Here is a 67,806-nt window from a genome sequence, read left to right on the forward strand (position 1 = left end):
GAAACTGGAAGCAGACAACTCACACTGGATGTTTGTTGAAGCCTTCAAAGATAAGTTTCCAGTCTGCTTGCTGTACGGTTCCACCTAATGTTTCAAACTTATAGGATACAAGCTGAGCACCTATACTCTTAGTTACTGTGGGGTCTAAGACTGGAAGGAATGCAGTTCAAGGCCAGTCCAGGCAAATAGTTTGTGAAACTCCCTCTCCAAGAAAACCATAGCAAAATGGACTGGACGTGTGGCTCAAGTGGTAGAGTGCCTGCCTTGCAAGTGTGAAGCATTGAGTTCAAATCCCACTTCTACCAAAAACCTTACAGGATACAGATGGGCAAATTTTTCCATAAAGGGTTGATTCTTTAAAAAAAAAAAAAAAAGGAGGAGGGGAGGTTGGAGGTACAGCTCAAGTGGTAGCATTTGCCTGTTTAGCAAGTGTGTAGTCCTGAGTTCAAATCCCAGTACTACCAAAAAAAAAAAAAAGGAAAGAAAAATTATAAAAAGGGTTTATTCTAAAGCAGCTTTGGAAACCAGGCAGAGTACTTCTGTCCTCATTTTCAGCATTCCTGTACTAAACACCAAGGACAATAATATAGCTCTAATCACTCCTCTTTGAGATTCACCTCACCTGTCACCTCCTCTGGGACATCCTCCCTTGTGCTGTTGATTCATCCAGCTGCTGCCCTCGTTTTTCTTACAGACTTAAAAAGACACACTATGATTGGGTTCCTGCCTCCTCTCTCCCCAAACCTCCACTCACCACAAAGCTGAGATAGGCAGGGGTCGTGCCTTATTCCGTTTTGTATTCCTTATGTGGGACCCTGGGCCTGACACACAGCAGGCTCCACAAGATACTTGCTGAATGAATGGACACATGGAGAAAAGAAAAAGGCAGTCACCTTTTTGTGTCACTGGGCAAATTTTCATTGTGTGGTATTTGGGGAATACACTTCTAAAGCATTTCCAAGTCCAGCTGTGTCTTTCGCCTGAACAGTTAATGTGCTCTGTCCCAATTCACTACCAGCTAGAGCATGGAGAGCTCCCTGGGTGAGCACAGGGTAGAGAGGAGGACAGACAGCACTGGCACCATGGTGCAGAATCCAGGCAGGGACCAGCATGCTGGGAATCCCCAGATGCTTACATGATTCTACACTGTGCTCCCTGGCTTGGATCCTGATTGGCAATTAGCAGCCTTTCCCTTTGCACTGTAGAAATGTCAGTCTCCACAGAAAGGCAGGAATCCCAGCTGAGGATGTGAGGGGCCCAGGAATCACCTCGGGGGATGCTGTGGAGTGTTTGCTAGTAACTGCTTGTTGGGCAAATGCTCTACCACTTGAGCCTTACCTCTAGCCCTATCTCCATTTTAATTTATTGATTTGCTGTGCCAGGATTGAACCCAGGGCTCATGCATACTAGGCAAGTGCTCTACCACTGAGCCACACCCGAGCCAACACCAACAACCTGGTTTTAGAACAACATACACCAAAGCTCTCAGGTAACAAGCACTCACAGAATATGCACTGTAAGCACTTCAGACACTGATGTCCTAGTACCAAGTGCACCAAACATCCATAGTAAGTAGCATCACTTGTCAAATGGAAGTCACTCATTAAACTTAACATCTCTCCTGTCTTTACTCACAAAGCTGAGCTACTATATACTTCAGTGTAGCTACTTTAAAGTCTGATGTAGTTAAAAGTTGCATTTTTAGATCAGGGACATAGTAGCTCATCCCAACTACTAGGGAGGTAGAGACTGAAAGGACTGTGCTTTGAGACTAGCCTGGGCAAAAAGTGAGACTCATCTCAACAAAGGATCAGGCATGGTGGTGCACGCCTGTAGGATTCTTGGAGACCCTTTCTGGAACACAGCTAAAGCAAAAAGGGCTGGAGGCACGGCTAGAGCGGTACCGCCCCCTAAGTACTGCTCATCCCAAAAGTGATTAGGTCTTTTTCAACACCCCTGCCACTTCCAAGTGTAACTTCCCAAGCTTTTCAAAAGCCCCTTCTCTATGTGTTTGTGTATAGGTACTGTATACATTTACCCCTCAAAGCATGGCTCATGGTGGCTTTAAGCGTGCTTTTTGAAGCTATGTCTCAGATTCATCATTCCCTGCTATGAGTATGTCTCACTCTAGCTCAGTTCTTTGCGTTGTTTACAATTTTTGTTATAAATCTTGCACAAACATCTTTGTACCTATAGATGGTGTTTTGCACTTACTTAGGTACAATGAACATTTTATACTTTTATGTCATTTGTTCACATATGACAATTTCTATAGCCCAGATTCCTTAAAACTACTGGTACAATAAACATGAACACTGTCACCTAGCACGGCCAAACCTGTCCTAGGGAGGCAGCGACCAGGCCATTAACACCTGCAGGGAACGCCCTTTTCCTCAGCGTAACACTTCCACTTTCTCCACCTAGTGGGTAGATAATGGTGTGTGCTGCCATTTGCACACCCAAGTTCAGAACTAGTGAGGCCGGGGATTTCTGCATGCCAATTGGTCTTATTTTCTGTGAACTGCCAACTTGGTCAATTTTGATGGTTCTTAACCTACTGTCACCTATACTACAGATTATTTCTCTTGGTTTCTTGTCTTTGATTATATTTTGAAATAACAAGTTAACTTAGAGGCATGTGTCACCTTGTCTCTTCCTCAGTCTGCCCGGTCCTACCCAGGACCATGGTACGAATACACATTCAGGTCACCTGTGTCCATCGGCAAACTTTTATTCTTTTCTGCGGAGTTCTTTACACTCCTTGTTGGGAAGCCAGAGGCATCTCTGGCATCTTTTTTGTTGCTTCACACCCATACTATTTATTGCCCATCTGGTTTGACATCCACATATCCACGTTTTTATCTTTTCATACGTGTGTCTTACCATCTCATCTGAACTGCTGGTGCCTTTTTTTCCCCCCTTCAACGCTGGGGATTGAACCTCCAGCCTGCTAAGCAAGCAGTCTACTGCAGCTTCCAGAGCAAAAACTTTGATTGTTGCCAGCGGTTGCTGTGAATTGCCTGGGTGCCCTGCACACAGCAGGTGGTTAATAAATGCTTCAGAGCAATGATCACTCCAGAGACTAGCACTCAATAACAGCACCAAGAGGGAGTTGGGAATATGATGCAAAAGCTTCCCGAAGTACTCAGTGTCAGCAATAAAAGGAGGTATTTTCCACTTACTTAAAAATATAAACCCAAATATGTGATATGCAGAGACACTGTTTGGGAGGTTGACAAGTTTGTAGCCTGCATAACAACATCTAGGAGGGAAGGAGAGAGACCAGGCAGGGGAGGAGGGCTGGGGGTCATGGCTCTCGGGACTCCCCTGTCACTCAAACTCTGTAGATAGAGCACTTAACCGCCTACAGGGAAACAGAGATAGAAGCCCCTTCATCTAAACGCCATGCTTGTTCTCCCAGGTTATCTAGGCAGCGTTCAGGACAGAAAGAGAGCGATGATTTGAGCATACCGAGGATCAGACTGCCATGATAGTTCAGAAATATGACACTCACCCTTCATTTTGGGGAGCCCTCTGTAATGACAATGGCAGATGCAGTCATAAAAGAATGCAGATTCAAACAAGATCAACTCACTGTCCCACTTTTTTAAAAACAGATCCTTAATAGGAGCTGTTCTGGAATGAGATTGCAGGAAACTGAATCCCAGCTTCCTCCCAAGCCCACCCTGTCCCTCACCCTTAGGAAAAAGGGCCTGTGGTTTGGAGGCTGCAGGCCTGTTCAAAAGTGCCAAAATCCTAAAATAAGCCCCATCCCAGTATTTTTGAGGTGAGAAACACAAGCTGGTTCTATATTGTCTCCTATTCCTGTTATATGAGAAATTCTATCAAGTTCTTATTCTTTCAACAACTTTTATAATTTAGGATGGAAAAACAACACAGTTAGTGAAGCCCAGCACTTAATTCTGAAGCAATGATCTTGGTGATTTCTGACAAAGATCTTGGAGATTTCATTTTTTAAGAGGCTGGTTTCGAAAAGTCACACCAGAAGGAAATCCACCGGCCAGAAATACTTGGGAACACACACTATCTTCCTTTGTGGCATTAGGGTTTGAACTCAGGACCTCACTCTTGCTAGGCAGGCATTCTACCACTGGAGCCATCCCCCCCAGCCCTTTTTTGTGATGGGTTTTTTTTTTCAAGATAGGGTCTCCAGAATTACTTGCCTGGGGCTGGCTTTTAACCACAATCCTACTGATCTCTGCCTCCTGAGTAGCTGGCATTACAGGTGTAAGCCACCAATGCCCGGCCCTTTGTTGGCATTGTAGCTGAAGTACTTTCCATTTTCCTTAATGCTCTCAACCTCCCAAATGAAAACAATGAATATGTAAAAAACAAAACAGCAGACCCTCTCCTTGCAACTCACCATCCTCTTAAGAATTAGGAATTCTCCCCAACATTTTAGTGTGGATACAAATTAACTACCTGCCAGAAAAGGAGATTCTAGGACCCACACTCATACAAAGATTTTGAAGTAAAACTAAAGATTGAAAGTAACATCTTAGTACAAGAACAAAAAGACCTAATCCACTAGCATCAAACATTTAAACTAACTCCTTAGGCCAAAGCAGACAGATTTAGTCAAAATCCTTAACTGTGAATTACTGATTGTGTTTCTACCCTGGCTCTGTCACTACGATTACCTTCTGAGATTCCTCTCTCTCAGAACAGGGACAATGGCAACTACCCCTACGTTGTTTTAAGGATGTCTCGAGTAAGTCATGGAAAGCACTTAGTTGACTACTCAATACACAGAAAGTGCTTAAAGTTAGCTATCACAATTGCTTGGCTGTCACTGGAAATCATGCAACTGAGCCTTTCAGTGTACGTCACCTCCATGTAACACACACTGGCTTCAGTACATAGTACATGGACTTTGTAACATCTATGTTGAGTGCTCAAAGTTCTTTTTTTGGTTTTCCTTACTTCCTGGATCTCAGCTATGTTCCTGGGAGACAGGTGAGGCCTGCAGACAGCAGAATCAAAGACACAGTGTTACTTTAGAAGTGAAGATTTTTATAAATCAACCAGATAAATGGAATCTGCCACCCAGGTCCTTTAGGATTCCCATCCTTCGCTGCCTGAAAAAATTAAGTTCTGGAGTTCTTCAAAGTTATAAGTTTAAGGAAGGCTTTGCATTTGACGAAACTATTTAAAATGTGCCTTCCTTAATGAAATATACAACTCCATTATCTGGGAGAGGTTTGTTGCACTGGCTCCCAGCAAGACTTGCATGAAATGAGCATGTCCTGTGGGGAGGGACCAGGCCAACTCACTGGTGACGTGGAGCCAGGAACCGCGTGGGACCACATGGGACCTCAAGGGTACCCAGAGCCGCAGATTTAGCAGAACCCGTTATTAGATAGATGAAGGCCCTCGAAGTTTAAGAAATCATTTGCCTCTCAAAGCAGCACGAACTGCGTCAACAAACTCAAAGACCCAAGCCCCCCCAGCCCTGCGGATGGCGGGTGCGATCCGGGATTCTAGGGCTTGGGTGACCTGACCCGAACCCCCTACAAACCAGCACTATCCTACAGCCCCGTCCTTGCAGGGGCAGGGTGGGCAGCAAGATGACCTCTATCCCCGGCCCTCCCAGGCCCCCATCTCCCCGCTGCCACGTCAGGTCACGGTCCTGTCTTCCTCCCCTCTCCAGTCCCATTGATCCGAGGGTCTCCAACCTGGGTTCCGCCCGGAGAATCCCCCGGATGAGGGACACGCCCACCGGACCCCCATTCCAAAGTTTTCAGACAGAACAGGGCACCGCACAGCGCGGCCAGCGCCCCCTGGGCCCACGGCTCAAATTCAGGAGCAAACCGAGTCCAGCGGGGCTGCGCTGCGACACCAGCAGGGCCACCGCGAGGGGCCGCAGAGTCCCCTCACACCGGGCCCATCGCCCACCGACGGCCGTGATGGCCACCGCGATCCCAGCCCCCTTCCAGGGACGGCCGGGGTCCCCCCCGCCCCGCCCCCTCGGGAGCCCCGGCCCCGCGCGCCCCAGCCTCTTGGGCCTCGCCCGGCCGCTCACCGGCACAGGAGCGCGTCTTCCAGATCTTCAGCAGCAGGATGACGATGGCCGCCAAATGGGACAAGAGTCCGGTCAACCGGAAGATGTTCATGGCGGCGGCGACAGGTAGCAAACGCGCGGCGGCCCCGAGGCTCAGCGGCTCAGGAGGCGGCGGAGGCGGCGACCCCTGAGAGGAAGCGGCGAAGATGGCGAGAGCGGGCGCGACGTGGCCAGGGACGTGGCCGAACCGCCGTCGCGCAGGCGCGGGGCAGGCTGGGAAAGCGGGCGGCCGCCAAGCCCCGCCCCTTAGCCCCGCCTCTTAAAGGAGCCGCTCCCAAGCGCAGGCTGGGCGCTACAGCCGGTCCTGGCTTTCTGCTGAGAGTAGTTGGGTTCTTGTCAACTTCCCTCTGCTGCGCTTCCGGTCTCCCCTTGGTGCCAGAAGTCTTCTTTACTGTTTGAAATGACATTCCTTTGTGAGGGTTTTCTTTTTTTTTTTAATCCCCTCACACTTGTTTTTACTATATGAAAATGTACAAGAGGAAAATCACGCGTGATTGATCACGGTGGACCTGGGCTGTAATAGAGGATGGGCTGAAGTGGGAATTCTGCCGTGATAGAGAATGTGTGCGGGGGTGTGGCTCAGTGGTAGAATGCTTGCCTAGCATGTGAGGAGACCCGGGTTTGATCCCCAGCCTTGGAGGGGTGGGGAAGGAAAAAAAAAGATAGATAAATGCAAAATGAGGTGGAAAAGGGAACATTTCCTTAGGATGAGAGATCGATTAGGCTGGCAGCCAGGGTCTGCTGTACAACTTGTAGCCACTTCTGCCTTTGGCAGCCTCCCTGAGCTTGTAGGGCGTTTGCTATTTAACTAAGAAGAAATTTAAACTATAAGGATAATTTATTTATTATTATTATTAATTCTTTTTTTTTTTACCATTTATCTTCAACTACAAATGTACGTATCAGAGCATTTAGGCTGGGGTTGTAGCTCAGTGTTAGACAAGTCTAGCCTGATTGAGGCTCTGGGTTCATGCCACAGCACCTGGGGGTGGGGAGAGGCCTGGCGTGGTGGCTCACCCCTATAATCTCAGCAATTTGGGAGGTGGAGATTAGAAGGATCATGGTTTGAGGCTAGCAGGACCAAAGAGTGACGGAGGGGCAGGGCGCAATACTGGGGATTGAACTCAGGACCTGGCCTGGCTAAAGCACTTAACCACCTGAGCCACAGTCCCAGTCTAGCTGGTGGCCTTTTACCTGGCAGAAATAGAAGCTGTCATGGAGTGTTGGCGGGGAAGGAAAGGCCAGTCAAAGGTTTGGGATAAGTTTCATCTCCAAATAAGAAATGATTCTGTACTCTTGTCCCAGGTGTAAAATCTTGTCATTTTTGTTGAGTCACATGTTCTCTGCAAGTATGACGTATTTCAAACACGTCTACCAACTGGTAAGTATAAAAGTCTCAGACCAGTTTTTCAGAACAACCCACAACCTGGTCCTGGTGTATGAGATCCTGTGAGACCACAGAAAGGCAGACACACCCAGTATGGATCACACAATGCAATTTATTGGGGTCCTTACAAAGTTTTTTTGGGTGGTACTAGAGATTGAACTCAGGGCCTCAAGCTGCTCTACCACTGGAGCCACGGCCCATGTTCCTTTTACTTTCAGCTTGCTTTTCAGATAGGGTCTTGAACTTTTACTCAGGCCAGCCATGGACCCAAATCCTCCTACTCCCACCTCCTGAGGAGATAGAATTCTAGTCACGAGTCACTACACTGCCTTGCTTTTTTGGGGGGTGGAGTGGGAGGTAAGACTGGTGTCTTGAACTCAGGGCTTCACACTTGCAAAGCAGGTGCTCTACAGTTTGAGCTGTACCTCCAGTCCATTTTGCTCTGGTTATTTTGGAGATTGGGTCTCTAGAACTATTTGCCTGGGTTGCTCTCCAACCTCAACCATCCCAATCTCAGCCTCCCAAGTAGCTGGGATTATAGGAGTGAGCCACCAGCATCACACAGCCTTATTTTTGAGATTGGGTCTTGCTATCTTTTTTCCCAGGCTAGCCTTGAACCTCCACCCTGCTGTCTCTGCTTCCTGAGTTATTGGTTGGCTTTATGAATGGAAGCATGGTGCTGGGAACCAGCAAGACCATTGGATCCCCTCAATTTGGGTCAGAAAGAGGGGCGTATGTATGACTCAGAACAAAAGTGATTTCATCCTGGCTGAGACGGACCAGGCTTATCTTATGATAATCTAGAAGAATAAGGCACAGCCCTGGTGCCAGGGTCCTCACGGTTTGCTGGGAAACTCCCCAGGAAAAACCAGCCTCAGTTTCTCAGGGGCGATCACGACCATTTTCAAGAAAGATGGCTGCAGTTGTGTCAGGCTGGATCCATACACCAGTCTTAATATTTGGGGGCGCTCACTGGCAATAGGACATTGTAAAACAAAATGATTTATATGCTAAGGTCTTGCCGCTTGTATAAATATTTGCACACAGTGTGTACTTGTGCGTTTCAGCAGTGGGCCAGGGGTCCTGACATTCCTTCCTTTTTCCTATAAATGAAAAAGAGTCACAGTGCGTGACCACTGAGAAATAGATGTGTAAAGTGAGCTTCTGTCAGGGTGATGCAAAGTTAGACACTGAAAATATCGAGTACTTTGAAACAAACTACTTTCTTCGTCTCTCCCTGCAGTTTGGATGCAGTATGTGTTTACAGTAGGCTTTGTGAGCTTTTTTTTTTTAAATGGTGTTGGAATTTGAACTCAGGGCCTTACCACTTGAGACATACTCCCAGCCCATTTTTGCTTTAGTTATTTTTCAGATAAGGTCTCATATTTTTGCCCAGAGCTGTTTCAACCAAGTTCCTCTTATCTACACCTCCCAGATACTGGGATGATAGGCATGCATCATTATACCTGGCTTCAGTATTGAGATAGGGTCTCACAAACTTTTTGCCTGGGCCGGCTTCAGATAGTCATCCTCCTACCTATGCCTCCGACGTAGCTGGGATCATAAGCCTGTGCCACCGTGCCTGGCCAGCATCCATTACTCTTTTCAAAATTAGGATCTGTTCATTGTAGAGGGGCTGCATTGTGACAATTCCAGATGGGCTTGTATTGTACATAGATTAGACCACCCACCATCTCTCCCTCGACCCCTCCCCACCCCACTTACAGCAATCGCAAGAGATTTTTTTGCTCTAGTTCATAGCATATGTGAAGTCCATCCTCCATATTCCCTCCCCTTCATCTCCCTCATTCAGCTCCTCTCCCACTAGCACCCCACACGCTGTACACATTTTACTTGGGCTGTGTGCACACCTGTGTCCCCACTACAGAGTAATGACCCATGGGTATGGCCTAACCCTGTCCATTTCTCCATTTATCCCTGCCCAATCAAGTGGTTGATGGAGAATTTGGCTCATGAGATGTGTTAATTCCACCACCTTTTCTCAGACCTCTCTTTCCATCCACCCATGTGCCCTGGTGCAGAGGTTGCGGGTCCAAAGGTTTTCTTGAATGAACGAATGAATGAGTGAACAAGTGAGTGAATGATTGAAGGGAAGATTCAAGCCAAATGCCATTACTGATTACTTCATTGATACAACACAACAATAAAAACACTTTTAAAATGAACAGAACTTAGCTGAGTGCTTCACGAATGGTGACAATTTGATTAGACCCTGCCTTCAACAGGTGTCTAATGGGACAAGAATCCTGGATATCCGATTACAATGAGACTTCACCGAAGTTTTGCTGGGTGGCAGAAGCTGGCATATCGGAACACAAAGGTTTTGTGCTTGGTTTGATTTGGTTGGGTTTGGTTTTTGAGATGGGTGCTATGTTGCCCGTGCTGGACTCAAAGTCCTTATAACCTGCTACCTCCACCTCCTGAGTGGCCGGGATTACAAGTGGGTCCCACAATGCCCAGCTAGGTTTGGGTGTGTAAACTGACCTTCAGGGTAGGTCATGTTTTCCCTGACCTGCGGGACACGGTTTATGGGGTCATCTTGCCTCCAGTGAGGGGATTGCTGTGCCCACAGAGGACGTGAGCTTAGCCTAATCATCAGCCCATGATCTTAGAGAGACGCCAGCTTTCACCTTACCAGATCATCGCTGCCAGCCTCACCACTGACACACGAGCCATGACTCGGGAGGACAAGAAGCTCGGGTGGAGTTGATTCTGGACCTGTGCTCAGACTGTTTGATCTCAGGGCTGCACTGACCAGTGTCCCCTCTCTCTTTTGGTGCCTCTGCAGCACAAGCTGCCACCTAGAGTGCAGGTACATGGCTACTGCCCCTGGTTACAAAGTGTGTCCTGCCAGGGGACAACAGGCCCCCAAACTGTTCTATGAATAGAAAGTGGAGGAAAATATGAAATTAGATCCACATGGCTATAACAGAAAGTTTAATATGCATCATAAATGTTAGCAGATTCTTTTGAACCCCAATGCAAGTGTTCAGAGGCAGAGCCTTGGGAAGAGATTAGGCTTGAGGCTCCTGACACATGGACAGTGTGTGTGCCTTTAGAGAGGAGCTTGAGGGGCTGGGTTCAACCCTTCCACCCACCCATCCTGAGAGGACACAAAACAAGGTGCCACGTCACAGGGGAGGGCTCAAACTCTCCACGCAATGATTGTTATAAATTTGAAAAGTTCCTTGAGGCAAACCATTGTGGGTGACAGCCTGCCATGATTGGCCCACTCCGTACTGCTCCTCACAGGGCCTTTGTGATGTCATAGAGCAGCATGTATTTAAGGGCCCGAGTGGGCTGGCTTTTGTCCTTTTACTGCAGGGAGCTCGTTGGGTGTGACCTGCTGGACTCGTTTTTGTGAGAGACTCCATCCTGACAGTTTGTGACCTACTGCGCACCGTGAGCCGCTAGTTACTTCACGTCGTCCGGTAAGGGGTTTAGGGTTTGGTGTTTTGAGTTTATTCTTGTTTATTTATATGTCGTTTGTGTTTATTCTTGCTCGCTTTTTCATTTTTTCTTTATGTCTCCCCATTTTTTCTTTTTCTCACACTTGATTTTTCTTAGTCATTCATACTTTTATTTCCTTTCATTTTCCTATTTTTCATTGTTATTTCACATATTTTATGTGTGCTGGATAAGGTATTTCATATTCTGTTTCCCTACATGCTTAGAATGCACTTGAATCAAGTTCACCCACTATTACCCTGTCCCATCCCCAACTCATTAAAATTCCCATTGTACCTTCTTGTCCTGCGTTGTCCACCTAGACTCCACAGGAATAAAACAGGCAACGTTTGTCTTTGGGGGACTTGCTTGTTTCACTAAACCTCATGTCCAGGTCTATCCTTCAAGTGTAGACATCATTTTGTTCTTCTGTATAGCTGAGTAAACCTCCACTGTGGTTGCAGGTGACAGCTTCTGAGCCATCCATCCACTGATGGGCACCTAGGCTGACTCCATAGTTTGGCAATTGTGAGCGTGCAGTGATCAGCCTGGGTATGCAGGGTCTTTGTCCTAAGGTGACTTTGATTCTTCTGGTATCCACTGAGAGGTGGCATATCGGAATTCATGGAAGGCTCCATTCTTAATTATTTCAGCCCCATCCAATTTCCGCAGGGGCTGCACTAATTTACTTTCCTGCAGCTGGGAAGCCGTGGGCTTCCTTGCCAGCGTGTGTTGGTTTTGGATTTCTTCCTGGTAGTCATGGTCACTGGGCCACCAGGGAGTCACAGTGCAGCTTTGAGCTGCGTCTCCCTGATGGCTAAAGATCGTGGACCTCTTTCTAGGCGCTTACGGCCATGCGGACATCTTCATTGAGAAGAATTTATCCCCTGCATTTGGCCCTTTTCTTGATTTTGGTGCTGAGGTTTGAACTCAGTACCTGTGCTTCCAAGGCAGGCGCTCTAGAGTTGAGGTGTGCCGCCGGCCCTTTCTGCTTTTAGTCATTTTTCAGAGAGGGTCTTGCTGTTTTGGGCAGGCTAGTGTCAGTCTGTGATCCTCCATCTGCCTCCAATGTAGCTGGAACTACAGGCACATGCAACAATGCCTAGCTGTAGTTTGTTTCCTCTGTGTGCCATAGCTGGAGAATTCCAATTGTCAGTCAGTTCCCACTCTAATTTCCTGGACTGCTGCAGTCAAGTAAGTACTGGGTGCTTACCCCTTCGCCTGGGGCTCTGCCACTGGATGCCTATTCGGAAATTCATGGCAAAGCTTCGACCCACGTTTTCCTCCAGCTGTTCCCAAGTTTCTGTCTTAACTAAGGTCTCTGGTCCATTTTGAGTTCTTTCTGCACAGGGTGTGAGATGGGGACCTGCTTGCGGCCCCAGTGTGGATGTCGAGTTTTGCCAGCACCATGTGTGAAGGGCCATCTTTCTTCCAAAGTACGTCTTCGGCTCCTCTGTCAAGAATCTCGTGGCCGTCGCTTCGTGGACGTCCTTCTGGGTCTTCTCTTCTCTCTCCCAGGTCTCTGTCTGCTTTTGTGTCAGTACCATGCTGCTTTTGTCGTGATGGCTCTGTAGTGTAGTTGAAAGTCAGGTATTGTGGTACGTCCGGCATTGCTCTTTTTGCTGACAATTGTTTGGTAATTTGGGATCTTTCATTTGAATTTTAGCGTAGATGTTCCTACTTCCATGAAGAATGACATTGGATCTGATGCAGGCTGCATTGAATCTGCATCCCAGTTTGGGGAAGATGGCACTTTGCCAACAGCGTCTGTCAGTCCGTGGACACAGGATGTCTTTGCATCTTCTAGTGTCTTCTCCCATTTCTCTCCTCCATGCTCTGTACTCGTCAGGACAGAGCTCCTCCCCTGCCTTCCCGAAGTGTATCCTAGGTGTTTCTTGAGGCGCTTGTGAATGGGATTGTCCTGCTCACTTCTTTTGCACCAGGTTTCTTGCTGACGTACGCAAAGGCTACTCACTCTCCTGGTGACTTTGTGTGCCGCTGCTTGGCCGCAAGCGCTTCTGAACTTGACGTGTTTTCTGGTGGAGTCTTCGCCTCTTCTGCATTGGATCATGGTAGGTGCACACACGGGTAATTTGCTGTCTTTGCTCTTTATTGTCTCCCTCTTATTTCTTTCCTTCCTCTCCGCATCGTTGAGGGTTTCTGCATCTCTGTCTGCCACAGAAACTTGCCCACATCTTTCTTTTTGTGCTTTTATCGCTGTCTGGTTTTGAAATCAGGGTAACAGTCCTGCCTTTCTGTAAGGAGCGCTGATGTGTCCCATCCCTTTGCTTTTCGTGGAAAAGGCTGGGATCCGTGTTAGCTTTCCTTTCAAACTGGTAGAATTGAGCAGCGTATCCATTTGGTGTCCTGGGCTTTTCTTTGTAGGGGGTTTGTGTTACTCTTTCAAAGTCATTCACTCATTTTTGAATTGTGCAGGTGTTTTGGATAACGTTGGGTTCATTTTGGTAGGTCCTTTCCTGTGTGTCTCAAAACATCCATTTCTTCAAGATTTTCCAATTGACCTGAATCTAAGCTTTCACCATGTTCCCTAATGGTCGTCTTGACTCCAGTGGTTTCTCTTGTCATCTCACCTTTCCCGTGAATCATGTCGTTAACTGTGTTTTCTCTTTCTCTGCAGAGTTTTGCTAAGTATTTGTCAATTTGTTTATCCTTGCAGAGCTCAGCTCTCGGGACCATTGACTTCTCTGTGGTGGGATAGTTTGCCTTTCCTTTATTTCAGCTCTGGTCTTCATTATCCTTTCCTTTGGCTTTTGGGTTTAATTTGTTCTTATTTTCCTAGGACCTTGTAGCACCTCTTGGGTTCTTTGTTCAGGGATCTCTGGCTTTTGAGGGAGGTGTTTCTAGTGATACACGTCCCCAGTGAGCCACTTTTAATTCATATGCGGTGTTGTTTGGTGTTTCCACTGAAGAGTTCTGGTGACGAGAAGGACACGGGATGGAGCGGAAGGTGAAGAACAGCTTTTTTGGTGAGAACATCGTCACCAAGCATTACACAATTCTGCACACCCTTGGCCAAGGCGGGTTTGGTGAGGTAAAACTGGCCCAGCACAGAGTTACAGGAGCCCAGGTGGCCATCAAAATTGTTTCCAAAGGGGAGCAGAGCTTCACCTCCATATCCTCGGAGGTGGCTATAATGAAGTCTATAGAGCACCCAAACATCGTGCGTTTATTTCATGTGATCGAATCAAAAAAATCGGTGTATATGGTGATGGAGTTTGCCTCTGGGGGAGACCTCCATGACTACGTCTTGGAGAAAGGCCAGGTGGAGGAGGGGGAGGCTCGCAAATTGTTCTATCAGATCACCTGTGCACTGAGCTACTGTCACAGCAAGGGCATTGTGCATCACGACCTCAAGCCAGAGAATATCTTGGTGGATGGCAGTGGCTCAGTGAAACTCAGTGACTTTGGCCTCAGTGCCATTGTCCAAGCCGGGGAAAAATTGCTCATGTTTTGTGGCACTGATGTTTTCTGGGCGCCTGAACTTTTTGATGGGAAGGCCTACGAGGGGCCTCCCGTGGACGTGTGGAGTCTAGGAATGACTTTATATTACATCCTGACGGGCTCGCTCCCCTTTAGCGAAGACACCACCTGTGAGCTGGAGCAGCAGATCAGGCATCTGACGTTCCAGTTTCCAGCATGCCTGTCTGCAGAGGTGCAACAACTGACCCACTACATCCTGACTGCCGACCCCAGAGGGAGGCCCACTGTGGCTGATATCATCCAGCACCCCTGGTTAAAGGCAGACCAAGAACAGAGGCAGGAGATACCCCCCACCCAATCCTATCGCAACGTCTTGGGAACGATGCGTGGACTGGGGTATCATTCCCAGGAGATCAGGGACTCGCTAATGAAAAAGTCCTACAATCATATTATGGCTACCTTCCTCCTCCTCCAGCATCAGACACCACAGGGGGACAGTTCCAGCAGACAAGAGGAAGAGGTCAAGGACTGTGACGATCCTCCTTGCCTGCCCCTGACAGACCCTGTCAACTCCTTCCAGAGGCGACTCAGTGCAACTGCCCTTCACTCCGTCATCAAATCGGTAGCCCCGGAACACCAAAAAGGTGGCGATAGGCAGAAGGGCCGCAGACCAGCCTCGTGGCCTGCTGTAGCCACCTGCAGGGGACCCACGAAGGCCAGAAACATCAGAGCCTCCCACTGCGGCATTCAGGATGCCCGGCATGATACCAGCGATGGTCAGAAGGGAGAGCGAGGCAGCGTGTCCAGTGGGCTGCCCCCCCGCCCCCCCACCCTGGGCGCAGAAAGTCCCATCACCAGTGGGCAACCCCAGAGTGGCACGATCAGGCCCACTCAGGGAGATGATGACCATGGAGGGACCACGACCTTCAGGAAGAAGTGGAGGAGAGCTGCCCGTGGCCTTGCCAAATTCGTCAGGGGCCTCTGTTGTTGTTGTGTGCTGGTCAGCAAGAGAAAAAGTCAACTTCATGCTTTTGGAGAGACGGGCCAAGGGTCAAGTAAGTGTGGCGGGTGAGCAGGGCTCCTGCATTTTATTCTGTCTGCCGTTAGTAATGTCAGTTTGCATTGAAAACCCCAGGTGTATACATTTGTGGGGTGCAATGCAAAGGTGAGGTATACCTGCACGCTGTGGGCTGAGGGAGTCACTGTACTCAGTCGTCTGTCACCGCACAAAGTCCTGCTGGGTCCCATTCTGTGGAGTCTAGGCAGTAGGACAGAGATTACCTGAGGCTGGGGTGGAGAGGGTGGCAGGGAGGGGAGGGAATCTGTGGACCAAAGGGGACAGAGTTTTCCCACAGGAGGGGTCAGGTCGGAGAGGTGTCGCACAGCGGGGTGACTGTAGTCGTGAAGAAGGTCCTGTGTATTCATGTCAAAGTCACCGAGAGTCCATTGCACACATCTCCCTGCCTCTCGAGAGCACAGAGTAGATCCCGGCGTTGGGGTGTGTGAAATCCTTCGTGTGCAGGATGGGTGAGATGTTCTAAACGGAGGCTGTGCTGATGGTTACACAACTCTGTGAATATGCTAAAAGTAACTGCACGAAAACAGGCAACAGCCTCAGGTGTGGTGGTTCGGCACTAGCCGAGTTTGTGGGAGGCCCTGGTCCCACCCCGACACGAGAAAAAAGGAGGAGTGTATGATTTGCAAAGAACCCTTCTGCAAAGCCTTGAACAAAAATTATTTTCACAAATACCACAGTCCTTGCTTTTCTTTTTGTCACACTGGGGTTTGAACTAAAGGCCTGGCTGGTCCTTGCTCGGTTGTCGCTCTGCCACTGGAGCCACACCCACGGCCCTTTTGTGCTTAAGCTATTCTGCAGGTAGTGGGTCCAGGATTTCCTTGGGCTGCTGTTGGACTAGCTGTGCCTTTCATCACAGTGAGACAACAGGTGAAACACCATGCCTGGGTTCTTGCTTGAGATGGGGTCTTGCTAAATTTGTCCTGGCTGAACTTGAACTCTGTACCTCCCTTGATCCCGCTCCCCAGTACCTGAGACTACAGGCATGCCTTAGCGCCTGGCCCACAGAAGTAACTTCCACAGGTACAAAAATCTTTGCAGGAAGATGATCCACCCTCGTTACTCACAGGGCTACTACAAGTAGGCCAGCTCACAGACGAGCAGCACCCTCCGTAGCTGTTAGGATCTGTGTGTTTACACTTTGAACGGTCGGTCACGTGGTTATCACAAAGATGGTTACTGTACCTAAAAGACGGTTACTGTACCTAAGTATTTGGTGAATTTTCTGCCTTTATTCAGTCTGTTCCCAGTAGACAGAAGATTTTTAAAAGTCTTCTGTTCCTAGTAAATAGATTTTTAAATCTGTACCTTCATTTTTCAACCCATCTCCATGAACACATTTGCTAATTCAAATAAGTAGAAAGGTGACAAGTTCTTACAATTCAAAATTACAATGTGAAACGTGTGGCACAGATTTGTAATCCCAGTTGGTGGGGAGGTGGGTGGAGTGGACTTCAAGGAAGGCAAGTCTGAATGTTGTGAGACCTGGAAAAAGATGGAGCCTCCCCGCAGCAGTTGAATGTCTGGCTGGCATCCATCTTCAGCCCTTTTTACAAATGACCAAAACAGAACTGATTCAATGCAGAGACAGAGAGCTGTTCCTTTGTAGAACTGTGGGTGCCGATCAGCTTTCTTTCTGCTACACCTTTCAGATGACTCTGAGAAAACCGATGGCCTTTCAACATCTCGGCCAACTCAAGATCCAAGCAGGGACTCGTCCAGGGAGCCCAGGAAGGAGGCTGAGTACAGGTGGTGGACGCCAGGGCCGGAGGGCGTGAGCTCCTCCCGTCACCCAGCACACAGATGTCTGGCGTGAAGTGCCATGTAAGTTCAGCGAGTGGCGCCTGGCAGCGTGCCCCAGGGCCGCAGCTGCAAACATGGCTGCCGAAAGGTCTCCCACGAGACTTGTCATTTAGGACCTCAGCGGACAGGCGGTGATGTCCTGATGGAACGGCAAACAGCGTCAGGACGTTCCATTCCTATGCAGGTTGGCCTGATGGCCTCATTGCCTGCCTCTCCCAGCCCACACCAAGCTCAGGGTGGGTTCCAGAGCTGGGTGTTCCAAGGTCACAATGGATGGGGCTGCTCACGGATGAGTTCATGCCCCCTGACTGGCTAAGTAAGGATGAGCTTGGGGGGATTTGACTTTCCTCTTCTCTTGACAAGAACTTGTCAAACTTGGGAATGAAGCTGGAGTTTCACTACCACAGCACCCCAGACCTTCACACTGACTGACTTCCTGTGTGCTGCTGGGTCACACATTTTCTCAGGTGGGCCCTTTGCCCGTTCTAGGAAATTGCTCCACCTTAGCTACACCACCTGTACCCAGAGCTACATTTACTTTTCAAAGGATGTGAGAAGCTGCCAAAAAGACACAAAATGTAACAACTGCCCCGGAACCTCTCACCCTCTAGCAAGGGAGCTTTCATTTTCATTGCGAGGGACAGACCAAGGGCCTCACAGTTGCTCGCCCAAGTGTGGGAGAAGGGGTCTTCTGGATTACATGTGAGCACCGCCGTCTCGGTGCGAGAGCTGTCAACATGACTGACCAGAGGCACCGCCCGAGCTGAAGTGAGAGTAAGACACCAGTTCTTCATCTGATGGCAGAAAGCCTACTGCCACTGTTAGTTTCCTCCTGGGAAGTGGGGCACAGTTTCTAAAACAAGTGCCCCCCTGCACAGATTCCTCCTTGCTGCCTGTAAGTATACGGACACATAACCAATGGGTGGTGGCCTAGGCAGGCCAGCATGTGCCGGTCCCCACTGCTCTGTAAGGGCCCCAAGTAAAACTCATTCATGGACAAGCAGCCTGCCCACCTGCCTCATGGCCCTAACCGTGGTGGAGCCACTTCCACGTTCAACTCAGAGACACGGGCAAGCGGGAAACCCAGCTCCTGCTCTGGGTGGGCTGTGTGCATCTCTCTGCCTTCCCAGGGTGCAACTCGGCCTGCATGTCTGAGGACTTGAGTGTGGGTTCTGTTCTGTGGCTGCCTCTGCCCAGGACTTCTGGATCTCCAGCCCCCACCAGGGAATGGAATCAGCATGCATTTCCACCGACAGTCATAGGAAGGTAAGTGGGAGGGGGTCCCACACAGACCCATAGACATGAAGACCCCCTTCTGTGCACCTGCAAATTTCCCAAGCAGGCGTCATGGGGTCCTGCCTCTGCAGCAGGATGAGAGAAATAGGAGGTGTGGGGGTGGGGAGACCCTTCTGTCATGTCTCCTTTGCCTCAATTTCCTTATGTGAATCAAGGGCACTGACCACTTCCCTCCCGAGGATTCACCCTGAGCCCGCTGCCTGCCCCATGCCTCATATTCCATAGGTGCCCACTAGCTACCTCCTGAATAGAGACGGTGCCAGCCCAGCTGGTCAGTGTGCCATGTCTCTCAGGACTTTAAAGGCTGAACGCTGAGTTCGGCCGTCCTGGAGCAGGAGCTGAGGCGGTATTGCTGTGCAGATGAGAGACTTGGGTGGGGAAGGTGGGTTGTCCCAGACGTGGACCCTGGGAGGTCACAGCTCACACTGTGACAACGGAACCATTCCATCTACTTGCCACTGACGGGGCAGCTGTGTGTCCACAGGTTCCAGAGAAGTGAGCACTAAGGTGGGGGTGACAGGGAAGCCCCCTCGCAGCGTCGGGTCAGCAGGCTCGGTTGAAGGAAAGCCTTCATCACAGGGTTTCAGGCAGGGACGCTGAGGGGGACAGCTGCCATCATTGCCCTGTCCCCGATCCTGTGACATTTCACAGCCAGCCCTCTAAGCATGCTGGAAGTCTAGAGGAGAGGCTTGAGCCACAGCCAAAACAAAAGGAGCCTCACTGCAGTTTCTCAACAAACTAAAACCACCTGTTCCCCCAGGTGGCCTGCTGAGTGTCCTGGGTGAGGACGCCCGCCCACTTCTGGGCAGCACCCACACTGGCCTGGAAAAGCTGCCCCCCAAAGATGCTTGCTGAAGATATCCTGTGAGTCATGTCACCCTGTCCTGCCATGGAGTCCTGCCAGCACTGAGCCGAGGGCCTGACCACTGTGAAACTCTGCTCACAGGGTCTGCTCCGCCTGGCCCTCTGTCCTCCGACCTGGCCTTGCTCTGTGAGAAACCCCAACCCCACGCTTCTCTGCTGTCCCCAGGCACAGATGCTCCCTGGCTGTGCCTCTGACAAGGCTCCTCGGAACTGCCCACCAGACAGTTGTACCTCTAGCCAGTGTCAAACACCTGAGAACCCCAACATCCTAAGGCAGAGAGCTGTGACGCACCCATTAGCAAGGTCCGAGGTTTAGGACATTGGTCCTAACAACTGTTTTCAAGCACCAGTGGTCCTGACCCCGTAGGCCCCACAGCTGTGTCACAGGTTGCTGTCAAGTCTGGTGGTTCCAAAGACCTAGGCCCTCGAGCTGTCACAGCAGGTCACCACCCCTTAGGACTGACAGCTGTAACTGAGTCAGCATCAGCGGGGAGGGGCTGCACATACAAGGCCCTGGAGTTTTAACACTCATGGTGTCACCTGTGACTCTGGGTGCGGTTGGCCAAAGAGCTCTAACACAGACCGTGTTGTGGAGACCGATGGCGTCGTCACCCTAGGGGCCAGCGCTGTGATATTATCCAAGGTCCAAAAGCTTTCACGACTTCTTACTTTGTAGAGCTGGGGGGTGCCAAGCAAATTTTAGTTTTAGGAGAGCCTTCCTCCGGCAGGTGCTGGCAAGGACTCCTTCCATCACCGTCCCGTCGCCAACTCTGGGACAGAAAGGCAGTATCCCTCTGACAATGTCTGAATTCCTACAGGAGAGGCTTCAGCCCCATGCCAAGGAAAACGAGCCCCATTTCAGTTTCTCAGTAAACTAGTTCCCACCCCTCACCTCCAGGTGGCCTTCCGACTGTCAGCCCAGGGTGAGGACCCCAGCCTGTCCTAGGCAGCACTCAGCTGAGCTTGGAAAGGTTGCTGCTCCAAGTCTGTTCCTGACATGGCACCCTATCCTGGCATGGCGTTCTGCCGACAGGCTCTGCTGGATGACCCCAGTCCACACAGTTCTCATGGATGGACTGGGCGCTGAGTCCAGGGCCTGCACTCTGTGACCCTCTCTGCTCACATGTTCTGATACCCCCGGGCCTCTCTACCACCCAGCCTTCTCTATGAAGATCCCCGGGGCTTTTCTGCTGCACCATCCCTGTCCCCGGGTGCAGCTGCTCCCTGGCTGTTCCTCTGACAACTGCCCTGATTTATCTCCCCAGCTCCCCGGCCAATGTCATGGAGGAGGACAACCAGGTGCAAACCAGACACGATTTCCTTCGTGTATGCTAACAGGTATGGGTTGGGCCCCTGTTCCACAAATTGGTAGTTGAGTTGATCCAGGTCCATGGGCTGAAAGACTCAGTTTCCCCAGAGGAACGGCAGCAGGTGGGGATCTTGGGTACATGGGGCTGGATTAGAGAGAGAAGGGAAGGGGTGTGGAAAGGAGGGGTGTGGGGAGTAGAAAAAAGCGGAAGCTGGACATGGGGAGAGGTCTCCATGGGGAGCAGCACTGGTTCAGGGAGCCTTTTTCTTTCCAGATCCAGTGTTATGTACCAGAGCTGAGGATATGGGGGGAGACTGCACCCACCTGCCCTAGCAGTCTGCAGAGCAAGCATCCTAATGTCCTTGGGCTGAGTAAAGGTACCTCTGTGTCCTTGCAGTGTGCCCAGGGCGATTTGATGTCTGCTTAGGAAATCCTGAAACCCCCTTGCCTGACCACTCCATGCCACTGACTCCTCTTCATCCCTCTTAGCCTTCCGACAGATTTCTTTTCTTATGAAATCCCAGATGCTCTTTCCCGGAGAACACTTTCCTCACTTTGAGAACAGACATCCCTATTTTGATTAAACTCATAGGGTGTCTCTCCGTATGTTTTTCCACATTCAATGCACTCTCCAAATCTCTTTGTTGCATAGCTTCCATCACTACTAATTAATTCTGAAATAGATTCTAAATTCTTTCCACAGGAGACACAACTGTGAGCTATCATGCTTGGTGAAACAAGGAGAGATTCTACATTGCACATTTTTTCAAATGCACACCCTCTGTCTTCCAGCAGGTCTTGGTTGTTGATGTCGACAGCTTGCCTCAAATGCTTGCCTTCAATGTCCTCTACTAGGTCACCAGCTTTGCAGACTTCTCCTGAAAAGAAGCACAATTAAATAAACCTTGTCAATTTGAACACACAAGCTACCGAATGGGAGTGGTATCTACATATTTCATTTGTGGGACTGATTCTCACTTAGGACCACTGTCCACAAATAAAACTAATTATGAGTGTATAGGGCTTGCTTTCCTTTGATTTTTTTTTTGCACACATGCACACATACATGGGTGGGGAGATGTGTGGAAGGAGGAGGGTGGGCAGGAACTCAGTAGTAGTGGAAAAAGTGAGTAAATCCACACTGAACATAAGCACCTTTGTTACTTTACAAATAGTCAATCTTTGGTAGGAAAGGTGAAAAAAAACCCAAGAAATTATGAGCAGAGTGTAAAGTCATTGAAAGGGTGCTGATCCAGGAAGAAGTGGGATGATTTGGAGGAAAAAGGTCAGTGGGAGAATAATTACTGGGCACATGTGCAAAGGTAACTTAATATTAAGTATGGACTACGTCTGGGAGAAATGCATCAAAATTTATATTAAATGGCAAGACATCACTGCATACCAAGATGACCACCCTAGATTCTTCCCACATCTTTGTCTCTCTACACTGCTGTAAATTTCCTACCATTTAGAGAGACCTCACAACCAGGGCTTAGAAGAGTTTATGATACAAAGTCAATGCTCATTATGTTTAATTATAAATTTCCTTTCAATGTGATGACTACAATTTCCCCAACTGGTCACGTCCCTATCACAATACTTTTTCTGAAGACAAACAAGAGTTTCCATACTCCTATGTTGCATCTGGTGTAAAGCCTTAAGCATCAAGTTCCTAAAGCTGCCCTACAACTGGGATGACCATTTTCTAAAATTTGACATTCTACTCACTCACCTGGACAACTGTGAGAGGACAAGTCACCTTCTATCATCCATGGCTCTTCTCCCTGCTCCAACCTAATGATCACATTTGGTTTGGTAACATCGTACCCTGTTAACAAGAAATGCAGAGGTACTTGGACTAGCTGGCTGACTTCAGAAATCGACTGCAGAAGATGCTGCCACCCATGCTATACAATAAAGACCCCATTTTTTACTTATCAAAATCAGAACCTTCCAATGGAGAGGTAAAAATACAAAACTTGACCTCTGCCCAAAAGGAACTAAAAAGAGCTTACCATTTGTTTCCTCAAACTCAAGAAGAGTCTAAATTTCAAGTGTTTAGATAGCAAGCGGCCTCACCCACGGAGACGAGGTTGCTGTAGTTCTCCAGCATCACGTCCCTGTACGTGGTCTTCTCGTCAGCGTCCAGCTGCTGCCACTCCTCCTGGGTGAAGTCCACAGCCACGCCCTTGAAGGACACCGGTTCCTGCAACGGCAGCACAGAGTTGAGTGACATGAAAAAGGCACTGGAGACAAGATTTTCTCAAGTTCACTGGTACAGTTAACTGTGAACACTGAACAACTTAACAAACGATATTGGAGCTTGACTACCTTTGAGGTGTTCAATATGTAAGAAACAAAAATTAAAATCAAAACACAACTGAGTTCCCATTTTGCAACTAGACTATGTGAGTTTTGGGGATACAAGTAAAACCCCACTCCCATTCTCAAGACAGTGACAGCCTAACGAGGAGACACATATAAACAAATACATGTGTTTTACTCCTTGTCACTTTCTTGGGTCTTCTTTGCTGGCCATTCCCTCCCCTTTCAGATCCCTTCATGGTCCTCAGCACTCGACTAAGGCTTTGTCTCTTTCCTTCTCATCACTATCCTGGTGCTCTCACCCAGTTTCAGCTCTCAGATCCTTTTTGCCTCTTTTATTTGCATAGCCAGTTACCTCTGGTTAACCGCATTGCTAGGTTTTTTTTTTTTTTTTTACTTAGAGTTTCAGCTTAACATCTTTATTTATTTATTTTTTGTGGTATTGGGATTTGAATTCAGGGCCTACACACTGAGCACTCCAACAAACCTATTTTTTCTGTGATAAGGTTTTTTGAGATAGGGTCTCATGAACTACTTGCCCAGGCTGGTTTCAAACCACAATCCTTCTGATCTCTGCCTCCTGAGTAGCTAGGATTACAGGTGTGAGCAACTGGCACCTGGCAACATCTTCTTTTTGAGGGGGTACTGGGGGTTGAAGACATCAGTGCTTTGTGCTTGGAGGCAGGTGCTCTTCCACTTGAGCCACCCCCCCCAGCCCAGCTCAAGCATCATATCTCAAACATTTTATTCTTGCAGCAATATATAGTTTGAATGAACACCTGAAGTTGTTATTAGCGTGATATACGAAGAAGATTAACAAACACAACCCAAACTACTTCAACTCTATGTTCCAATTAGGCTTCACAGATCCAATTAATTTAAAGTCCTGAAAGGTGAACTGTGTATTCTACAGGATTAAGGAAGAAAGGTGATGATGAGGTATAAAAAGTACCAGTGAAGTAGCATCAATATTTAAGTGTTTAGCGAAGAAGAACAGGTCAAAAGATGCCAAGAAGGCACATTCCCAAAGTCAGCTTCTGACAATAACAGTAATAACAATTAATTCTAACTCAAGAGAGTAAATCAAACATACACAATTATTTTCCCGCCTTGAAAATAACTCCAACTCAACAAAAAAAATTAGTTCCATTCTACTAAGAGTACCGGAACACAGAAGTTCTTCCACCAGCAGTGTCTCATGCATATCCTTGATGTACAGAGACAAGAAGGAGACCCAAGAAATCAGAGCCTTGGGACACACACTGTATCCAGGCTGCCTGTAGCAAAGTGGGCAGTCTCCAGTAGAGCCCTTGAAGACTTGAGGCCAATTAACAGGCTGGGGCTCCAGTAGGAACAGAGACTGATGACAGGAAAATGAGCCACAGGACCCGAGCAGTTTGCTTGGTACCTGGGGTCAGTTTACAGAGCAGCAGGACAAGTGCTGAGTCTGCAAGAGAAACCTCTGGCAGCCAGATGTCATAGAGTCCATTATCAGGGCGACCATGTATGCACTGTCCAAAGAGAAACCTCTGGGTGGGACACCAGGAATGCAGGTGCAGTCCAGGGCTGTCTCAGCAAACCAGAGTATTTATTTATCCCTAGCCACACTGTACGTGGATCTTCCCATACAGCAAATGTAGAAAACCCTTGTTAACGGAAAGCAATTTGAACAGATTGACTTGGCTGCTGCTTTTCCTCTTCTAGGAAAATGAAGTGATGGCCATCTAACAAGGTGGCCTCCCAGACAGCTCTCATACTCCGCAGCCATGGTCTCCAGAAATGAACCAGGCATCAGTTGGGGTAATCACTGGAGCACATTCACACTGGCTGCTCTTCGCTACAAACGGCAAAAGAAAAGCAAGACTCACTGGCGAACTGAGGAAAAGAGCATGAATGAAAGAGCAGCATCAATATGAGTGATCAACACCAGTGGAACCAAATTCATACAGGAAGCAGAACTCAAATTATGTCTCCTGACCCATATTTTTAAATAATTAAAACAAGAGCATTGGGCAAAGAATGCTTAGAACTTAGAGACTGGATTGTTTAAAAAAAAAAAATCCTCACATAAGAATCTTGTTTAACAAAGGGGACACAGAATAGTAACTCAGGAACTTTCTCAGAAAATAAGAAATGGAAATGAATACTGAAGTCGGGATTTTCCTCAGTGGAGAAAAGACGCACACTCTCACTAAAATCAGGAGCGAGGTAAAACACTCATTTCCTCCAACGGGAGGAAACAGCTAAAGGAATGAAACCAAGGAGAAATGACTCTCATTTGCAGATGACATTAAAACTCAGAGAACTGACGATGAGACCAAATCCATAAAACAACTGTCATGTCACAGTGCAGGTAACATGGAAATCAACAGCCCTGCTCTCATAGAGTAAGAAGATGCAACCCAAATGCACACAGGGTGTTTCTACTAGGATATCTTTACTCCTGAAAGGTATGCAGGCAGAGAGGAACAAATGGAATATTCCTTACTCTTGGACAGGTCAACTTAATAACATAAAGGTGTCAGTTACCCTAAGTTACTTTATGGAAATATGATCCTAACAAAAACAACAAGCTTACTCCTGCAAAGACACAAGGTCCAGAATTTGTTCCAGATGACACAGAAGTCCATACTGGGAAGGGAGGAATGGAGAACAGCCAGGAAAATTGTAAATGGAAAACAAGCTATGAAAGGGGCCTAACAGTACTAGGTTTTAAACATGGCCTCTATGATTAAAACAGCTTGGTAGGGCTGGAAGTGTAGCTCAGGGGCAGAGCACATGCTTAACATGCACAAAGCCCTAGATTCAAAATCCAGCACCAAAACCAAAACAAAAACACAACTTCCCCCACCAAACCAATGAAAACAAACAAACAACAAAAAAACCCGAAAGAGCAGAAAAAGAAAAGTGAATCTAGAAAGACTTTTCTGATTAGGTGATAACAGGAATGTCCCAATCATTTGTGCTATGGTTTGGGTGTGGCCTAAGTGTCCCCCAAGAGTGCACTGTGATTAAACGCTTGATCCCCAGGTGGCACTGTTAGGGGGTGGTAGAACTTTGGGGAGGTGGGACCTAATGAGAGGTCCTTAGCTCAGAGGCTGTGCCCTCAGAAGGGACTGAGGGACACCAGACTCTGACTTTCCTATTTGGTAATGTGAGCTCCTAAACACATAGCTCAACTGTGATGTGACACAGCCCAAAATGGAGCTGTAGCCTCATCACACCCATGAACCTTCAAACTGGTGAGATAAGCAACCTTTTTTCTTTACAAGTGAGCTGCCTCTGGCGTTTCATTGCAGTCACACAAGACTGATTAATACAAATTTGTTAAAGCAAATGCTAACCACTTGGACATGGATCAAACTGCATCCATACCTCACACCATAGAAGAATAAACTCCAACTCCAACTGGGTCAGTGATCTAAATGTCAAAATGAAACCTTACAAGAAAAGAAGGAACCAGGTGGATTTCTCTGTAACCTCCATGTGGGGTAAGGCTTTCTAACTATGACTCAAACATTAAGACATGTGCTTTTAGTGGTGATGAACTAATGGACTGGATTTACCCTCCTCCTGCAACCCTCCCACACACAGAAGCAATGGTTCTCAAGACACTGGTCCCTATGCAGTGAAGGACGGTGACCCATCAGAGGTGGAAACAAGGACCTCTCCAGACTGTGGAACAGGGGAGAAGGGACAGAGCTTAGGAGAAGGAGGTGAGAGTGGGAGAAATAGGCAGGAAAAATATAAGCTATGAGGAAGAAACCAGTGAATAAAGACTAGCTCAGAAATGGCTGAGATGTTATAACTAGTAGAGAACACCAGAACAGTTTATAATTGTATTCCACATGTTCAAAAACTTGAGTAGAGACCCAAACAGAACTGTTACTGGTGAAAAGTATAAAATCTGAGGTAAAAATTACACTGGACAAGATCAATGGCATTTCAGGGATAAATAAAACAAAACATGAAAACAGAGTTATTGAGGCTGTATAAAATGAAAGCGACAGGAAAATTGAAATCAAGAATATTTGGGGGGAGAGGGGGTTTGTGGGACAATTTCAACCAGCAAAGGAAGGTGGGGAAGTAATGAGGAGGAGAATTCCCCCAATATTGATGAAAACCACAAATGCAAAAATCCAAGAAGTTCAACACTCCCCAAACAAAGAAAATTGAAGAAGGTGACACTACGACACATCACAAGAAAACTGTTCCAAACCAGTGAGAAACAGAAAAGTTGAAAAACAGCAATGAAAAAAGAGGGAACATATTATATACAGAGGAACAAAGACAGGTGAGATCAGATTTCTTTTGGAAACACTACAACTGAGAAGCGGGGGAGGAATACATTTAAAGCATTTGGGGAAAAACTCCAGCAAAAATCCCCACTAAAGCAAAGGAAAAATGAGGATATTTCTGACAGAGGAGCTGAAAGATTTCCTCACCAATTAGAAATGTTAAAAGTCTTCAGAGAGGAGTGAATGATAGCAAATTAAACCTGGTTCTATACAAAGGAACAAAGAGGACTAGAAATGGTAGCTGTGAATTCTCTCATTAGGTAAAACTCCTTAAAAGATCATTATTCAGCAATAGTGTAATGACCAAAGGGAGGAGACATGGAAGTACCTGTTGTGAGCTCTTATGTAAAGCAGTGTATTTCTGGAAGGTAAACTATGATACATTAAAGTTGCATACTATAAATCCCAAACACCTAGCAGAGTAACAAAGTAGTGTTATAGTTAAAGGCCCAACAGAGGACGTAAGATGGCATAATAAGAAACATAAATCAAGGGTCTGGGAGTTTGGTCAGTGGTAGAGGGCTTGCCTAGCATGTATGAAGCCCTGGCTTCAATCCCCAGCACCTGCAGCAAGACAAAACACAAAAAACAAAAGGAAGGAAGACTTAGAAGAAATATGGGACAAATAGAAACAGAACAGACTCTAACCTCACCAGATACAGTAACAAACACATTGTACAGCAGTGGTCTAAGCATCCCCAACCAAAAGACAGAAATTGTCAGAGTAGATAAAAACAAAGCGCAAGGCCCAGCTGTACATTACCTATAAGAAAAGCGTGCTCAATGCAAAGACGCAAACACACTAACAGCAGAAGGTAAAGTAAGATGTACTATGCCCACATCACTCAAAAAGGACTCAGTGGCTTTTTTCAACAGCAAAGTGGTAATTGAGAAAAACATTAAAATCTTTTTTCTTTAAATGCAGTGCTGGACATTAAACCCTGGGCCTTGTGCACTCTAGGCAGACATAATCTTGAAGGTTTATCCAAGTAATAAATATAGGAAGCAAAAACTGACAGAATTCCAAAGAAAGCAACAAAGTAACTGCAGAAGATTTCATCTGCCCTTCACAAGTAGCAGAAAGTCAGCAAAGACAGAGAACACATGGACAATGCAGCCGATTTCATCAATCTGATGTCATCAGCGCTCACACACACTCCACCCCACAGGAGCAGGACATTCGTCTTCTCTAGTGTGCAGATCCTACTCTAAGCCAGAAATCTAAGTTTTCATGTAGTGTTCAGCCAGAAATTCACAATCTAAATGCAAAGCGTGAGCAAACATCAGGGAAACCTAATCTCAAAGACTTTTTAATAAAATAACTGGCCTATAATTCTTCCAATAGTATAATGACACTGAGAAACTACTCCACATTAAATAGCCTTAAAAAAGCATGAAAGCTAAGTGCAGTTCATAATCCTGGACTGACTCTTCTACCAGAAATAATGACTGCCATAAAGGAAAATACTGGGAAACTAGCAAAATTGGAAAATGAACTGTACTTTAAATGAAGTACAATTAGAATTTTCTAATTGTGCCATTGATACGTAAGGGAATGTCCTTGCCTATAGGAGGGATAATCTGAAGCATTACATGGCAAAGAGGCACGACACGTGGCACCCTCTTTCAAATGGTACAGGAAATATGTGCATGCATAAATGTGTATGGACACACACACAGAGGCAAATGTGGTAAAATGTTAAGAACTGAAGTTTCTGAGCAAAAAGAATGTGATTTCTTTGCAACTCTTCTGTAAATCTCAAATTATTTCTACATAAAATACTGATTACAAACAAATGCTATCAAATATATGAGGTATTTCAAAAGGACTTGGAAATCAACTTAAAGGGGTCTTCCCTGCCCGCAGATGGAACCACTTAAATATCCAAGTGATCTGCAACTTCACGTCACCTGAGCTACTTGAAATTTGGTGGAGCACTTGCCTAGCATGTGAGAGCCTCACACTTGCCAGGCAGGGGCTCTGTACCACCTGAGGCACACTCCCTGCCCTGTTTGGCTTGAGTTATTTTTTGGATAGAGTCTCGTTTTTGACTGGGGCAGCCTTGGACCAGTCCTCCTACTTCTGCCTGTTGATAGCTGAGATCTAAGGTGTGTACCACCACCATGCCTGGCTTGACGTTGAGGTGGGGTTGCAGTAACTTTTTTTTTTTTTTGGCCTGGGATACTCCACTCTGCCTCTGGAGTAGCTGGGATTACAGAAATGAGTCACTGTGTCCAGCCAACATGAAACATTTTTAAACCCATGGCCTCATGATAACCAGCCAAAAAACCAAAAATGCTACTCAAAATTTTGAAAACTATCTTCCTGTCTTCCAATATACAACAAAAATGAAGTGAAGCTGAGTTTCAGATAAGTACTCTAGCTTGTAAATGAGGAAGAAAGGGTAGAATTAGTGGACTGCCATTCTGCCTCCCAAGGGAATCCATAGACTGTGGCAATGATCATCAAGCAGAAGACGCTCACCTCACAAAAGCAGAGCCAGGAGGGTGACAGAGACCCCGCAAGAAAGGAAGCAATGCCATGAAAAACAGTCCTGACAAAAGAAGTGAACTTAATCGACCTGATCAGACTTCCAGATCAAGCTACCAAGTGTTCAAGGCATAAAAGGAATTAAAAAAATTCGCTAAAGGTAACACTATGACAACACATTCCAAACTGAGAAACTGAGGATAAACAAATTAGTTTCTTCAAACAATAAACAGCAGAAAGAGACATATTAGGGGAACTATCAATAAAACATTTATCTTCCAACTGCAGCGTGTGGATGTCACCGTATACTGAGAGAAAACATACCAAAACTTTTCTAGAAAACCGAAACACCAGACATTATATATTCAAAAAGAATGGCATTGTGGGTAGTCTCCACTCTGTTAAAGAAAGACTGGCTATCACTTACAGACAAATACAGAAATACATATTTTTTTGTGTCTGAGTAAAAGGAGAGATGCCGTGAAGGAAGTACGACTTTGAGAGCAACAAATGTCAAAGCAGATGAAGGGCCGTATGAGGCAAGGACTGGAAAATGTACACTGGATTTGCCTGTTATTAAGTCATTGGTATTCTTTACCTACAGATTCAGGAAAGTGGTAAAGATGTAACCAAAATACTGAGAAATGAATGTGAATAGGAAGTGAAAAAATCTTTGTTAGTGAATATTCTTGCATTGTTTGCTGTCCAACCCAAACAGACAGAAATATGGACCCAGGGGAGGAGAAGCAGGTCAGTAAAGGATGATCAGGTCATGCCCCCATGATCCTGATTTCATCCCTGGATTAAACAATTTGGTCCACAAAACAAACAAAAAACAAAGACAAAGAGAAGTCATGCACCACAATAGTTTATTAGGAAAGCTATCTGCAATTATACCTACTTTAACAAAGAAAAATCTTTAAAACTCACAGGTAACAACAATGGTGTCTTGTAATGTCTTCATTTTCACTGATGATGTAATGGATGTTACTTTCCTTTTTCTATGACTATCTAGCCTATCAAGCCAGGCATTGGGGATGCACACCTGTAATCCTAGCTACTCCGGAAGCTAAGATTGGAAAAATTGTAGTTCAAGGTCAGCTGGGTAGAGATGGGGGAGTTTGGAAAAAAAAAAAAAACAGCAGAGAGCTTAAAAGAGGAGGATCTCAGTATTCACTCTGGCAAAAAGCAAGACTTTATTTCCAAAATAACCAGTGCAAAAAGGGCTGGAGGTGAGGCTCCAGAGGTAGAGAGCTGCTTAGCAATCTTGAAGCCCTAAGTTCAAACTCCAGTTCCACAAAAAAGGAAAAAAAAAAGTGCTACTTGGCAATAGCTTCATTAGCCCTAAACTATCACTCACCTGCACCAAAGACCTTACAAAAGGCTCTCAGTGCTGATTTGCTTCTCTGACTGCATTTCACTTGATAATATCTTTTATCCATTTCTACATTGTCATTTAAAGAACAGATCCTTATAAACCTCCTCAAATGTATTACGAAGAAGAGGGAAAGAAAATATACACAAACAGGAACACTCACCTTCAATCTGTTCATTTTCTGCTGCTCTTGGGAAACTGTAGTCTATTGAGGGTGGACCTAAGGGAGGAGAAGCAGGTCACTTCAGTCAGGAATTATCTAGCTGAACCATCAAACGGAGTATACCTACTGAAAACTCAAGAGGGGAAAAAAACCAGTGACAGTCAGGAAACACACACTTTTTAAATTCTAAATCATCAGGTGATACAGGATGGCTTAGACACTCAAAGTTGAATATAAGCCTTGACTCCCTTTCTCAAATGCTCTGCCACTATTAAACACAAGGCACAAAAACCGAAAGTTTTCTTGGGATGTGCATTCATTTTATTATTGTTTGGTTTGGGTTGTGGTGTTAAGAATCGAAACACGGCCTTGTACATGCCCAGCTCAAACTCTTACCTGCGAGCCACATCCCAGCTTACTGGCTCTTCAAATTGCTTAAAATCAAAGAAGCCACAGGAATTGAGAATTTGAGCTCTCAAAAATGGAATGAATGCCTGGGCATTGTGGTGTACACCGCAATCCCAGCACTTGGAAAGCTGATGCTGGAAGATCATGAGTTCAAGGCCAGTACCAGTCACACAACAAGATCCTATCACAAAAAAGGGGGTAGGGGTGTTAATGGGCATAAAGAATGGTTTGGTTTTTAAAGTACCCGCCTAAACTTGGCTGATGCTGTACTTAACTAAACCGGACCACAGCGGACAGAACACTGCAGTCCCGTTAGCACTGCGACCAACAAACCTGTGACCTTAACCTTGGTCAAGTCACCCATCTTCCCCAGCCCAGTGTCTTCCTCCTCCATCGATCCAGGCAAAAGAGACTTTTCCTGCACTACACCGGGTGACTCTACAGGACAGAGCTGGGGGAGTGGGGGGTCAGCAGACAAAGAACAGAGGTGCCCATGACGTTTAGACCCGGGGATCCTGGAGCGGGGACAGCTGGGGGAAGGGGTGTCGGGGTGCGGAGTCAGGACGTCATTCCCGGTCCTCACAGCCCCTCACGGAGCGCCGTGACCCGTGCAGCCCGCCGGGCCTCCGTCCCCGGGGCCGCGGAACCTGCGCTGCCCCCTCGCTGTGCCCGCGCGGTTGCTGCAGCAGGCCGCGCTCACCCGGACCGCAGGTCCCGACCTCCCCACCGCCCTGGGGCTCCCAGGGCCTTCGGGACAACTTCAGGCCGAACGTCCCTCCCGGGGCCCAGTTCTGCCGTCCTCGGCACTCACCGTCCGGCTGCGTCCGCCGAGGATGCCGCGCGCCGGGCCCGGTCCAGCCGCCGCCGCCCGCCGGGTCCTCCGCCGCGGGCTCTTCGCTTCCCCTTCGCGCCTCCGCCGGCCCACGCGGACCTTGACGCGCACAGTAGCACCCGCTTAGTGCCCGCCCGGTCGCTCGGCCCTCAACCCCGCTAGCAACGCTGTTCTCACAGACCAGAGGACCAAGTCTGGGAGCGAAGGCTGCAAGTGAACTGGGACAGACAGGAAGCGAGGGCAGTGCAGCAGCCGTGCGCATGCGTGAACGCGCACGCAGAGAGAGGCGCGCATGCGCAGCAGGGCGCCGGAAGTCCCGTCCCCGGGTGCTGATCCCAGGGAGAGTACGAGGACTCTATTTCCCAAAAGGCTATGCGACACTAGGTTTAGGGAGCGTGGTAGAAATCTCCACTTCGTCTAGCCGCTCAGAGGCACTGTTTTAGAAGCAATGGCCTCCGGAAGCCCCTCACACTCACTTTTACACTTGGTTTCGCTCCCTTAAGCTCCAAGAACTAGCAGCCTGTTTGCGTGCTGGTCCCAAGTCCTCTGATAGATTAAGACCCTTTGGTTAGAACCGAGATTTGACATATCGTAGGAAAGGAAAGAGTGTGTTGTGTTCTCTTCACTAAAATACTCGATGTTTCACACGTACGAGGGCACACCGAGGGCTCTGAGATGGAGCTAGACCTTCTAGGAAGGGTACGGAGAGTGGGTGGCCTGGGGCCCTAAGGGAGACGCAGGCTTCAGCGCCAGATGGCACTTATTGCTGGGTGACTGGGAAAACTTCCTGGGCCTCAGTTTCCTTATCTAAGAAGAGGGGGGAACTAAGGGTAAAATCGTCCTCTTATATCGTCCCAGCATCCCTTCCTGACAAGGTATAACCTTGTTGCGCCTGGAAAAAGAGAAAGATTTAAAAGAACCAACTCTGTGATCACAGAGCAAGCAACGACCAAAAATCTGGGAGGCAGTAAGTGTATTTGCGTATATAAATATGTACATTTATAAGCACACAATGTAGCAACGCTTCTTCTTCTTCTTCTTTTTTGTTTTTTCTTTTTGGCAGTACCGGGGTTTGAACTCAGGACTTCCCACTTGCTAGGAAACACTGAAACAATGCAAATGCTGGAACTGCTGGAATGTCGAGATAACAACACGCATACCTGCTCAACCCTAATGGCCTCCCCGCTAATGTCCAACGCCTCCCCCATCCTCTTTCCCAACCACCCCAACCCATCCCCCTCCAGCCTCCCTCTTCCCACCACGGAATGTTTAAAATCCCCAGCCTGTAAGAAAGGCGTGCTCTCGCCCCTCTCTGAGTGTTACTCTGCTGGCTGAGGGTCCCTCTCAGGTCTCCTCTCCCTAATAAAGGCCTGCTGCTTACGAAGGTCGCAGATGTGATTCTTTTCCACTTCTTCACTTTCCTTTCACTTTTTGCTCCGGTGACAGGGTTCTTCCTTTTGGCTTAGGACCATGAGTGTTCTAAGTCTCCTGCTGTCGCTGGAATGACAGGCTCCTGCCACCACATCCACCTTTTGCTTTTTTCCATTGAGATGGGGTCTTGGAAACTTTTGGCCAGGCTGGCCTGGAATCATTGTCCTCCCTATCTCAGCCTCCCAAGTGGCTAGTATTACAGGCGTGAGCCACCAACGCAGAGCTTCGTTCTTTCTTAAGACTGATTAATATTCCACTGTATGTTGAAATCAGTTTTGTCTATACACTCCATCCATGGGCATTTGTGTTTTTACCTTTTGGCCGTGGTGAATAAGGGTGTTGTGAACATTTGCATCAAGAGCTTGTTTGAGAATCTGTTTTCAGTACTGCTGGGTACACAGCCAGGAGTAAATTGCTGCATTATATGTTTACTCTATGTTCAACTTTTGTTTTTTTGGTGGTACTGAGGTTTGAACTCAGGGCTTCACACTTGCTAGGTGGGCGCTCTACTGCTTGAGCCATGCCTCCAGCCCTGTGTTTAACTTTTTGAGGAACCAAAAAGAGGCTGCACCATGTCACATTCCCAGCAGCAATGCTAATGGACTTCACTTTCTCTACATCCTTGCTAGCAGTTATTATTTTGTTTTATTATAGCTCCCTCTTAGGTATGAAGTGCTACCACATTGTGATTTTGTTTGACATTCCTTCATCAATTTTGCATCCTTCTTGCAAATGTCTCACCCAAAGTTGTAATGTGGCAGGGAGGAGGGCCAGAAGAGAAACAGACAGGCTGTGTTCTAAGGAGACAGGGGGAGAGGATGGCAAAGCAGAGAGATAAAACTTAAAGAATTAAAACATGAAGGTCACATAGCACTGGGGGAATGAAATAGCCAATGGAGTCACATGCAGCCATACGTGGGTTGGGCTTTGCTTTTTGCTTTTTTAACCTGCTTGGAAGGGAATATAAGGTGAGACCCCTTTGTTCCCGGGGTTCAGCCTTTGGACATGAGTCCGCTGGGTCTGTGTCATCAGCACAATAAACATTGCTTTGTGCTAATCTGCCTCAGAGTCCCCTATCTCAGCTCGTAATTTCCCACAACAGTAAAGCAATTCATTATTGTTTTTGCATTCATTTTTATCAACTTTTTTTTGAAGTGCTGGGGCTTAAACTCAGAGCCTTATGCATCCTAGGCAAGTGCTCTACCACTGACCTACAGTTCCTAGCCAAATGTTTATTATATTTTAAGTTTTTATGACATAGAATTTGTTTTCTGGTCTGGAGATGTGGCTCATATGGTACAGAGCTTGCCTTGCTCAAAGCCCAGTACTTCAAAAAAAAAATTCTCATCATGTTCTCAGAGAGGTAAGAGGAGATCCTGTATCCATGAAACAAGAACAGGGCACTATAAAAAAAAAAGGAACATTCAGACAAATTATTTAATAAGAAAGTCAAGATAATAAAGGAAAATATAAGTTGATGGTTTGGAAGCAAAATTGAGTCAATCTTTCAGAATATTTGAGGACCAATTCAATAAGTGAATAAAATTATTTCCAAAAAGAACAGCAGGTGGGAACAGGAACAGAAAATCGCCAATGGAATAATTTGGGGATAGTTTCTAAGACTGAGAAATAGAAATTTCTGAAATAAAGTGACCCATCACATACACAGTGAAAGGAATGGGAAAACAGTGACAATAATTTTGAATTTTGGGATATTGGGGACAAAAAAGCAGATATGCCAAGCCATGGTTTTTTCCTTTTTGAGATAGGGTCTTGTAATGTAGCCCAGGCTGGTCTTGAGCTCACGATTCTCCTGGCTTAGCCTCCCAAGTGCTGAGATTGCGAGTGTGTACAATCCCACTGGCTGCCATGATTTTTTTTTCATGTGAACTTACTCCATCTGCCTTTGTCTTCCCAATTTCTCTGTAAGCTGCCCGAGTGTCAGTGCCTTGGAGACAGGAACATCTTCAGTCTTGTTGATGCCTGTGTCCAGCAGCTTGTAAGGTCCTGACACACTGGCACATAGCAAGTCAACAGTTAAAGTTTGTAGATTGAGCATCACACAAGTAGCTGGCCTAGAAGCTGGGAGCAAACCCCATATCAAACCTTCAGACAGCAAAATAGGGCTTGGAAGGGAAGAGTTGCTGCCATGAATTCTGTGAACAAAAGGTACAAGGAGGGACAGGCATAGCCCCAAAATTAGGCTTAGAGGAGGCAGAGGCTCCATCCCTAACTCTGCTCTCTCAGGTATCACAAGATTCCTCACCTGGAAGGAGCACCAAGGGGATCTTGGAGAGAGAGGTCACATGACTGGCACCTGACAGACCAGCAGAGACCATCCTCTCTGTTCTGTCATTGGCTAAGATCCAGGCAGGTGACCAATCAGGTTCCATAAGTCAGACTGCAGTGGTGGGACCATAGGGGAGGGAGATGCTTAGACAGTTGCTGTCATCTTGTCCTCTTAAAGGCAGAGAGCACACTAGAATGCTAGGCGCAGAGAGGGGTGAAGCAGGGCCATGAGGTCAGGACACCCGATTCCTGACATGGACACTCAGCACCCCGGTACAGCCATACCTGACATCATATGCACTTAGACACATAGTATTTTGTTTTTGTTTTTTTGCAGTACTGGGGATTGAGCTCAGCCTTGTGCTTAATGGACAAATGCTCCCCCACTGGTGCGACACTTCAAGTACTTTTGCTTTTAGTTTTCTCAGAAAAGGTCTCATGCTAATTGTGTTCAGGCTGGCCTTGAACTCATATTCCTCCTGCCTCAGCCTCTCCAGTACCTGGGACAACAGCATGAGTGAGCACGAACAAACCCACCTAGACTTCATTGTTTTCTATTTCCTTCGTCCTCCTTTTTTTGCTTTGGCGGTCTAAACCACTTTGCTCCATTGGCTACCCTAAATTCTGCCTAGCCAAGGGAGGACGCTGCACTGCACAGGCATGAATTTAGGATTGCCCACTCTTCAGTGAGGTAATGTGTATAAAAGTTTCCCCTTCTTTTTGTATTGAATCTTTTGTGAATAGTCAGTGTCTTTCTTGATTCCTGTAAACTTTTTTGATTGAATGTGTATTTTGGGTGAAATGAGTTCAACCAGCCCTGCTCACATGGGGTCATGACTTGCATGGAATTTCTTTGTCCTTTCACTTAGGAGCTTTTTGTGTCTTTGATCTAATGTGAGTCTCTTGGGCTGGGCGTGTGTGCCTCTAGGAGTGGAGCACTTGCCTAACCTGCATAGGTATAATCCCTAGAATTCAACAATTGTATGTATATAATTATTTTATATACAAACATAATTGTTTTATATATATATATATATATATATATATATATATATATATATATATATATAAGAAAGAAGGGAGGAAGGAAGGAGGGATGGAAGGAAGGAAGAAAGAAAAAGAAAAAGAAAATGAGGTAAGTTTCTTGCAGATAGCAAGCAGGGAGGTGTGTTCTGTTCATGTTGGCATGCTCTATCCTTTGATTGTAGAGTCTGTTCCATTTCTATTGAAAGCAATTCCTGCTAAGGAAGGACTTCAGTCCTTTTGTTGTTTTTTTCCATATGCCTATGGCCTTTGTGTCCCTCATTTTCTGTTCTTCTACCTCTTTTGTGGATTTGTGTACTGAATAATTTATTTCCACCCATTTTCTTTTGTGTATGTTCTATAGGGACTCACGGGGGTTCCATTTAACAGGAAAAAGTGATACCCCTCTGATGTGAACCTATAGCAGTGCAAATCAATCAGTAACATAAAAAAGGCTGCTCCAGTCCCACTCCCTCAGTGGCTGATGTCATAATTATATGTTCATGTATTGTGTGTTAACTGGCACAGACTGATACTTTTTTATCAGTCCTAACCATAGAGAAACAAAAATGTACTAGCATTTAAATTTCATTTATATATGTATTTCCCTTTTTTGGTGATACCGGGGTTTGAACTCAGGGCTTCTCATTTGGTAGGCAGGCACTTTAGAGATTGATCCACAATGATAACAGTTTACTTATTTTTGAAATATGGTCGTTCAATGTGTCAAACTCACAACCCTCCTGCTTCAGACTCCCCAGTGCTGGGATTACAGGCATGAACTGCCACAACCAGCTAGTACTAGCTGTTATATTTGTCATGGGAAATAATTAGGCCATGAGGTTCCTGACACATGGACAGTGTGTGTGCCTTTAGAGAAAAGCTTGAGGGGCTGGGTTCAACCCTTCCACCCACTCATCCTGGGAGGACACACAACAAGATGCCACGTCACAGGGGAGAGCTTGAACTCTCCACACAATGAACTTCCCTGGCACCTTGACCCTGACTCGCCAACATGCAGAAGTGTGAGAAATCCATTCCTGTTGATTCTAAGGTATTTTGTTAGAGCAGGATGAAGGGACAGAGACCCCTGGAATGCCTCCATTACTCAATCCACTCTTCCTGTCTGTAGGGCTCTTCGGTGACAGTTGTTTCCTTCATCACTCTGAATGTAGCTACCCACTGGCTTCTGGGGACCAGAGTGTCTGATGAGGGACCTGATGGGGATCTTATGGGGCTTTTAGGATGAAATCTCTCTTCCTGTCAGGTGCATGAATGTTAATAGCATGCTCTAATAGCAGAAAAAGCTCCAAAGTGAAAGGACAAAGAGTATCCTAGTTAGTAACTGGTGTCTTAGGGAATAGAGGTTTCTTAGCGAATCACAATGCAGTGAGATGTGATTGTCCTTTGGACACCAATGGATCCACATAAAAATAAATGAAGCCAAGTGCTGGTGGCTGATGCTTATAATCCTAGCTACTGAGAGGCCGAGATAAGGAGGACCATGGTTCTAAGTCATGTAAGTACTGGGTGCTTACCCCTTCGCCTGGGGCTCTGCCACTGGATGCCTATTTGGAAATTCATGGCAAAGCTTCGACCCACATTTTCCTCCAGCTGTTCCCAAGTTTCTGTCTTAACTAAGGTCTCTGGTCCATTTTGAGTTCTTTCTGCACAGGGTGAGAGATGGGGACCTGCTTGCAGCCCCAGTGTGGATGTCGAGTTTTGCCAGCACCATGTGTGAAGGGCCATCTTTCTTCCAAAGTATGTCTTCGGCTCCTCTGTCAAGAATCTCGTGGCCATCGCTTCGTGCACGTCCTTCTGGGTCTTCTCTTCTCTCTCCCAGGTCGCCCAAGTGTGGGAGAAGGGGTCTTCTGGATTACATGTGAGCACCGCCGTCTCGGTGTGAGAGCTGTCAACATGACTGACCAGAGGCACCGCCCGAGCTGAAGTGAGAGTAAGACACCAGTTCTTCATCTGATGGCAGAAAGCCTACTGCCACTGTTAGTTTCCTCCTGGGAAGTGGGGCACAGTTTCTAAAACAAGTGCCCCCCTGCACAGATTCCTCCTTGCTGCCTGTAAGTATACGGACACATAACCAATGGGTGGTGGCCTAGGCAGGCCAGCATGTGCCGGTCCCCACTGCTCTGTAAGGGCCCCAAGTAAAACTCATTCATGGACAAGCAGCCTGCCCACCTGCCTCATGGCCCTAACCGTGGTGGAGCCACTTCCACGTTCAACTCAGAGACACGGGCAAGTGGGAAACCCAGCTCCTGCTCTGGGTGGGCTGTGTGCATCTCTCTGCCTTCCCAGGGTGCAACTCGGCCTGCATGTCTGAGGACTTGAGTGCGGTTTCTGTTCTGTGGCTGCCTCTGCCCAGGACTTCTGGATCTCCAGCCCCCACCAGGGAATGGAATCAGCGTGCATTTCCACCGACAGTCATAGGAAGGTAAGTGGGAGGGGGTCCCACACAGACCCATAGACATGAAGACCCCCTTCTGTGCACCTGCAAATTTCCCAAGCAGGCGTCATGGGGTCCTGCCTCTGCAGCAGGATGAGAGAAATAGGAGGTGTGGGGGTGGGGAGACCCTTCTGTCATGTCTCCTTTGCCTCAATTTCCTTATGTGAATCAAGGGCACTGACCACTTCCCTCCCGAGGATTCACCCTGAGCCCGCTGCCTGCCCCATGCCTCATATTCCATAGGTGCCCACTAGCTACCACCTGAATAGAGACGGTGCCAGCCCAGCTGGTCAGTGTGCCATGTCTCTCAGGACTTTAAAGGCTGAACGCTGAGTTCGGCCGTCCTGGAGCAGGAGCTGAGGCGGTATTGCTGTGCAGATGAGAGACTTGGGTGGGGAAGGTGGGTTGTCCCAGACGTGGACCCTGGGAGGTCACAGCTCACACTGTGACAACGGAACCATTCCATCTACTTGCCACTGACGGGGCAGCTGTGTGTCCACAGGTTCCAGAGAAGTGAGCACTAAGGTGGGGGTGACAGGGAAGCCCCCTCGCAGCGTCGGGTCAGCAGGCTCGGTTGAAGGAAAGCCTTCATCACAGGGTTTCAGGCAGGGACGCTGAGGGGGACAGCTGCCATCATTGCCCTGTCCCCGATCCTGTGACATTTCACAGCCAGCTCTCTAAGCATGCTGGAAGTCTAGAGGAGAGGCTTGAGCCACAGCCAAAACAAAAGGAGCCTCACTGCAGTTTCTCAACAAACTAAAACCACCTGTTCCCCCAGGTGGCCTGCTGAGTGTCCTGGGTGAGGACGCCCGCCCACTTCTGGGCAGCACCCACACTGGCCTGGAAAAGCTGCCCCCCAAAGATGCTTGCTGAAGATATCCTGTGAGTCATGTCACCCTGTCCTGCCATGGAGTCCTGCCAGCACTGAGCCGAGGGCCTGACCACTGTGAAACTCTGCTCACAGGGTCTGCTCCGCCTGGCCCTCTGTCCTCCGACCTGGCCTTGCTCTGTGAGAAACCCCAACCCCACGCTTCTCTGCTGTCCCCAGGCACAGATGCTCCCTGGCTGTGCCTCTGACAAGGCTCCTCGGAACTGCCCACCAGACAGTTGTACCTCTAGCCAGTGTCTAACACCTGAGAACCCCAACATCCTAAGGCAGAGAGCTGTGACGCACCCATTAGCAAGGTCCAAGGTTTAGGACATTGGTCCTAACAACAACTGTTTTCAAGTTCCTGTGGCTCAGATGAAGTAGGGGTGCTATGTCCTGCAGAAAACATCAATGCTAGGTGAGGCTGCCCACCTCTCCCCATTGGCGACCAGCCCTGGCCTCCTCTTCTGCCCCTCAAATTCACTGAGGTGTCAGAAGGTGACTGTTCGTCCTCTTGGCCAGGTTGGCAGTGCAGACACCCAGGTGGAGCAGACCCTGCAGCAGGGGTCACAATCTGCAGACCCTGAGCTCAGTGCCCTGGGCCACCCATGGGGACTGGCTGGGACAGTGGGAAGGGGGTGTTGAGCAAGGCACAGGTGTCAGCAGGGTCAGGACCAGGTGCCAGGGCTCCCAGGATGTCTTCGGGAAATGACTGAGGGAAGCAACCCTTCCCTGCCTGCCTAGGTGCTGCTTGGGACAAGGCTGGCGTCCTCACCCTGGGCAGCCACTCCTTGTACAGCCAGAGTTTGGGTGGCCTGGAGATAAGGGGGGGATGTAGTTCATTAAGAAACAAACCGAGGCTCCTTCTGTATTGGGGGTTGGGCTCAGGCATCTTGTCTGGGACCTTGACATTGTCAGAGGCACTGTGGCCCTCTGTCCTGTATCAGGGACGGGAAGGTGACGGATGGGGTCCTCAGTGTCCCTGCTCACATCAGCCCAAGGAAGGCTTTTTTGCAAAGCCTACCCCTGCTGACCCCGGGCCTGGAGGGGGCTTTGTTCTCACCCCCACCTTAGTGCTCAAACCTCTGGAACCTGTTGACACACAAATGCCCTGTCAGAGGCAGGGACAGAATCACTGCGTTTGCACAGTGTGGGCTGTAGCTTCCCGGGGCTCCATGTCCAGGACAGCCCGCGCTCCCCCTCCAGTCTCTCCCCTATTCCAGTCTCTCCCCCTCCCGCTCCAGTCTCTCCCCCTCCCCCTCCAGTCTCTCATCCTCCCCCTGCAGTCTCTCCCCCTCCCCCTCCAGTCTCTCATCCTCCCCCTGCAGTCTCTCCCCCTCTCCCTCCAGTCTCTCATTCCCCCCTCCAGTCTCTCATCCTCCCCCTCCAGTCTCTCATCCTCCCCCTCTCCCTCAGTCTCTCCCCCTCCCCCTCCAGTCTCTCACCTCCCCTCCAGTCTCTCCCCTATTCCAGTCTCTCCCCCTCCCGCTCCAGTCTCACCCCCTCCCCCTCCAGTCTCTCATCCTCCCCCTCCAGTCTCTCCAACTCCCCCTCCAATCTCTCACCCCCACCCTTCCCCTGCAGTCTCTCCCCCTCCCTCTCCGGTCTCTCATCCCCACTCTCCAGTCTCTCCCCCTCCCCCTGCAGTCTCTCACCTCCCCCTCCAGTCTCTCATCCCCACTCTCCAGTCTCTCCCCCTCCCCCTGCAGTCTCTCACCTCCCCCTCCAGTCTCTCATCCCCCCTCCAGTCTCTACCCCTCCCCCTCCCCCTGCAGTCTCTCACCCTCTCCCTCCAGTCTTTCACACCCACCTACCAGTCTCTCACCCCCACCCTCCAGTCTCTCATCCTCCCCCTCCAGTCTCTCACCCCCACCCTCCAGTCTCTCATCCTCTCCCTCCAGTCTTTCACACCCACCTACCAGTCTCTCACCCCTCCCCCTCCCGTCTCTCCCCCTCCCCCTGCAGTCTCTCACCCTCCTCCTCCAGTCTCTCATCCCCACCTCAACACCATCTCCAGCTCCTGCTCAGGACAGCTGACCTGGGTCCTTTCACCCTTTGAAAATGGCCTGACAGATGTGTCCCACTGAGCAGCTTGGTTGGCACCCACCCCATCCTCCACTCAGCAAGTAGCTAGTGAGCGCCTACTGAGTACGGGCATGGGGCCAGGCAAAAGACTCACTGGTGAATACTCACAAGTAAAGTGTCTACACACTTGATTCACACGACAGAAAATAGGCCCAGAGAGGGCAGAAAAAAAATCCCAGGTAACACAGCAAAGGGAGTGCAGGAAAAAGCAGTTCCCACCCCATTCCCCACCCCCCTTTTCCATCCATCCTGCTGGACAGCCTGGTCATCCAGTGCTCTCCTAGACCTGATTTGGACATTTTCAGGTGCATGGAGGGTGGGCTCTCCACGGCCGTGGATCTGCATGGGACCTCCCCCACTTGCCTTCCTATGATTTTAGGCAGAAATGCACATCAATTCCTATTTCCTCTTGGCTGGAGATCCAGAAACTCTGGGTAGCAGAAGAAGCCACAGTGGAGGAGCAGTGTTTGGTCCCCTGGCTGTGCACGTGATTTCACTCCCAGGGAAGGCAGAGAGACGTGTGTAGCCTGCCCCTGACAAATGCGTTGGGACTTGCAACTGTGACCTTTGGAAATAGGGTCTTGCAGATGGAATTATTTAAGATGAGGTCGTTCTAAGTCGGAGTGGGCCCTGATTCAATGACTAGGATCCTTTTAAAAAGAAAAAACAAAAGGTTGGGGGCGGGGATGAGGTGCACACCTGTAATCCCAGAACTCAGGATTCAAGGGCAGGAAGATTGCAAGTTCAAGGCCAGTCTGGGCTATATAGCAAAACAGAAGAGAGAGAGAGTGGGAGAGAGAGAGATTGAGGATGGCCTGTGGTTTTCACTGGGGGGTTGGGGGAAATGGCAGTACCGGGGATTGAATGCACAGCCTCACCTTCTGGAAGCACTCAGTCACTTGAGCCACACCCCTGGTCCAGCGCGTGGCTTTTTACTTGGCCTTTTTACTTGGCGGAAGCAGAAACTCTGAGCCTGATCACTTCCCAGGATGGAGTTTTCACCACTCCTTAGGAGGAACTGACAGAATTAAACCATGTCGCACACCACGACCTCCTTTATGACTCAGAAATTATCCTCCTGGGTTAGACTTGTTAGTGTCCGTTACAAAGATTTTTCAGAAATATCAACCCATACTCAGCATAAGGAAAGGCCATTCAAAGGTTCGGGATAAATTTCTTGAGCAAATAAGAAATGACTCCATACTATTTTTAAGTGACAGTAATAGTAAAATTTATTAGGAAAAAAATATACTTTCAGTAGACTGGAAGCAGATAGCCTCGAGAGTGTGAAGTGGAAAGACATTTTGGCAGTGCTGGGGTTTGCACTCGGGGTATTGCACTTGCTAGGCATCCCTTTTTGGATGCAGTATGTGTAAACAGAAGGCTTTGAACAGTGTTGAGGTTTGAACTCAGGGCCACCTGCTCACCACTTGAGACACTCCCAACCCTTTTTTGCTTTACTTATTTTTCAGATATTTTAGATATTTTTCAGATAGGATCTCAAATGTTTGCCCAGTGCTGTTTCAACCGAGATCCTCTTATCCACACTCCCAGGTACTGGAAGCATAGATATGCATCAGCACACCTGGTTTCTGTGTTGAGATAGGGTCTCACAAACTGTACCACCACAGCCAAGTCCGCATCGACTCTATGTTCTTCACACAGGTGTAAAATCTTATTCCTATTTTTGGGACCCTTGGATGGTTTTTGACAACTAAGTCATGTGTTCTCTGCAAGTATTGTGCGTTTCAAACAAGTCTACCAATAGGTAAGTGTAAAAATCTGAGACCAATTTTTCAGAACAACCCACAACCTGGTCCTAGTGTGCGAGAGCCTGTCCCAAGGTACTGTGAGACCAAAGGAAGAGGCAGGCAGACCCAGGATGGATCACACAGTGAAATTCACTGGGGGACTTTTTTGGGGGAGTGGTACTGGGGATTGAACTCACGGACTTGAACTTGTATGCCTTGGACCCAGATCTTCCTGCCTCCACCTCCTGAGTAGATGGGAGGGTCATCACACCCAGGGTGTGTTTGAGATAAAGTCCTAGGTTGGCCTTGAACCTCCACCCTGCTGTCTCTGCCTCTCGAGTTATTGGGAACTTTCTGTGGAAGCATGGTGCTGGGAACCAGCAAGACCATTGGATCCCCTCAATTTGGGTCAGAAAAGGGTGTATTTATGAGTCAGAACAAAAGTGATTTCATCATGGCTGAAACGGACCAGGCTTATCTTATGATAATCTGGAAGAATAAGGCACAGCCCTGGTGCCAGGGTCCTCACGGTTTGCTGGGAAACTCCCCAGGAAAAACCAGCCTCAGTTTCTCAGGGGTGATCACGGCCGTTTCAAGAAAGATGGCTGCAGTTGTGTCAGGCTGGATCCATACACCAGTCTTAATATTTGGGGGCCCTCACTGGCAATAGGACATTGTAAAACAAAATGATTTATATGCTAAGGTCTTGCCGCTTGTATAAATATTTGCACACAGTGTGTACTTGTGCGTTTCAGCAGTGGGCCAGGGGTCCTGACATTCCTTCCTTTTTCCTATAAATGAAAAAGAGTCACAGTGCGTGACCACTGAGAAATAGATGTGTAAAGTGAGCTTCTGTCAGGGGGATGCAAAGTTAGACACTGAAAATATCGAGTACTTTGAAACAAACTACTTTCTTCGTCTCTCCCTGCAGTTTGGATGCAGTATGTGTTTACAGTAGGCTTTGTGAGCTTTTTTTTTTTTAATGGTGTTGGAATTTGAACTCAGAGCCTTACCACTTGAGACATACTCCCAGCCCATTTTTGCTTTAGTTATTTTTCAGACAAGGTCTCATATTTTTGCCCAGAGCTGTTTCAACCAAATTCCTCTTATCTACACCTCCCAGATACTGGGATGATAGGTATGCATCATTATACCTGGCTTCAGTATTGAGATAGGGTCTCGCAAACTTTTTGCCTGGGCCGGCTTCAGATAGTCATCCTCCTATCTATGCCTCCGACGTAGCTGGGATCATAAGCCTGTGCCGCCGTGCCTGGCCAGCATCCATTACTCTTTTCAAAATTAGGATCTGTTCATTGTAGAGGGGCTGCATTGTGACAATTCCAGATGGGCTTGTATTGCACATAGATTAGATCACCCACCATCTCTCCCTCGACCCCTCCCCACCCCACTTACAGCAATCGCAAGAGATTTTTTTGCTCTAGTTCATAGCATATGTGAAGTCCATCCTCCATATTCCCTCCCCTTCATCTCCCTCATTCAGCTCCTCTCCCACTAGCACCCCACACGCTGTACACATTTTACAGTCCTGTCTTTCATTGTGAATATTTAAGTTCATGTTCAAACCCCACTGTGGGTAAACTTTACTTTGGTTTGTTCAACCCCTCCCATTTCTCCCCCTTACCCCTTTACCTCCCACCCCCATTTTCGGCAGCGTTCAGTGCACACCCTGTGTCCTCTTCCTTCACAGGCATATGTTTTACGACATTACTGACGCTCCAGCCTTCTCTCCTCCTCTCCCTCCTCCCCCGAGGCCCTAGAGCAGCTCCACGTTTACAAATGTGTTCTACATCTGAGCGTGTGTGCGATCACGCTTGTTCTGTGTGTGTGTCTATCTTTGGATCTGTCTTCCATGTAGGAGAAAACATGCAGCCTCGTCTAAGCTCATCTGGTTCAGCCCTCCACCCTTTACGCTGTGCCCCCCTTTGTCTAGAAGCCCATTCGCATCTCACCGATGGCTCTCTTGCCTCAGAATATTGTCACCCTGTTGTCTACCTCTTGGGTTTTATTTGCTTCTGGCTGACACATGGCGTCCAGCTGCTTCTTCCCCACCTGCTCCTGTGTTGTGCCACACCCCCATTTCCCACCATGTTTTTCTGCAGTCACTCAACCTCTCTGTGCTCATCTCTGGAACAGCCTTACCTCTTCCTGCAACTTATTTCCTCACAAACGGCTCCATTCTACACCCTCCTTTATTTCCAGCTCTTTCTATTTCATCTCCCCTCTCCATTCTCCTTGGCTTTTGTAAGACTGGACCAGAGGTGGTGATAAAAGTGCCCCAGGATGACTCAAAGAGCAAGTGCACCTTTCGCTGTGTCATCCCTCTCCCGGGACCATTTCCAGGGAGGCCTCTCTGGGGTCCACCGTTCCTTTATATCTGAGTTGGGATTCTTTTCCAGGCACCCATGGAAGTTTCCGCATTCTTTCTACTCTTCCTGATGTTCCCCTCAACAGCTTCCCCTCGTGTCTGGCATCCAATTCCAGCTTAGGATCTGTGGCGTCTTCTATTTTTCACACATGAAAAATCATCCAGGATTCTTTTTCAGAGCTAAGACCTTGGTCAAACATGCATAACTGATGCACACAACAGTAATATTTGACAAAGGAAAAAACCACACACCCTTCCTGAAGATTAAAGGACATTTCATCTTTATTGTATTTCCCCAAGGGAAGAGTGGCCCTGTCCTCTTTGAACACACAAAACATGGGCGCTCTTACAAAACACATACCCTTTATAAAATGGCAAACCAACCTGTCAGTGCAAGTCGATGTTCACAGTTCAACAACAAAGGCTAAAACATCAAATAAAAATGTATATTCCCAACAATTTGAGTATTCTTACATAGCTATAATATATAAGTAGAATGGATAAAAAGAACTTATTGTAAGAGTAAAAACATTTATGAATGTGTAAGTTATAATCTGAATAATGAAAATATAAAGAACAGCATGTTTTCAAATCTACAACCATCTCAAAACATTGCAAATAAATATAGTAAACATTTTATGACCAACTTATTCAAAATAATTCAATATAACTTATGATTTATATTAACTATATTTACACTAACTCTATTATGATCCCACGTGTCTAAGTTTACATATTAAAAACAGTCATCAAATCTGGCAAACCAAATATACGTGAGCATATGACCGCAACGTGAATTTTGGTGAGACTACAGGTGCCTCAGGAAAGAAGGGACCCAGCAAGGCCTGATTTCCCTTCATTCCTTCATGGACTCCCAGGTGTGCCCCCACACCGAGGAGTGGGGTAGTTTTATTAGGCTTGTTCTGGAAGAATCTGGGTTCTTCTAGGTTTGGGAAACTCCTCGCTCTTCCTTGCTCCAGCTGGCTTCAGTGTTGGTTTAGACTTCCTGATGAACATTCCCATCTCCCTGGGCACGGCGATCTGGAAGGCAGAGAGAAATGATGTCAAGAGGCAATGCTCCAGGAGGAAGGTGATCGACAGGCTAAGTCAGTCCCAACAAGGGTTTGGAACCACTTACAGATCCTAATTCACCTCTAGCCCTTCATCCAGTCTTGGGGATTGAAAGCAGGCTTCGTGCTTGCCAGGGAGGTACTCTATCCCTTGAGCTATGACTCCAGCCCTTTATTTTATTGCTTTAAGCTAGGTTCTCCTTAGCTTTGCCTAAGCTGGCCTCCGACTCCTGACGTCCTGTCTCTATCTCCCAGTTAGCTGGATTACAGGTATACACAACCATGCCCAGCTCTGAAGCATCACCAAGAATTGTGATGACTCTTGGGCTTTTCTTTCCATGACTCCAACAATCACTTAAGCCCTGAGGTCAGGCCCAACAGTCTTCTGTAGAGCAGAACATGAGGTGATTCTGCTCAAGGAAGGAAGAAAAAAGCGATGTCAGACACAGTTCCCTAGGTGTGAACTCACAATGCGACTGTGGACTAAACTCAGACCGTGGTCCTCTCCACTTACTGAAAATGTGAACCTCTAACCGTGCGACAGCATTCCTGACGTCAGGATGTCATGAACCAGGACACCAGAACCCGAATCCCAAACCAAACTCCCGATGTTTCATCCTCGCGTGAACTGGGCTAGCTGTGCTCTACAAAAATCAAACCTTTGCTCAATGCTCTGCTCACATCCATCACTGTTAAGGTGTGGCTTGTGTGCAGCCACCGCAAGCTGCGCACAGTTCCGACCAACGTTCTTGACCATAAACTTGAGGGGAAAGGGAGAAGAGGGGAACTTGGTCCAACAGTGGTAGGGTAAGGAGAACAAGAAATTTCAAAGAGAATTCTGGCCATAGGAAATTTGTTTCAAGTCAAATTAGGACTAAACTAGTTAGTGGCCATCTGTCATTGATAATATTCAGACCTCCCACATTTTCTTCTTCCTTCCTTCCTTCCGTCCTTCCTTTCTCCCTCCCTCCCTCTGTCCTCCCCCTTCCTTCCTCCCATTTTCCTTCCTTCCTTCCTTCCCTCCATTCCTCCATTCTTCCTTCCTTCCTTCCCTCCATTTCTCCATTCTTCCTTCCTTCCCTCCTTCCTTCCTTCCTTCCTTCCTTCCTTCCCTCCTTCCCTTTCTTTCTTTTTTTTTATGGCACTTGGGTTTGAACTCAGGGCCTTGACTTGCTGGACAGGTGCTCTACTATACTTGAGCCATGGCTGCAGTCCTATTTTGCTTTAGTTATTTTCCTATGGGGTCTTGTTTTGTACCCATGCCTGCCTAGATCCTGACCCTCCTATTTTTACTTCCCACATCACTGTGTTATCAGTGAGTCCCCAGAGTTGGTACCGCATGGGACCCTAGGTCAAGACTGAATTAAGAAGTGACGGCAAAAGCTCGGATGATGGGCATATGGAGGTTACAGCTAGCGGATACTCGCGGCTGACAGAAATCAGCACTTGCTCACAGCTGCCATTCGGACCCAATGGTTTTGGGTTAAAGGATTTCTACCTCATCCGAGCCCTAGCGACACTTGGGTGTCTCTGAGGCCTGGCTATATGGCCGGCCCCTGGCCCCCAGCACGTCTCTCAGGGTCACTTCTCTCTGGTTGTCATTTCTATGGCTGTGCAGTGACCGGGAGTGTCTTACAGCCTGGGATGGTTGGGCTGCTTTATGGTGTGGCACCAGGTGTGGCACGGAGTGGTCAGGCAAGGGGGTTTCAGGATTTCCTAAGCAGACATCAAATCGCCCTGGGCACACTACAAGGACACAGACACACCTTTACTGAAGCCGATGATGGAACAGAGTTCTAAGGCAGGTGGGTGCGGTCTCGCCCCCACACCCAGAGGTCCGGGTTATAGGCCTGGATCCGGAAAGAAAAACAGCTTCATGAACAGTGCTGCTCCCCAGGGAGACCTCTCCCCATGTCCGGCCTCCACTTCTTTCTAGTTCCCAAACCCATTCCTTCCTTCGCTCTCCAATCCAGAGCCTTCCCCCCAAGTCCTTCGCAGCCCGGACCCTCACCTCTTCACACTCCTCTCGGGACACCCGCATCCTCCAGCCCATGGATCGCATCATCTGGTACCGTAACTTGTGGAACAGAGGGTGCTGGAAGTAGTTCTTTCCGTAAAGAAAGTAAAATATGTCTTGCTTAGGAGCCTGGTTGTCCTCTTCCATGTCATTGGCCAGATATCTGGGGAAAGAAATCAGAGCCCTCGTCAGAGGGACAGCCAGGGAGCACCTGCACCTGCAGTCAAGTGCCAGGAAGAAGAGCAGGCTGACCCTCTCAGCCCAGGGACACATCACCCCTGCTCTGTACAAAGAGGACTGTAGAGCCCACTGTGGGACAGAGGTCTCCCAAGGGGCCTCTCACACTGTGATGATGGAGAAAAGCCTATCTGGAGATCCTGAGGCTGTCCCCTGCCACTATCATGCCCTGCAGCTGGCATCATGGCTCCCCATCTCCCTCCTCACTCCCTTTGCTCTACTTGGGCTGTGTGCACACCTGTGTCCCCACTACAGAGTAATGACCCATGGGTGTGGCCTAACCCTGTCCATTTCTCCATTTATCCCTGCCCAATCAAGTGGTTGATGGAGAATTTGGCTCATGAGATGTGTTAATTCCACCACCTTTTCTCAGACCTCTCTTTCCATCCACCCATGTGCCCTGGTGCAGAGGTTGCTGGGCCAAAGGTTTTCTTGAATGAATGAATGAATGAGGGAACAAGTGAGTGAATGAATGAAGGGAAGATTCAAGCCAAATGCCATTACTGATTACTTCATTGATACAACACAACAATAAAAACACTTTTAAAATGAACAGAACTTAGCTGAGTGCTTCAAGAATGGTGGCCTGTGCCCATGGAGCTTTAGCCTATCGGGCCTCAGCAGCTGCTGGGAAAGAAGAGCTCTCCTGTCGCCAGCACACAGCAGTTAAAGGCAAGTACATATAGCTTGGCTCTCACTCCACCGACTTTCAGGACATGATGCTTAGAAACCACAACCAAGCAGGTGGGCGTGGTGGCATATGTCTGTAATCCCAGCTACATGGGCAATGGGGAAATCAGAGGATCATGGTTTGAGGCCAACCCCAACAAAAAAGTTAGCAAGATCCCATGTCACAAAACAAGCTGGGCATAGTGGTATATGTCTATAATCCAAGCTAGGCAGAAGGCAGAGGTAGGAGAAGGATGGTAGGGGGCAAAAAGTGTGAGGCCCTACCTGCAAAACAGACCACAGCACAAAGTGTTGGTAGAGTGTTTACCTAGGAAATACAAGGCCCCAAGTTCAAACACTAGTACTGCCAAAACAAACCAAAAATCCGAATAAAAAATAACCTCCCACCATGCAAGCAGGATTTCTGCCTGAAGTGGGGGGCTTTGGCTCATACACCTCTATTGCCTGCAGTTTAAACTGGCTAGACAACGAGCAGAAACCTAGTCATTTTGAAGACAAGTAATTAGACTCCTATCACTTGGTAATAAATAATGGAGCCATGACAGGTGACTGCAATTTTTTTTCTTTTTGGTGGGACCAGAGTTTGAACTCAGAGCTTCACCCTTAGAAAGTAGGCACTCTAGAGCTAAGGCATGCCTCCAGTTCATTTTTGCTCCGGTTATGTTTGAGATGGGGCCTTGCAAACTGTTTGCCGGGCTGCCTTTGAACCACGATCCTCCCATGTCAGCCTCGTAAGTAGGTAGGATTGCAGGCATGGACACCAGTGCCTGGCTCAAATTTGCTATTTGGTAAAGACGACAGATCCAAATACTGCTTTATCTACTTTAATCTCTGCTCATAAAAATGCTTCTGAGCCTGGTGCCAGTGGCTTACACCTGCAATCCTAGCTACTTGGGAGGCTGAGACTGGGAGGATCACAGTTCAGGCCAACTTGGGCAAAAGTTATTGAGACCCCCATCTCAATGGAAAAAGCTGTGTGTGGTGGCACACACATCTCATCCCAGCTATGGCAGAAAGCATAAAATAGACAGATTACGGTCCAGGCCAGCCTAGGCAAAACCAATAATCTATCTGCAAAATAACCAGACTATCTCCAAAAAGGGCTGTGTAGAATGCCTGCCTAGCAAGTGTAAACCTCTGAGTTCAAATCCCAGTACCACCAGCAGCAGCAGCAGCAATATCTATGTATAAAAAAGTAATTTTTGGTACAGGTGCTGTTTAAGTGCAGCAGAAGTCTAAGAAAAATGGACTCAGTGGAGAGAAGCAAACAAGCAGCAGCCTCCACACGGTGCCTCACAGGGTGGTGACACGAGACGCTGTGACCAGTAAGTTCTCCTAGCTGGACTCCTGCTTGTGTTCTGACTTCTTGGGGCAATCAGTAATTCCCACTGCTTGACAACAGAGCAGGCAGGGCTAGCAAGAGCTTTGGAAGCTTCCTCATGCTTGAGGAACTTACATTTTAAAGCCTCTAGGGCCCAGGGCTCCAATTAAACAGATGCTGTTTTGGAACAAAACAATTATTCGCAGTCACATATACAAGGCTGTCAAGGTGGCGAAAGTTTTAAAGACAGGAACAACACATTTAGGCCTGGCGGAGTGGCTCAAGTGGCAGAGCGCCTGCCTAGTGAGCGTGAGGCCCTGAGTCAAACCCCAATACCACAAACAAACAACCAAACAAACCAAAACAAAACAAAGCCAGCGTCTTTAGATATGATTTTTAACCAAGACACAGATGACATAAAGGAACAATGTCCCACAGGTCTGTGCATTATGGATAAAATGCACTCTGTCAGATACCATACCATACCTTCATAGACGTGTTATACAATGAAATAAATGAAGTAAAAAGATCCAGGTAGCGAGTTGTGAATACCAGTGCAAACAGAAGCTGGCTTTTCCCGGAAATACCTGAACAAACAGAAAGAAAGCATGAGAAAAGTCCTGGAGAGCGACACGGGAAGTGTGTGTGGGGCAAGGGCTGGCGTCGGAGGCCCGGGTCTAGGACAACTGTGAGTAACCAAGAGTACTTCCAGTTTTTCTTTCCTTTAGCATCCCAGTGTGCACTACTCTTGAAGGCCCTGCCAGCTTTTGTCTTCCTGTGATAGGTGAGTCTAGGAAAGTGACTTCATTGTACCACCAGCACACCAGGACGGGTGTCCTCCAAGGAGCACTGCGCTTCTCATTCTGTCACCTCAGGCAGGAGTACATTTCTTTCAACAGCTGGGCTATTATTAGCATTGTAACTGTCTTTACCTCTGGATCTTTCCATTTTAAAATACGGTCTCCATGGCTAGGGGCATATGACGCAGTAGAAGCATGCTTGCCTAGCATGCTGAGGCCGTGGGTTCAATCCCCAGTGCCATCACAACAAACCAGAGCCCAAACCCAGTTTCTCCATGGTGACAAATCTTTGGAGGGTGGAGTTGGAAGCTACTCTGATTAAGGGGACAAGGAATCAGCTGAGGAGACTGGTTTAGGTCTCCAAGCAGGAGCCTCTCGTCCCCTGGAATAATGACACAACAGTGCACACCTACTTGGTAGGAGGTGGAGATGAGGAGGATCAAAGTTTGAGGTGAGCCTCGACAAAAAAGTTTGAAAGACTCCCATCTCAACCAACAAGCTGGGTGTGGTGGCATGCACCTGTGACTCCAGCAATGGAGGAAGCACAGGTAGGAGAGCTGTGTCCTAGGCTGGCCCTGGGCAAAAACGAGACCCTATCCAAAAGAATAACAAAAACAAAGGGCTGGTGGAGTGGCTCAAATGGCAGAGCGCCTGTCTAGCAAGCAAGAGGCCCTGAGTTCAAACCCCACTATAGCAAACAACAACAAAGTTACAAATAAAAAAAAATTAAACTCCATCTTTTAGATTCATCATACATCATTTTGGTTTTTGTTTTGAGGCAGGATCTCTCTCTCTCTCTCTCTCTCTCTCCCAGGCTGGTCTTGAACTTTATATCCTCCTGCCTCAGCCTCCTGGGTGCTGAGATCAAGGTGTGCACCACCATGCCCAGCACCATTATGCATTTTAGTAAGCATGTATTTAACAGAAGAGTCACTACAACCAAGTGACATTCATAACACCCCGGGACATAAAATAAATCACATTGTTTTTCAATGACACTTCATAGTTTGCTGAAACTAAGAACCTGGATGCAAGAATGTTATTTTCTAAGTATGAGTAATTACAGTTCCAGCTTATTCACAGTAACATCTAAAGAGAAACCAAGAAAAGTTGACTCTTTCCAAACCCATCAACAGAAACCAATTTCAAGAGCCAAAGGAAGAGATTCAGGCAGCACATGTGCTGTTAAGTCTTTTCCTCAGCAACGAGGACTTTTTTCCACGAGAGATCGGTGTTCAAAGGAGAAGCCATGAAGCTGATGGTAAAAACTAGACCCGAGATGGGGAAAGAAACTGGAAGCAGACAACTCACACTGGATGTTTGTTGAAGCCTTCAAAGATAAGTTTCCAGTCTGCTTGCTGTACGGTTCCACCTAATGTTTCAAACTTATAGGATACAAGCTGAGCACCTATACTCTTAGTTACTGTGGGGTCTAAGACTGGAAGGAATGCAGTTCAAGGCCAGTCCAGGCAAATAGTTTGTGAAACTCCCTCTCCAAGAAAACCATAGCAAAATGGACTGGACGTGTGGCTCAAGTGGTAGAGTGCCTGCCTTGCAAGTGTGAAGCATTGAGTTCAAATCCCACTTCTACCAAAAACCTTACAGGATACAGATGGGCAAATTTTTCCATAAAGGGTTGATTCTTTAAAAAAAAAAAAAAAAGGAGGAGGGGAGGTTGGAGGTACAGCTCAAGTGGTAGCATTTGCCTGTTTAGCAAGTGTGTAGTCCTGAGTTCAAATCCCAGTACTACCAAAAAAAAAAAAAAAGGAAAGAAAAATTATAAAAAGGGTTTATTCTAAAGCAGCTTTGGAAACCAGGCAGAGTACTTCTGTCCTCATTTTCAGCATTCCTGTACTAAACACCAAGGACAATAATATAGCTCTAATCACTCCTCTTTGAGATTCACCTCACCTGTCACCTCCTCTGGGACATCCTCCCTTGTGCTGTTGATTCATCCAGCTGCTGCCCTCGTTTTTCTTACAGACTTAAAAAGACACACTATGATTGGGTTCCTGCCTCCTCTCTCCCCAAACCTCCACTCACCACAAAGCTGAGATAGGCAGGGGTCGTGCCTTATTCCGTTTTGTATTCCTTATGTGGGACCCTGGGCCTGACACACAGCAGGCTCCACAAGATACTTGCTGAATGAATGGACACATGGAGAAAAGAAAAAGGCAGTCACCTTTACGTGTCACTGGGCAAATTTTCATTGTGTGGTATTTGGGGAATACACTTCTAAAGCATTTCCAAGTCCAGCTGTGTCTTTCGCCTGAACAGTTAATGTGCTCTGTCCCAATTCACTACCAGCTAGAGCATGGAGAGCTCCCTGGGTGAGCACAGGGTAGAGAGGAGGACAGACAGCACTGGCACCATGGTGCAGAATCCAGGCAGGGACCAGCATGCTGGGAATCCCCAGATGCTTACATGATTCTACACTGTGCTCCCTGGCTTGGATCCTGATTGGCAATTAGCAGCCTTTCCCTTTGCACTGTAGAAATGTCAGTCTCCACAGAAAGGCAGGAATCCCAGCTGAGGATGTGAGGGGCCCAGGAATCACCTCGGGGGATGCTGTGGAGTGTTTGCTAGTAACTGCTTGTTGGGCAAATGCTCTACCACTTGAGCCTTACCTCTAGCCCTATCTCCATTTTAATTTATTGATTTGCTGTGCCAGGATTGAACCCAGGGCTCATGCATACTAGGCAAGTGCTCTACCACTGAGCCACACCCGAGCCAACACCAACAACCTGGTTTTAGAACAACATACACCAAAGCTCTCAGGTAACAAGCACTCACAGAATATGCACTGTAAGCACTTCAGACACTGATGTCCTAGTACCAAGTGCACCAAACATCCATAGTAAGTAGCATCACTTGTCAAATGGAAGTCACTCATTAAACTTAACATCTCTCCTGTCTTTACTCACAAAGCTGAGCTACTATATACTTCAGTGTAGCTACTTTAAAGTCTGATGTAGTTAAAAGTTGCATTTTTAGATCAGGGACATAGTAGCTCATCCCAACTACTAGGGAGGTAGAGACTGAAAGGACTGTGCTTTGAGACTAGCCTGGGCAAAAAGTGAGACTCATCTCAACAAAGGATCAGGCATGGTGGTGCACGCCTGTAGGATTCTTGGAGACCCTTTCTGGAACACAGCTAAAGCAAAAAGGGCTGGAGGCACGGCTAGAGCGGTACCGCCCCCTAAGTACTGCTCATCCCAAAAGTGATTAGGTCTTTTTCAACACCCCTGCCACTTCCAAGTGTAACTTCCCAAGCTTTTCAAAAGCCCCTTCTCTATGTGTTTGTGTATAGGTACTGTATACATTTACCCCTCAAAGCATGGCTCATGGTGGCTTTAAGCGTGCTTTTTGAAGCTATGTCTCAGATTCATCATTCCCTGCTATGAGTATGTCTCACTCTAGCTCAGTTCTTTGCGTTGTTTACAATTTTTGTTATAAATCTTGCACAAACATCTTTGTACCTATAGATGGTGTTTTGCACTTACTTAGGTACAATGAACATTTTATACTTTTATGTCATTTGTTCACATATGACAATTTCTATAGCCCAGATTCCTTAAAACTACTGGTACAATAAACATGAACACTGTCACCTAGCACGGCCAAACCTGTCCTAGGGAGGCAGCGACCAGGCCATTAACACCTGCAGGGAACGCCCTTTTCCTCAGCGTAACACTTCCACTTTCTCCACCTAGTGGGTAGATAATGGTGTGTGCTGCCATTTGCACACCCAAGTTCAGAACTAGTGAGGCCGGGGATTTCTGCATGCCAATTGGTCTTATTTTCTGTGAACTGCCAACTTGGTCAATTTTGATGGTTCTTAACCTACTGTCACCTATACTACAGATTATTTCTCTTGGTTTCTTGTCTTTGATTATATTTTGAAATAACAAGTTAACTTAGAGGCATGTGTCACCTTGTCTCTTCCTCAGTCTGCCCGGTCCTACCCAGGACCATGGTACGAATACACATTCAGGTCACCTGTGTCCATCGGCAAACTTTTATTCTTTTCTGCGGAGTTCTTTACACTCCTTGTTGGGAAGCCAGAGGCATCTCTGGCATCTTTTTTGTTGCTTCACACCCATACTATTTATTGCCCATCTGGTTTGACATCCACATATCCACGTTTTTATCTTTTCATACGTGTGTCTTACCATCTCATCTGAACTGCTGGTGCCTTTTTTTCCCCCCTTCAACGCTGGGGATTGAACCTCCAGCCTGCTAAGCAAGCAGTCTACTGCAGCTTCCAGAGCAAAAACTTTGATTGTTGCCAGCGGTTGCTGTGAATTGCCTGGGTGCCCTGCACACAGCAGGTGGTTAATAAATGCTTCAGAGCAATGATCACTCCAGAGACTAGCACTCAATAACAGCACCAAGAGGGAGTTGGGAATATGATGCAAAAGCTTCCCGAAGTACTCAGTGTCAGCAATAAAAGGAGGTATTTTCCACTTACTTAAAAATATAAACCCAAATATGTGATATGCAGAGACACTGTTTGGGAGGTTGACAAGTTTGTAGCCTGCATAACAACATCTAGGAGGGAAGGAGAGAGACCAGGCAGGGGAGGAGGGCTGGGGGTCATGGCTCTCGGGACTCCCCTGTCACTCAAACTCTGTAGATAGAGCACTTAACCGCCTACAGGGAAACAGAGATAGAAGCCCCTTCATCTAAACGCCATGCTTGTTCTCCCAGGTTATCTAGGCAGCGTTCAGGACAGAAAGAGAGCGATGATTTGAGCATACCGAGGATCAGACTGCCATGATAGTTCAGAAATATGACACTCACCCTTCATTTTGGGGAGCCCTCTGTAATGACAATGGCAGATGCAGTCATAAAAGAATGCAGATTCAAACAAGATCAACTCACTGTCCCACTTTTTTAAAAACAGATCCTTAATAGGAGCTGTTCTGGAATGAGATTGCAGGAAACTGAATCCCAGCTTCCTCCCAAGCCCACCCTGTCCCTCACCCTTAGGAAAAAGGGCCTGTGGTTTGGAGGCTGCAGGCCTGTTCAAAAGTGCCAAAATCCTAAAATAAGCCCCATCCCAGTATTTTTGAGGTGAGAAACACAAGCTGGTTCTATATTGTCTCCTATTCCTGTTATATGAGAAATTCTATCAAGTTCTTATTCTTTCAACAACTTTTATAATTTAGGATGGAAAAACAACACAGTTAGTGAAGCCCAGCACTTAATTCTGAAGCAATGATCTTGGTGATTTCTGACAAAGATCTTGGAGATTTCATTTTTTAAGAGGCTGGTTTCGAAAAGTCACACCAGAAGGAAATCCACCGGCCAGAAATACTTGGGAACACACACTATCTTCCTTTGTGGCATTAGGGTTTGAACTCAGGACCTCACTCTTGCTAGGCAGGCATTCTACCACTGGAGCCATCCCCCCCAGCCCTTTTTTGTGATGGGTTTTTTTTTTCAAGATAGGGTCTCCAGAATTACTTGCCTGGGGCTGGCTTTTAACCACAATCCTACTGATCTCTGCCTCCTGAGTAGCTGGCATTACAGGTGTAAGCCACCAATGCCCGGCCCTTTGTTGGCATTGTAGCTGAAGTACTTTCCATTTTCCTTAATGCTCTCAACCTCCCAAATGAAAACAATGAATATGTAAAAAACAAAACAGCAGACCCTCTCCTTGCAACTCACCATCCTCTTAAGAATTAGGAATTCTCCCCAACATTTTAGTGTGGATACAAATTAACTACCTGCCAGAAAAGGAGATTCTAGGACCCACACTCATACAAAGATTTTGAAGTAAAACTAAAGATTGAAAGTAACATCTTAGTACAAGAACAAAAAGACCTAATCCACTAGCATCAAACATTTAAACTAACTCCTTAGGCCAAAGCAGACAGATTTAGTCAAAATCCTTAACTGTGAATTACTGATTGTGTTTCTACCCTGGCTCTGTCACTACGATTACCTTCTGAGATTCCTCTCTCTCAGAACAGGGACAATGGCAACTACCCCTACGTTGTTTTAAGGATGTCTCGAGTAAGTCATGGAAAGCACTTAGTTGACTACTCAATACACAGAAAGTGCTTAAAGTTAGCTATCACAATTGCTTGGCTGTCACTGGAAATCATGCAACTGAGCCTTTCAGTGTACGTCACCTCCATGTAACACACACTGGCTTCAGTACATAGTACATGGACTTTGTAACATCTATGTTGAGTGCTCAAAGTTCTTTTTTTGGTTTTCCTTACTTCCTGGATCTCAGCTATGTTCCTGGGAGACAGGTGAGGCCTGCAGACAGCAGAATCAAAGACACAGTGTTACTTTAGAAGTGAAGATTTTTATAAATCAACCAGATAAATGGAATCTGCCACCCAGGTCCTTTAGGATTCCCATCCTTCGCTGCCTGAAAAAATTAAGTTCTGGAGTTCTTCAAAGTTATAAGTTTAAGGAAGGCTTTGCATTTGACGAAACTATTTAAAATGTGCCTTCCTTAATGAAATATACAACTCCATTATCTGGGAGAGGTTTGTTGCACTGGCTCCCAGCAAGACTTGCATGAAATGAGCATGTCCTGTGGGGAGGGACCAGGCCAACTCACTGGTGACGTGGAGCCAGGAACCGCGTGGGACCACATGGGACCTCAAGGGTACCCAGAGCCGCAGATTTAGCAGAACCCGTTATTAGATAGATGAAGGCCCTCGAAGTTTAAGAAATCATTTGCCTCTCAAAGCAGCACGAACTGCGTCAACAAACTCAAAGACCCAAGCCCCCCCAGCCCTGCGGATGGCGGGTGCGATCCGGGATTCTAGGGCTTGGGTGACCTGACCCGAACCCCCTACAAACCAGCACTATCCTACAGCCCCGTCCTTGCAGGGGCAGGGTGGGCAGCAAGATGACCTCTATCCCCGGCCCTCCCAGGCCCCCATCTCCCCGCTGCCACGTCAGGTCACGGTCCTGTCTTCCTCCCCTCTCCAGTCCCATTGATCCGAGGGTCTCCAACCTGGGTTCCGCCCGGAGAATCCCCCGGATGAGGGACACGCCCACCGGACCCCCATTCCAAAGTTTTCAGACAGAACAGGGCACCGCACAGCGCGGCCAGCGCCCCCTGGGCCCACGGCTCAAATTCAGGAGCAAACCGAGTCCAGCGGGGCTGCGCTGCGACACCAGCAGGGCCACCGCGAGGGGCCGCAGAGTCCCCTCACACCGGGCCCATCGCCCACCGACGGCCGTGATGGCCACCGCGATCCCAGCCCCCTTCCAGGGACGGCCGGGGTCCCCCCCGCCCCGCCCCCTCGGGAGCCCCGGCCCCGCGCGCCCCAGCCTCTTGGGCCTCGCCCGGCCGCTCACCGGCACAGGAGCGCGTCTTCCAGATCTTCAGCAGCAGGATGACGATGGCCGCCAAATGGGACAAGAGTCCGGTCAACCGGAAGATGTTCATGGCGGCGGCGACAGGTAGCAAACGCGCGGCGGCCCCGAGGCTCAGCGGCTCAGGAGGCGGCGGAGGCGGCGACCCCTGAGAGGAAGCGGCGAAGATGGCGAGAGCGGGCGCGACGTGGCCAGGGACGTGGCCGAACCGCCGTCGCGCAGGCGCGGGGCAGGCTGGGAAAGCGGGCGGCCGCCAAGCCCCGCCCCTTAGCCCCGCCTCTTAAAGGAGCCGCTCCCAAGCGCAGGCTGGGCGCTACAGCCGGTCCTGGCTTTCTGCTGAGAGTAGTTGGGTTCTTGTCAACTTCCCTCTGCTGCGCTTCCGGTCTCCCCTTGGTGCCAGAAGTCTTCTTTACTGTTTGAAATGACATTCCTTTGTGAGGGTTTTCTTTTTTTTTTTAATCCCCTCACACTTGTTTTTACTATATGAAAATGTACAAGAGGAAAATCACGCGTGATTGATCACGGTGGACCTGGGCTGTAATAGAGGATGGGCTGAAGTGGGAATTCTGCCGTGATAGAGAATGTGTGCGGGGGTGTGGCTCAGTGGTAGAATGCTTGCCTAGCATGTGAGGAGACCCGGGTTTGATCCCCAGCCTTGGAGGGGTGGGGAAGGAAAAAAAAAGATAGATAAATGCAAAATGAGGTGGAAAAGGGAACATTTCCTTAGGATGAGAGATCGATTAGGCTGGCAGCCAGGGTCTGCTGTACAACTTGTAGCCACTTCTGCCTTTGGCAGCCTCCCTGAGCTTGTAGGGCGTTTGCTATTTAACTAAGAAGAAATTTAAACTATAAGGATAATTTATTTATTATTATTATTAATTCTTTTTTTTTTTACCATTTATCTTCAACTACAAATGTACGTATCAGAGCATTTAGGCTGGGGTTGTAGCTCAGTGTTAGACAAGTCTAGCCTGATTGAGGCTCTGGGTTCATGCCACAGCACCTGGGGGTGGGGAGAGGCCTGGCGTGGTGGCTCACCCCTATAATCTCAGCAATTTGGGAGGTGGAGATTAGAAGGATCATGGTTTGAGGCTAGCAGGACCAAAGAGTGACGGAGGGGCAGGGCGCAATACTGGGGATTGAACTCAGGACCTGGCCTGGCTAAAGCACTTAACCACCTGAGCCACAGTCCCAGTCTAGCTGGTGGCCTTTTACCTGGCAGAAATAGAAGCTGTCATGGAGTGTTGGCGGGGAAGGAAAGGCCAGTCAAAGGTTTGGGATAAGTTTCATCTCCAAATAAGAAATGATTCTGTACTCTTGTCCCAGGTGTAAAATCTTGTCATTTTTGTTGAGTCACATGTTCTCTGCAAGTATGACGTATTTCAAACACGTCTACCAACTGGTAAGTATAAAAGTCTCAGACCAGTTTTTCAGAACAACCCACAACCTGGTCCTGGTGTATGAGATCCTGTGAGACCACAGAAAGGCAGACACACCCAGTATGGATCACACAATGCAATTTATTGGGGTCCTTACAAAGTTTTTTTGGGTGGTACTAGAGATTGAACTCAGGGCCTCAAGCTGCTCTACCACTGGAGCCACGGCCCATGTTCCTTTTACTTTCAGCTTGCTTTTCAGATAGGGTCTTGAACTTTTACTCAGGCCAGCCATGGACCCAAATCCTCCTACTCCCACCTCCTGAGGAGATAGAATTCTAGTCACGAGTCACTACACTGCCTTGCTTTTTTGGGGGGTGGAGTGGGAGGTAAGACTGGTGTCTTGAACTCAGGGCTTCACACTTGCAAAGCAGGTGCTCTACAGTTTGAGCTGTACCTCCAGTCCATTTTGCTCTGGTTATTTTGGAGATTGGGTCTCTAGAACTATTTGCCTGGGTTGCTCTCCAACCTCAACCATCCCAATCTCAGCCTCCCAAGTAGCTGGGATTATAGGAGTGAGCCACCAGCATCACACAGCCTTATTTTTGAGATTGGGTCTTGCTATCTTTTTTCCCAGGCTAGCCTTGAACCTCCACCCTGCTGTCTCTGCTTCCTGAGTTATTGGTTGGCTTTATGAATGGAAGCATGGTGCTGGGAACCAGCAAGACCATTGGATCCCCTCAATTTGGGTCAGAAAGAGGGGCGTATGTATGACTCAGAACAAAAGTGATTTCATCCTGGCTGAGACGGACCAGGCTTATCTTATGATAATCTAGAAGAATAAGGCACAGCCCTGGTGCCAGGGTCCTCACGGTTTGCTGGGAAACTCCCCAGGAAAAACCAGCCTCAGTTTCTCAGGGGCGATCACGACCATTTTCAAGAAAGATGGCTGCAGTTGTGTCAGGCTGGATCCATACACCAGTCTTAATATTTGGGGGCGCTCACTGGCAATAGGACATTGTAAAACAAAATGATTTATATGCTAAGGTCTTGCCGCTTGTATAAATATTTGCACACAGTGTGTACTTGTGCGTTTCAGCAGTGGGCCAGGGGTCCTGACATTCCTTCCTTTTTCCTATAAATGAAAAAGAGTCACAGTGCGTGACCACTGAGAAATAGATGTGTAAAGTGAGCTTCTGTCAGGGTGATGCAAAGTTAGACACTGAAAATATCGAGTACTTTGAAACAAACTACTTTCTTCGTCTCTCCCTGCAGTTTGGATGCAGTATGTGTTTACAGTAGGCTTTGTGAGCTTTTTTTTTTTAAATGGTGTTGGAATTTGAACTCAGGGCCTTACCACTTGAGACATACTCCCAGCCCATTTTTGCTTTAGTTATTTTTCAGATAAGGTCTCATATTTTTGCCCAGAGCTGTTTCAACCAAGTTCCTCTTATCTACACCTCCCAGATACTGGGATGATAGGCATGCATCATTATACCTGGCTTCAGTATTGAGATAGGGTCTCACAAACTTTTTGCCTGGGCCGGCTTCAGATAGTCATCCTCCTACCTATGCCTCCGACGTAGCTGGGATCATAAGCCTGTGCCACCGTGCCTGGCCAGCATCCATTACTCTTTTCAAAATTAGGATCTGTTCATTGTAGAGGGGCTGCATTGTGACAATTCCAGATGGGCTTGTATTGTACATAGATTAGACCACCCACCATCTCTCCCTCGACCCCTCCCCACCCCACTTACAGCAATCGCAAGAGATTTTTTTGCTCTAGTTCATAGCATATGTGAAGTCCATCCTCCATATTCCCTCCCCTTCATCTCCCTCATTCAGCTCCTCTCCCACTAGCACCCCACACGCTGTACACATTTTACTTGGGCTGTGTGCACACCTGTGTCCCCACTACAGAGTAATGACCCATGGGTATGGCCTAACCCTGTCCATTTCTCCATTTATCCCTGCCCAATCAAGTGGTTGATGGAGAATTTGGCTCATGAGATGTGTTAATTCCACCACCTTTTCTCAGACCTCTCTTTCCATCCACCCATGTGCCCTGGTGCAGAGGTTGCGGGTCCAAAGGTTTTCTTGAATGAACGAATGAATGAGTGAACAAGTGAGTGAATGATTGAAGGGAAGATTCAAGCCAAATGCCATTACTGATTACTTCATTGATACAACACAACAATAAAAACACTTTTAAAATGAACAGAACTTAGCTGAGTGCTTCACGAATGGTGACAATTTGATTAGACCCTGCCTTCAACAGGTGTCTAATGGGACAAGAATCCTGGATATCCGATTACAATGAGACTTCACCGAAGTTTTGCTGGGTGGCAGAAGCTGGCATATCGGAACACAAAGGTTTTGTGCTTGGTTTGATTTGGTTGGGTTTGGTTTTTGAGATGGGTGCTATGTTGCCCGTGCTGGACTCAAAGTCCTTATAACCTGCTACCTCCACCTCCTGAGTGGCCGGGATTACAAGTGGGTCCCACAATGCCCAGCTAGGTTTGGGTGTGTAAACTGACCTTCAGGGTAGGTCATGTTTTCCCTGACCTGCGGGACACGGTTTATGGGGTCATCTTGCCTCCAGTGAGGGGATTGCTGTGCCCACAGAGGACGTGAGCTTAGCCTAATCATCAGCCCATGATCTTAGAGAGACGCCAGCTTTCACCTTACCAGATCATCGCTGCCAGCCTCACCACTGACACACGAGCCATGACTCGGGAGGACAAGAAGCTCGGGTGGAGTTGATTCTGGACCTGTGCTCAGACTGTTTGATCTCAGGGCTGCACTGACCAGTGTCCCCTCTCTCTTTTGGTGCCTCTGCAGCACAAGCTGCCACCTAGAGTGCAGGTACATGGCTACTGCCCCTGGTTACAAAGTGTGTCCTGCCAGGGGACAACAGGCCCCCAAACTGTTCTATGAATAGAAAGTGGAGGAAAATATGAAATTAGATCCACATGGCTATAACAGAAAGTTTAATATGCATCATAAATGTTAGCAGATTCTTTTGAACCCCAATGCAAGTGTTCAGAGGCAGAGCCTTGGGAAGAGATTAGGCTTGAGGCTCCTGACACATGGACAGTGTGTGTGCCTTTAGAGAGGAGCTTGAGGGGCTGGGTTCAACCCTTCCACCCACCCATCCTGAGAGGACACAAAACAAGGTGCCACGTCACAGGGGAGGGCTCAAACTCTCCACGCAATGATTGTTATAAATTTGAAAAGTTCCTTGAGGCAAACCATTGTGGGTGACAGCCTGCCATGATTGGCCCACTCCGTACTGCTCCTCACAGGGCCTTTGTGATGTCATAGAGCAGCATGTATTTAAGGGCCCGAGTGGGCTGGCTTTTGTCCTTTTACTGCAGGGAGCTCGTTGGGTGTGACCTGCTGGACTCGTTTTTGTGAGAGACTCCATCCTGACAGTTTGTGACCTACTGCGCACCGTGAGCCGCTAGTTACTTCACGTCGTCCGGTAAGGGGTTTAGGGTTTGGTGTTTTGAGTTTATTCTTGTTTATTTATATGTCGTTTGTGTTTATTCTTGCTCGCTTTTTCATTTTTTCTTTATGTCTCCCCATTTTTTCTTTTTCTCACACTTGATTTTTCTTAGTCATTCATACTTTTATTTCCTTTCATTTTCCTATTTTTCATTGTTATTTCACATATTTTATGTGTGCTGGATAAGGTATTTCATATTCTGTTTCCCTACATGCTTAGAATGCACTTGAATCAAGTTCACCCACTATTACCCTGTCCCATCCCCAACTCATTAAAATTCCCATTGTACCTTCTTGTCCTGCGTTGTCCACCTAGACTCCACAGGAATAAAACAGGCAACGTTTGTCTTTGGGGGACTTGCTTGTTTCACTAAACCTCATGTCCAGGTCTATCCTTCAAGTGTAGACATCATTTTGTTCTTCTGTATAGCTGAGTAAACCTCCACTGTGGTTGCAGGTGACAGCTTCTGAGCCATCCATCCACTGATGGGCACCTAGGCTGACTCCATAGTTTGGCAATTGTGAGCGTGCAGTGATCAGCCTGGGTATGCAGGGTCTTTGTCCTAAGGTGACTTTGATTCTTCTGGTATCCACTGAGAGGTGGCATATCGGAATTCATGGAAGGCTCCATTCTTAATTATTTCAGCCCCATCCAATTTCCGCAGGGGCTGCACTAATTTACTTTCCTGCAGCTGGGAAGCCGTGGGCTTCCTTGCCAGCGTGTGTTGGTTTTGGATTTCTTCCTGGTAGTCATGGTCACTGGGCCACCAGGGAGTCACAGTGCAGCTTTGAGCTGCGTCTCCCTGATGGCTAAAGATCGTGGACCTCTTTCTAGGCGCTTACGGCCATGCGGACATCTTCATTGAGAAGAATTTATCCCCTGCATTTGGCCCTTTTCTTGATTTTGGTGCTGAGGTTTGAACTCAGTACCTGTGCTTCCAAGGCAGGCGCTCTAGAGTTGAGGTGTGCCGCCGGCCCTTTCTGCTTTTAGTCATTTTTCAGAGAGGGTCTTGCTGTTTTGGGCAGGCTAGTGTCAGTCTGTGATCCTCCATCTGCCTCCAATGTAGCTGGAACTACAGGCACATGCAACAATGCCTAGCTGTAGTTTGTTTCCTCTGTGTGCCATAGCTGGAGAATTCCACTTGTCAGTCAGTTCCCACTCTAATTTCCTGGACTGCTGCAGTCAAGTAAGTACTGGGTGCTTACCCCTTCGCCTGGGGCTCTGCCACTGGATGCCTATTCGGAAATTCATGGCAAAGCTTCGACCCACGTTTTCCTCCAGCTGTTCCCAAGTTTCTGTCTTAACTAAGGTCTCTGGTCCATTTTGAGTTCTTTCTGCACAGGGTGTGAGATGGGGACCTGCTTGCGGCCCCAGTGTGGATGTCGAGTTTTGCCAGCACCATGTGTGAAGGGCCATCTTTCTTCCAAAGTACGTCTTCGGCTCCTCTGTCAAGAATCTCGTGGCCGTCGCTTCGTGGACGTCCTTCTGGGTCTTCTCTTCTCTCTCCCAGGTCTCTGTCTGCTTTTGTGTCAGTACCATGCTGCTTTTGTCGTGATGGCTCTGTAGTGTAGTTGAAAGTCAGGTATTGTGGTACGTCCGGCATTGCTCTTTTTGCTGACAATTGTTTGGTAATTTGGGATCTTTCATTTGAATTTTAGCGTAGATGTTCCTACTTCCATGAAGAATGACATTGGATCTGATGCAGGCTGCATTGAATCTGCATCCCAGTTTGGGGAAGATGGCACTTTGCCAACAGCGTCTGTCAGTCCGTGGACACAGGATGTCTTTGCATCTTCTAGTGTCTTCTCCCATTTCTCTCCTCCATGCTCTGTACTCGTCAGGACAGAGCTCCTCCCCTGCCTTCCCGAAGTGTATCCTAGGTGTTTCTTGAGGCGCTTGTGAATGGGATTGTCCTGCTCACTTCTTTTGCACCAGGTTTCTTGCTGACGTACGCAAAGGCTACTCACTCTCCTGGTGACTTTGTGTGCCGCTGCTTGGCCGCAAGCGCTTCTGAACTTGACGTGTTTTCTGGTGGAGTCTTCGCCTCTTCTGCATTGGATCATGGTAGGTGCACACACGGGTAATTTGCTGTCTTTGCTCTTTATTGTCTCCCTCTTATTTCTTTCCTTCCTCTCCGCATCGTTGAGGGTTTCTGCATCTCTGTCTGCCACAGAAACTTGCCCACATCTTTCTTTTTGTGCTTTTATCGCTGTCTGGTTTTGAAATCAGGGTAACAGTCCTGCCTTTCTGTAAGGAGCGCTGATGTGTCCCATCCCTTTGCTTTTCGTGGAAAAGGCTGGGATCCGTGTTAGCTTTCCTTTCAAACTGGTAGAATTGAGCAGCGTATCCATTTGGTGTCCTGGGCTTTTCTTTGTAGGGGGTTTGTGTTACTCTTTCAAAGTCATTCACTCATTTTTGAATTGTGCAGGTGTTTTGGATAACGTTGGGTTCATTTTGGTAGGTCCTTTCCTGTGTGTCTCAAAACATCCATTTCTTCAAGATTTTCCAATTGACCTGAATCTAAGCTTT

At 47.7% G+C, this 67,806-nt stretch overlaps 3 protein-coding genes and 1 long non-coding RNA gene across 4 annotated transcripts; 2 read left to right on the forward strand and 2 right to left on the reverse strand.

Annotated features, from left to right (window-relative positions):
- Positions 1-13,893: 13,893 nt before the first annotated feature.
- On the forward strand, positions 13,894-19,732 carry LOC109693599 (sperm motility kinase 2B-like). The gene is made up of 3 exons (XM_074077839.1): positions 13,894-15,433; positions 17,106-17,227; positions 19,583-19,732. Exons 1-3 carry the CDS (start codon positions 13,894-13,896, stop codon positions 19,730-19,732), a joined length of 1,812 nt encoding a protein of 603 aa, XP_073933940.1.
- On the reverse strand, positions 16,666-32,832 carry LOC141424047 (RB-associated KRAB zinc finger protein-like). The gene is made up of 5 exons (XM_074076098.1): positions 32,597-32,832; positions 31,378-31,434; positions 22,805-22,931; positions 22,458-22,553; positions 16,666-21,603 (listed from the first exon to the last, which is right to left on the reverse strand). Exons 2-5 carry the CDS (start codon positions 31,390-31,392, stop codon positions 21,236-21,238), a joined length of 606 nt encoding a protein of 201 aa, XP_073932199.1. The 5' UTR covers positions 31,393-31,434; positions 32,597-32,832; the 3' UTR covers positions 16,666-21,235.
- Positions 32,833-32,883: 51 nt separating this feature from the next.
- Positions 32,884-33,997, forward strand: LOC141424054 (uncharacterized). Its single transcript, XR_012448875.1, has 2 exons — positions 32,884-33,584; positions 33,681-33,997. It is a non-coding gene; the product is annotated as an uncharacterized lncRNA (long non-coding RNA).
- Positions 33,998-47,166: 13,169 nt separating this feature from the next.
- LOC141424277 (uncharacterized) lies at positions 47,167-64,640 on the reverse strand. Its single transcript, XM_074077841.1, has 3 exons — positions 64,458-64,640; positions 49,990-60,670; positions 47,167-49,828 (listed from the first exon to the last, which is right to left on the reverse strand). Exons 1-2 carry the CDS (start codon positions 64,638-64,640, stop codon positions 60,227-60,229), a joined length of 627 nt encoding a protein of 208 aa, XP_073933942.1. The 3' UTR covers positions 47,167-49,828; positions 49,990-60,226.
- Positions 64,641-67,806: the final 3,166 nt, after the last annotated feature.

The sequence above is a fragment of the Castor canadensis genome, chromosome 6 (assembly GCF_047511655.1).
Source record: "Castor canadensis chromosome 6, mCasCan1.hap1v2, whole genome shotgun sequence".
NCBI lineage: Eukaryota > Metazoa > Chordata > Mammalia > Rodentia > Castoridae > Castor > Castor canadensis.

What these genes read in the sequence shown, in the direction of transcription:
- LOC141424047 (XM_074076098.1), bottom strand. An exon ending in CAGCAACCTCGTCTCCGTGG is followed by an intron (nt 22,554 to 22,804) that starts GTGAGGCCGCTT and finishes TCTTGTTAACAG; the next exon opens with GGTACGATGTTACCAAACCA. An exon ending in GTCCTCTCACAGTTGTCCAG is followed by an intron (nt 21,604 to 22,457) that starts GTGAGTGAGTAG and finishes GCTTCTTTTCAG; the next exon opens with GAGAAGTCTGCAAAGCTGGT.
- LOC109693599 (XM_074077839.1), top strand. Translation starts at nt 13,894, where the DNA reads ATGGAGCGGAAGGTGAAGAACAGCTTTTTTGGTGAGAACATCGTCACC. An exon ending in AGAGACGGGCCAAGGGTCAA is followed by an intron (nt 15,434 to 17,105) that starts GTAAGTGTGGCG and finishes TACACCTTTCAG; the next exon opens with ATGACTCTGAGAAAACCGAT. An exon ending in GGACGCCAGGGCCGGAGGGC is followed by an intron (nt 17,228 to 19,582) that starts GTGAGCTCCTCC and finishes TGCTGTCCCCAG; the next exon opens with GCACAGATGCTCCCTGGCTG.
- LOC141424277 (XM_074077841.1), bottom strand. Translation starts at nt 64,640, where the DNA reads ATGTACCTGCACTCTAGGTGGCAGCTTGTGCTGCAGAGGCACCAAAAG. An exon ending in AGGCTGGCAGCGATGATCTG is followed by an intron (nt 60,671 to 64,457) that starts GTAAGGTGAAAG and finishes CTCCTTTAAGAG; the next exon opens with GCGGGGCTAAGGGGCGGGGC.